Source organism: Trachypithecus francoisi, unplaced genomic scaffold (assembly GCF_009764315.1).
Source record: "Trachypithecus francoisi isolate TF-2019V2 unplaced genomic scaffold, Tfra_2.0 Lachesis_group1, whole genome shotgun sequence".
Taxonomy (NCBI): Eukaryota; Metazoa; Chordata; class Mammalia; order Primates; family Cercopithecidae; genus Trachypithecus; species Trachypithecus francoisi.
In genome coordinates, this window is record NW_022681454.1 from 50,951,240 (window position 1) to 51,023,328 (window position 72,089).

The 72,089-nt window shown below is 38.8% G+C and overlaps 1 protein-coding gene, 1 non-coding gene and 1 pseudogene across 2 annotated transcripts; all 3 read right to left on the minus strand.

Annotated features, from left to right (window-relative positions):
* Positions 1-3,719: 3,719 nt before the first annotated feature.
* Positions 3,720-4,436, minus strand: LOC117085399 (60S ribosomal protein L19). Its single transcript, XM_033214289.1, has one exon. The coding sequence runs from the start codon at positions 4,394-4,396 to the stop codon at positions 3,806-3,808; it is 591 nt and encodes a 196-aa protein (XP_033070180.1). The 5' UTR covers positions 4,397-4,436; the 3' UTR covers positions 3,720-3,805.
* Positions 4,437-20,685: 16,249 nt separating this feature from the next.
* LOC117086446 lies at positions 20,686-20,788 on the minus strand. The gene has a single exon (XR_004438358.1). It is a non-coding gene; the product is annotated as a U6 spliceosomal RNA (small nuclear RNA).
* Positions 20,789-71,975: 51,187 nt separating this feature from the next.
* The window catches only part of LOC117086352, a 1,208-nt pseudogene continuing 1,094 nt past the window's right edge, over positions 71,976-72,089 (minus strand).

The following is a 72,089-nucleotide window of genomic DNA, read 5'->3' on the forward strand; positions in this document are numbered from 1 at the left end:
TGTTCTCCTTCCCATAACCACCATCTCCCAGTCCCAGTCCTAGGCAACCACTGCTCTGCTTTCTATCACTATATATCATATTTGTCTTTCCTACAGTTTCATATGAATGGGATTATGAAGTAGGCACTCTTTTGTGTTAGGTTCCCCCTCCCCCCACCAGCTCACCACTCAATGTAATGTTTTAGAGATTCCTCTATGTTGTGGCATGGAACAGTAGTTTTGTTTGTTTGTTTGTTTGTTTTGTAACTGAATTTGGGCTGTTTTCAGCATTTGACTATTTTTATTATTATTAACACTGCTATAAACCTATGTGTACTTTTTAGAAAAAGTTTTGTTTTCAGTGTTTTTATAAATTTTTAGAAATTATTTTTTGGAATTTTTGTGGGTACATAGTAGGTGTATATATTTATGGGGTATGTGAGATGTTTTGATACAGTCCTGCAGTATGAAATAAGCATATCACAGAGAAGGGAGTATCCAGCCCCTCAAGCATTTTTCCTTTGAGTTTCAAACAACCTAGTTACATTATTTAAGTTACTTTAAAATATACAATTAAGTTATTATTGACTATAGTCACCCTATTGTGCTATTAAAGTGTAGATCTTATTCATTCTATTTTTTAATAAGTGAGAATGTACATATGTTTTCTTTTAAAGGATACTTGGGAGAGGAATTCCTGAGTCACATGGTAAATGTATGTTGACCTTTCTAAGAAGCTGTCAAATAGTTTATCCAAGTGGCTATATTGTTTTACATTTCTACCAGCAATGTCTGAGAGTTCTAATTGCTCTACATCCTTGCTAACACTTGATATTCTCAGTCTTTTACATCTTAGCCATTTGAGTGGGGTATCTTATTGTGGTTTTCACTGTATTTTCTTTATGACTAAAGATGGGAGCATCTTTACATATGCTTTTTGGCATTCTATGTAATCATTTTGTGAAATTTCTGTTCAAATATTTTTTCCATTTTAATTGTGTTATTGGTCTTCTTTCTATAAAGTTATAAGAGTTCTTTATGTATTGTATCTACAAATCCTGGCCAGATACATGTATTTTTTTCTAGAAGTTTTATAGTTTTGTTTTTATGTTTAGGTTTATAACCTATTTCAAATTAATTTTTGTGAATAGTGAAGTAAAGTTTAAGATTCACTTTTCCCCATTTGGATATCCAGTAGTTCCAGAACCATTTGTTCTCAAACACAGATTGACCATATACAGATGGGTGTTTTTCTGGAGTCTTTATTCTGTTTCATTGATCTGTGTGTCTATTTTTATGGCAATACCACTTTGTTTTCACTACTGTAGCATTATTAAGTCTTAAAATCAGATAATATGGGTACTTTGTTCTTATTTTTCAAAATAGCTTTGGGTGTTTTAGGTCTTTTACTTTTCCTTATAAATTCTAGAATCAGCTTGTCAGTTTCTACAATAAAGCCTGCTGGGATTTTGATTGATATTATGAAAAATCTATAGACCAATTTGGTGAAAATTGATGTCTAACCAATATTGAGTCTTCTGACATGAATATAGGTTATATCTTCATTTTTTAGGTCTTTATTTTGTCTCAGCAATATTTTATTATTTTCAGTATAAGGCGTTGCATACTTTAAAAAAATTGTCCCTAATTATTTAACATTTTTTGATTATATTATAAATGGTAGTATTTTAAGATTTGAATTTCTAATTGTTTCTAGAATATAGAAGTAGAATTGATTTTAGGTATTGTTTTTGTATCCTACTACCTTCCTAAATCATTTGTTATTTTTAGTAGCTTTTTTCTAGGTTCCTTAGGATAGCCTATGTTCATGAGCATGTCATGTCTACTAATACAGGCATATTTACCTCACCTTTTCCAATTGGTATGCCTTTTATTTCCTTTTCTTACATTACTGCACTGGCTAGGACTGCTAACAAAATGTTGAGTAAGAGTAGTGAGAGAAGGCATCATTATTTCTGATTTTAGGGGAAAAGTGTTCAGTTTTTCACCATTAAGTATGATTTTTTATACCTCAATTGAAGAAGTTCCATTCTATCTCTAGTTTGCTGAGAGTAATTAACATGAATGAATTTAGATTTTTTTATTAAATGCCTTTTCTGCATTTATTGAGAGGATCATACTGTATTTCTCCTTTTTTTTGTTAATATAGTGAATTTGCGTTGATTATTTTTCTTTTTTTTTGAAACAGAGTCTCACTCTGTCGCCCAGGCTGGGGTGCAGTGGCGCCATCCCGGCTCACTGCAACCTCTGCCTCCCGATTTCAAGCGATTCTCCTGCCTCAGCTTCCTGAGTAGCTGGGAGTATAGGTGCCCACCACCACACCTGGCTAATTTTTTGTGTTTTTAGTAGAGACAGGGTTTCACCATGTTAGCCAGACTGGTGTTGAACTCTCAACCTCAGGTGATCTACCTGCTTCGGCCTCCCAAAGTGCTAGGATTATAGGCATGAGCCACTGCACCCAGCTGCATTGATTATTGCTTTTCTATTGTTAAACTGTTTGGGGCAAACCCCATTTGAACATGGTGTTTTACTCTGTATTGCTGGGTTTAATTCTGCCAAAATACCAGTTATTTCATAAAATTTGGTACAAATCACATAGGATTTCACGTACATTAATTCTGTTGAAAGAGATAGTGAGATGCAAGGTATAAAGTAGAGCAGTTGTTTTTCTAAAACTAAGAGTAAGACTGTAACAATCGAGGAAAATTGGTGATTTGTTTTATTGCTATAGTATGAACTGACACTAAGCCAAAGCTTTCTGTTTTATAGAAATGTCTTTAGAAACATAGGGACATTCATAGTGAATATAATTTCCTAAGAATTTCCTTTCCTTTTTTGTTGAACTTGTCAGTTTATATTCTTACTAGTGAGTTATGAAAAACTTTATAAATGGACTTCAATTACTCTACCTGCCTTGAGAGTTGACAAATGCCTAGATGTTTTATGTGGACTCTGCAATCCAATATCAAAGCCTTTCTTCCCAACAGAATTTAAGTAATATAAACAAAAAAAAGGCATGGGGGAATGAAAATGTGCAGAGCAAAGTCCTTAGGAGTAAAGCAGTTTGAGTGACGATATAAGGGTTATGCTTGTGTTACCATTGAGGATTGTTCTGCGTTGTATTATCTGGGGCTATATATGTAGAGTGGTCTGTAAGATTGCCACTAGATTTCTCACAGTGAAATCTCTGCCTCTGGTGAGAGGTAAACGGAAAGTTCTGGTAAGAGGTAAAGTTCCAACTGGAGCCTTCAGGGAAGATGTGTTGTGAGTACTTAAAAATATTTAAGGAATAACCTTTACGTTTGTATAGAAGTGTGTGTATCTTTCTTTTGAGAGTGCCATACTCATTTCCCAAGGACCTCCAGCTTCTTCCAGTGCCTCTTGCCATGTCCTCCTATAGAAAGAGATAGCCATCCCAAGAATAATCCAGAAGGCATGGTGTAGTCAGCAATCAGCAGTCAACATAGTTCCCGTATGTATGAGACTCAGGGGTTTTGCTCTAGTGTGAGGACTAGAAAGAAAGGTCTGCACACAGCTCAGTGGTACATTTTAGGGACACATCTAATGTCTGTTTATGGAATGTATGAATATTCAAATGAAAGAATGTTTGCTAGTTTAACCAAAAGTTATGATGTCAGAACTACCTGCATGTGATAACTGTAGACACAGTGCAGTTATTCCTGGGATATAGATTTTAAACATTTGAGGAGTATGAACTCTTTTTTTTTTTTTAAGGGCTTGTTTTATTTTAATGGCTGATCTATGTAATCACAGAGGCCAGTATGTACAGACAAAGGGGGAGCTTTTATTTCTTGGTCTCTTCCTCCTTGGACAAAGTCTTGATGATCTCCTCCTTCTTGGCCTGGAGGCGCTCTTCACGGCGCTTGCGTGCTTCCTTGGTCTTAGACCTGCGGGCCTCAGCCTGGTCAGCCAGGAGCTTCTTGCGGGCCTTGTCTGCCTTCAGCTTGTGGATGTGTTCCATGAGAATACGCTTGTTTTTGAACACATTCCCCTTCACCTTCAGGTACAAGCTGTGATACATGTGGCGATCAATCTTCTTAGACTCACGGTATCTTCTGAGCAGCCGGCGCAGAATCCTCATTCTCCTCATCCACGTGACCTTCTCTGGCATTCGGGCATTGGCTGTACCCTTCCGCTTACCTATGCCCATGTGCCTGCCCTTGCGGCGGGCCAAGGTATTTTTCCGGCATCGCGCCCGGGAATGGACTGTCACAGGCTTGCGGATGATCAGCCCATCTTTGATCAGCTTTCGGATCTGCTGACGGGAGTTGGCATTGGCGATTTCATTGGTCTCATTGGGGTCTAACCAGACCTTCTTCTTGCCACAGCGGAGGACACTAGAGGCGAGCCTCTTCTGAAGCCTGAGCATACTCATGGCTGCGGCCGCAGCAGCGAAAGGAAAGAGCTCGAGGAGTATGAACTCTTTATTGATAAGGAATGTTAGGGGAATGAGAAAGAGAGGGTTAGGTGCTACAGGTTTAGCCTTATTAGGAAAGTAAGCAAAAGTCGGTGGTTCTTAAAGTGTGGCCTGTGTTCTGTGGATCAGTAACATCAGCATTACCTGAGATGTTAGAAATGCAAACTCTCAGGCTATATCCTAGACCCATTTACTCAGAAACTCCGGAAGTGGGGGGCCAATCATCGGTATTTTAATAGGCCCTTTAGATAAGTCTGAATACAGTAAGGTTTGAGAATGCTGGTATAGCACGTTGGCTCTCAACTCTGGCTGCAAACGATAGAATCACGTAAGAAGTTTTAAAAATATACTGATGGCTGGGCCCCAAACCAGATTGATCAAATTGGAATTTCTGAGAGTTGTGGACTTAATGTTTATTAACATTGGAGCAAGGATGTTTGTTATATATTCCCCAAGTGAATTTAATATTCAGTCAGAGATAAGAACCACTGACAGAGGGCACTGGTTTGACTGTATTGTTACTTTAGTTGTGGTTTTATATTTTTATTAAAGAAAAAACGTATATACAGAAAATTGTGTGTGCAACTTGATAAATTATTACAAGGTTAACATATCCATGTAGCCAACACCTGGGCCAAGGTATAGACCATTACCTGCACCTTACAGTCTCCTTGAACTTTCTCCTAATCACTATCCTCTCCCACATCCTCTCATGTGATCACTATTTTGACTTCTAACATTATTGATTTGTTTGGTAGGGCATTATTTTTAAAAAGTGTGGTCCTATATCATTGACATCAAGATCATCTGATATTCCTATTAAAATACATATTCCTGGGACCCACTTCAGACCTTCTGAAAGGATGGAAGTAGAAATTTCCAGTAGGGATGGAAGTAGAAATTTTAAACAAATTCTATATTTATTCTTTTGCACTAAAATTTGAGAACAACTGTTAAAACAATTATTGCTATCACTCATTGCGACTCTCCTATGTGCCAATCCTATTCCAAGTGTTCTTTATATATGCATCTTATTTAATTGTTACAACAACAGTCTGAGATAAATCCTGTAACTATTGCCATTTTTCAGAAAGTTGAACAGAGGCTCATTGAAGTTCAGTGACTTGTCCAAGATTATACTGCTGGTGAGAACTAGATGCAGTCTCCAGAGACTGCATGCTTAACATGCTTATTCTGTTTCCCTTAGGGAAAGCAGGTAAGAAATGTAGATGTATCAGAATAGCACTGCCCCATCACTGACCTTTTTTTTTTTTTTTTTTTAAATTGATCTGGAATTAGGAAATGTTCCAAATTTCTGTTGGGAACAACTCTTGTTCCCTCTCCCTTCTTTTGGTGTTCTTTTATTTTGCATACACTGTTCAAGATTCCCATATGAGGTCAGGTGCGGTGGCTCACGCCTGTAATCTCAGCACTTTGGGAGGCCAACTCAGGTGGATCACTTGAGGTCAGGAGTTCAAGACCGCCCTGGCTGACATGGTGAAACCCTGTCTCTACTAAAAGTACAAAAATTAGCTGGGCATGGTGGTGCACATCTGTAGTCCCAGCTAAACAGGAGGTTGTGGCAGGAGAATCACTTGAACCCAGGAGGAGGAGGTTGCAGTGAGCCAAGATCGCACCACTGCACTCCAACCTGGTTGACTGTGCGAGACCCTGTCTCAAAATAAAAATAAAAATAAAAATAAAAATAAAAATAAATAAAAAAAGATTCCCATGTGAGAAAATAAAAATTATCATTAAAATTTTAGTGACTTAAGGTACTGTCCCTTTAGATGGTTTCTTAAAACAAAAATAATTATTTAGTACTAAAAAGTGAAGTTTGGAATGGAGGATTTAGGCAATAGTAGATGGGCCATTTCAGGTGGAAATGGGATATGCTTTGGGGCTAGGGCCATATTAGAAATTACAGACCATATTTTGTGTGTGAGTGCTAGTACGATGTATCTCCTGGTCTGTTTGGTGGGAATGTCTGTTAGAAAGGAACTGCATTCTCATTTGCATTGAAATTTGAAAAGTAATACAACAGTTGAAATTCTTAGCTTCATCTTTTTAGTACAAGGGTTAGCAAATTATGGGCCCTTGGGGTAAATCTAGGCCTTGAGCTATGAATGGTTTTTACCTTGTTAAATGTAAAATTTAAAAAGACTATTGGCCTTTCTATTAGAACACTTGCTTAAGAACTGAGGACATTGCCTCTTGGCTTGCAAAACCTAAAATGTTCTGCTGGTATAGAAGATAATTCCAACATTGCAGTTTACACCAACAAAAAAGGGGTACAGTCATGTTTGTTTATAATATGAAAACATAAATATTTCTTATAAAACTTAATTAAAAAATGTTTGTTGGATGTGTGTGTGTGTATGTGTGTGTGTGCTCGCACATGTGTGTGTAAGCCAGAGGCCTGGGATCCTCCTCTTAGTCGTGTTTGAGTGTAACCCAATACGGCAGTCTCTGGACTGTGATTATTGACTGACAATCAGCCTACCTGAGCCTCCCTTGCAGTTAGGCAATTAGATGAACATCCTTCCCTGTAGCACATCTGTATGTTCAAGGGCCTGCTTATTTTCTTCCCAAGAAACCAGTGAGCACTGGGTAACTATACCTACAAAACACAGCATAAGATTTTATTGTAATCTCTCAGACAAGCCTGGAGCTTGTTAGGAAAAATAAACTCTCCAAACCGGTTTTTCTAAACTCCTCCCATTACTGATTGCCTTCCTCATATCAGATGTTGATCTAGGTCCTTTACATGGTCTCATTTAATTCTCTTGACTTCACTGTGAGATATTATTATCTTCCTTTTACAGATGCAGAAATACTAGACACAGAGACTTTTCTTAGAGCGTTGGCTCTGATTCTCCAACACGTGATGCAGGGATAGGGAAACCAAACAGGTGTTGGGCAGAAACACAGAGGAAATCTCTACATTGAATAATAACCTATGAGCATTATTATTTTAATGTGTAATTCATGTATAAATAGGAAGCCTCATTTTTTTTTTTCTGGAATATGCAAGCAAATTCAAAAACATCCTTTATGCCCAGCAGGAATTTCGGGAGCAGATACTTGCTTTGCTGTTTGCTGCTTATTTTCTATTTGTTCTGCAGGCCATGGCCACAGGCCAGCTCTATATGTAGGTGGGATAGAAAATGGCCCAAATGCTTGACTTCTCTGTAGCTACCAAGTGAGATTAAGGATTTGGGACATGGGGCTTCCTTCCATTCCCCCATCTTTTTTGCCTATTTACTGATGCATGAAATGCATTTAACAAGGGACAAAAACTTTCAATCACTAGTTGAAGATACATTTCTTAGCAGCAACTCCCCAATACTCTCATACCAATCCCTGTCTCAATTCTGGCACATATCATGCTGTGCAGAGAGGGACTGCAAGTTATACTTCCATGTCTGCAACATCCAGCACACTGTGAAGCCTAAAATAATTTGCTTATTAAATATTTGTTGAATGACTGAGAGCATACATTTGCACTTACGGAAAAATGACTGATACCAGAACTTTCCCTTATAACTGTTTTTGACAGGAATGAGTCTGGGTGCCTAATGGGTGAGGAAGGAGCTCCAGGAGAAGGGAAAAGAGCCAGAGAGAAGAGACAGAGAACACTAAAGCAAACTTAGTCTCTTTCACAATTTCCCTTACAGTCAACCTCATGTTGGCTAGCTGAAAATGGAGTGGTTTGAGCAACATGAGAAAAATCTCTTACACTTGTTCTTGTGCAAAATTAAGCCAATGGGTATAAGTCTTTCTGGTATCCAAAGTGCATAGCATGCTGCCTAGAAGTATAATAGTATCAAAACTAATGAAGCCTCTTTTGGAAAATGAGTCTTAGCAGAACACTTCAGTTTTGTGTGTTGGCAGAGTTTTTGTTTTTGTTTTTTCTTTTTGTCTTCTATGACTTGTTTTTAGGATTTGGAGTTAGCAGCCATCTACTTCACTGACTTAATCTGTAGTTCCTAGGGGACTGTTGTGAGGCAATGTGCATTGAACCTAGTAAGCTGGAATGAGTGGCCTGTCCACAGCAAACTGGAAGTGCTAGACTGGAAATGCTCAGAAATTAATCCCTCCAGGGAGTAGCCCTCAACCAATGAGTGATGGGAGTCTGAGGACAGATACTCCAGCCCCCCTGCCTCTCTGGGGAGACACCCTAGGTAGGTGTTTTATACTATTTCCCCTTTCCCATAGGATTCAGCTCCATTCACTTCCGGTGGTAACTGCTTGAGAACACAGTCTTTATTTGTAGCCTTTCCTTCCCCCCCCTCACTTTCCACTCACCTACTGGAGGTAGTGATTCTTGTGCTTCCTCTAGAAGCTTCTTGCATTTGAATTGTTGCCATGGGATCTGTTGAGAGAATGAGTGGCAGGGGAACCAAATGTGACAGAGAACCCAAATGAAGACAATGGGTTTTGCTCAGTAAACACAAGTATTTTGTGATCATCATTTAAAACAAGCTTGTCCAACCCTCTGCCTGCGGGCTGCATGTGGCCCAGGACAGCTTTGAATGTGGCCCAACACAAATTCACAAACTTTCTTAAAACATTATGATTTTTTTGCATTTTTTTTTTAACTCATCAGCTGTCATTAGTGTTAGTGTATTTTATGTGTGGCCCAAAACAATTCTTCTTCCATTGTGGCCCAGGGAGCCAAAAGTTTGGACACTTAAAAACTGCTGTGTGTGTGTGTGTGTGGTTTTTTTGTTTGTTTGTTTTGTTTTGTTTTGCTCTGTCGGGGGTGGGTAATGGAGGGACAGGAGTGGGCTGTATGGGTTTCCCTTGACACTTGACTTCCCTGGCTTACTGTGGGCTATTAACTCATTGGTGTTGAGGGGGTGAGAATCATTCTTGTCTACAAGTAACTGCATCATTCAGGAAAATCTCCTTTGCTTCACAGAGTCCTTTGCCATCAGCCTATTCATCAGCTCTGGTGCAGCTGATGTTGATGGCATTGCTCAGAGAGCCTCCTCGAAAAGCCCAGATGAGAAAAGCTATTTAGCTTCCATTTTAATCAGGTGCCAGTGCCTCTTTAACCTTGTCCTTGTGCACTTCCTTTTCCTCACCCGGCAGTGCACCAGCACTGGTGGATAAATAGAGCGTTTAGATGAGGGTAAGGGGTGAGGCTGCTCTGCTCCTTGCAATGTGTCTCCCTGAGTTACACAATGTGGGTTGCAGCCCTGTAGCACGGGACATAATAGGACAGCAGTGTCAGACATTACGAACGTGTCAGGATGATGAATTTACTATTACAATATCACCATTGGCAGCACACATAATGCACTATATCTCAATCAGTCCTTTTCCATGGTTACATACTGTGTGGAATCAAGCTATTTTTTTTTCTTTTGGTTCTGAGTGATGCTTGTAATGGTGGTGGTGAGAAGAGAGGCAGGAGTGGATAATTTTGGATAGCCTTGTGTAACTGTTTTTGGCAGGAGGCTAGGGGCTCTGGGGTGTGTGTGCGTGTGTGTGTATGAGAGAGAGAGAAACAAGAGAAACAAGAAGAGACAAAGAGGGAGAAAGAAAGAGAAAGACAGAGATGTGGGAAATGGGAACTGGGAGAGGGGAAAGAGGATGGAAGCAATAATATTATTAAAGTGGTTAAGCCTTAAAGTGAAAAGTCTTTATTAGAAGCCATTTAGGAAACTTACACCACATAAGAATTTACCTGTACTCCCCTTCCAGCGCCAATTTGCTCAAACCTAGGGTGGGAAATTGGAAGCTGTTATTTGCAACCACTGCTGGGATATCAACCTGGAAAATGATCTTTAGCATCTCGTGTTTTCTCTGTTGCTTTCAGCTCTGCCGTGGACCCTCACTCAGCTTGTGGCTGCTGGTCACTGCCTGGAACCCTTAGGCACATCTCACTGATACACGGCTGCTCCCCTCCATAGGATAAGCAGGGATTTTGACCAGGGCGAGGCATCCTTTCCACGGCTGCCGTCTTCCTTTATTCTCCATTGCATTGTCAACAACAGACACAGGGCGATAGGAGTGTCTCTGACTTACTTTGCTGGAAAGTTGTGGGACAATTAAAGGAAATTAGAGGGTATGAGTTGAAAACTTAAATCTGTGTGATAAGTATGACCTTTCAGAGGGTCTATGAGAAAAACATCAAGAAATGAAATTCTTCACAGTAGGCTCCCTGTAGCAGGCCAATTGATAGTTAACCAAAGATGTCAGATTTTAATCCCTGGAGCCTATAAATGTTACCTTGTAAAGAAAACATGTTTTTGCAGATATGATTAGGCTAAGGATCTTGACATGGGGAGATTATGCTGGATTATCCAGGTGGGCCCTGAATCCAGTCACATGTGTCCTTAAAAGAGAGACAGGAGATTTTGCACAGAGAGGAGAAGCTGATGTGAAGATGGAGGCAGAGATTGGAGTGATGTAGCCTCAAGCCAAAGAGTGCGAATGGCTGCAAAGCCTTGAAGAGGCCAGGCCCAGGTGCTTCCTGAAAGCCTCTGGAGGCAGCATTATTCTGCTGATGCCTTGACTCCAGACTTTTGGGCTCCAGAACTGTGAGAGGAAACATTTGTATTTTCTTTTCTTTCTTTTTTTTCTTTTTCTTTTTTATTTTTTATGGAGATGGAGTCTCACTCTGTCACCCAGGCTGGACTGCAGTGGTGCGATCTCAGCTCACTGCAACCTGTGTCTCCCGGGTTCAAGCAATTCAGTGTGGTCCAGGGTGAACAGGGGTCTCTCTTTTGTGTCCTCTTTTTTTTTTCTTCATGTTTTTAAATCAATTTCTTTGTTTTTTCTTTTTTTAAATTATACTTTAAGTTCTGGGTTACATGTGCGGAATGTGCAGTTTTGTTGCATAGGTATACATGTGCCATGGTGGTTTGCTGCACCTATCAACCCGTCACCTATGTTAGGTATTTCTCCTAATGTTATCCCTCCCCTAGCCCCCACCCCCCAAAGGTCCTGGTATGTGATGTTCTCTTCCCTGTGTCCCTGTGTTCGCATTGTTCAACTCCCACATATGAGTGAGAACATGCGGTGTTTGGTTTTCTGATGTTGTGATAGTTTGCTGAGAATGATGGTTTCCAGCTTCATCCATGTCCCTGCAAAAGACATGAACCCATCCTTTTTTATGGCTGCATAGTATTCCATGGTGTATATGTGCCACATTTTCTTTATCCAGTCTACCATTGATGGACATTTGGGTTGATTCCAAGTCTTTGCTATTGTGAATAGTGCTGCAATAAACATAAGTGTGCATGTGTCTTTATCGTAGAATTATTTATAATCCTTTGGGTATATCCCCAGTAATGCGATTGCTGGGTCAAATGGTATTTCTAGTTCTAGACCCTTAAGTAATCACCAGCTGTCTTCCACAATGGTTGAACTAATTTACACTCCCATCAACAGTGTAAAAGTGTTCGTATTGTTCCACAACCTCTCCAGCATCTGTTGTTTCCTGACTTTTTAATGATCGCCATTCTAACTGGCTTGAGATGGTGTCTCCCTGTGGTTTTGATTTGCATTTCTCTAATGACCAGTGATGATGAGCATTTTTTCATATGTCTGTTGGCTGTATAAATGTCTTTTTTGAGAAGCATCTGCTCATATCCTTTGCCCATTTTTTGATGGGGTTGTTTGCTTTTTTCTTGTAAATTTGTTTAAGTTCTTTGTAGATTCTGGATATTAGCCCTTTGTCAGATGGAGAGATTGCAAAAATTTTCTCCCATTCTGTAGGTTGCCTGTTCACTCTGATGGTAGTTTCTTTTGCTGTACAGAAACTCTTTAGTTTAATGAGATCCCATTTGTCAATTTTGGCTTTTGTTGCCATTGCTTTTGGTATTTTAGACATGAAGTCTTTGCCCATGCCTATGTCCTGAATGGTTTTGCCTAGATTTTCTTCTAGGATGTTTATGGTCCTAGGTCTTAGATTTAAGTCTTTGATCCATCTTGAGTTGATTTTTGTATAAGGAGTCAGGAAAGGATCCAGTTTCAGCTTTCTACTTATGGCTAGCCAATTTTCCCAGCACCATTTATTAAATAGGGAATCCTTTCCCCATTTCTTGTTTCTCTCAGGTTTGTCACAGATCAGATGGCTGTAGATGTGTGGTATTATTTCTGAGGGCTCTGTTCTGTTCTATTGGTCTACATCTCTGTTTTGGTACCAGTACCATGCTGTTTTGGTTACTGTAGCCTTGTAGTAAAGTTTGAAGTCAGGTAGCATGATACCTCCAGCTTTGTTCTTCCTACCCAGGACTGTTTTGGCTATGTGGGCTCTTTTTTGGTTTCATATGAAGTTTAAAATAGTTTTTACCAATTCTGTGAGGAGTGTCAGTGGTAGCTTGATGGGGATAGCATTGAATCTATAAATTACTTTGGGTGGTATGGCCATTTTCACGATATTGATTCTTCCTATCCATGAGCATGGAATGTTCTTCCATTTGTTTGTGTCCTCTCTGATTTCCTTGAACAGTGTTTTGTAGTTCTCCTTGAAGAGGTCCTTCACTTCCCTTGTAAATTGGATTCCTAGGTATTTTATTCTCTTAGTAGCAATTGTGAATGGGAATTCACTCATGATTTGGCTCTCTGTTTGTCTGTTACTGGTGTATAAGAATGCTTGTGATTTTTGCACATTGATTTTGTATCCTGAGACTTTGATGAAGTTGCTTATCAGCTTAAGGAGATTTTGGGCTGAGACAATGGGGTTTTCTAAATATACAATCATGTCATCTGCAAACAGAGACAATCTGACTTCCTCTCTTTCTATTTGAATACCCTTTATTGCTTTTTCTTGCCTGATTGCCCTTGCCAGAACTTCCAATACTATGTTGAATAAGAGTGGTGAGAGAGGGCATCCTTGTCTTATGCCTGTTTTCAAAGGGAATGCTTCCGGTTTTTGCCCATTCAGTATGATATTGGCTATGGGTTTGTCATAAATAGCTCTAATTATTTTGAGATATGTTCCATTGATACCTAGTTTATTGAGAGTTTTTAGCATGAAAGACTGTTGAATTTTGTCGAAGGCCTTTTCTGCATCTATTGAGATAATCATGTGTTTTTTGTCATTGGTTCTGTTTATGTGATGGGTTATGTTTATTGGTTTGCATTATGTTGAACCAGCCTTGCATCCCAGGGATGAAGCCAACCTGATCGTGGTGAATAAGCTTTTTGACTTGCTGCTGGATTCGGTTTGCCAGTATTTTATTAAGGATTTTTGCATTGATGTTCATCACAGATATTGGCCTAAAATCCTGGATTTTTTTTTTTGTGTGTGTGTGTGTGTGTGTGTGTGTCTCCGCCAGGCTTTGGTATCAGGATGATGCTGGCCTCATAAAATGAGTTAGGGAGAAGTCCCTCTTTTTCTATTGTTTGGAATAGTTTCAGAAGGAATGGTACCAGCTCCTCTTTATCTCTCTGATAGAATTTGGCTGTGAATCTGTCTGGTCCTGAACTTTTTTTGGTTGATAGGCTGTTAATTATTGCCTCAATTTCAGAACCTGTTATTAGTCTATTCAGAGATTCAACTTCTTCCGGGTTTAGTCTTTGGAGGGTGTATATGTCCAGGAATTTATCCATTTCTTCTAGATTTTCTAGTTTATTTGTGTAGAGGTGTTTATAGTATTCTCTGATGGTAGTTTGTATGTCTGTCGAATCGGTGGTGATATCCACTTTATCATTTTTTATTGTGTCTATTTGATTCTTCTCTCTTTTCTTTTTTATTCATCTTGCTAGCGGTCTATCTATTTTGTTGATATTTCAGAAAACCAGCTCCTGGATTCATTGATTTTTTGAAGGTTTTTTTTTTGTCTCTATCTCCTTCAGTTCTGCTCTAATCTTAGTTATTTCTTGTCTTTTACTAGCTTTTGAATTTGTTTGCTCTTGCTTCTCTAATTCAATTAGTTGTGATTTTAGGGTGTCGATTTTAGATCTTTCCTGCTTTCTCTTGTGGGTATTTAGTGCTATAAATTTCCCTCTACACACTGCTTTAAATGTGTCCCAGAGATTCTGGTACATTGTGTGTTTGTTCTCATTTGTTTCAAAGAACATCTTTATTTCTGCCTTCATTTTGTTATTTACCCAGTAGGCATTCAGGAGCAGATTGTTCAGTTTCCACATAGTTGTACGGTTTTGAGTGAGATTCTTGATCCTGAGTTCTAATTTGATTGCACTGTGGTCTGAGAGATGGTTTGTTATGATTTCTGTTCTATTACATTTGCCAATGAGTGTTTTACTTTCAATTATGTGATCAATTTTAGAATAAGTGTGATGTGGTGCTGAGAAGAATGTATATTCAGTTGATTTGGGGTGGAGACTTCTGTAGATGTCTATTAGGTTAAGAGCTGAGTTCAAGTCTTAGATATCCTTTTTAATTTTCTGACTTGTTGATCTGTCTAATATTGACAGTGGGGTGTTAAATTCTCCCATTATTATTGTGTGGCAGTCTAAGTCTCTTTGCAGGTCTCTAAGAACTTGCTTTATGAATCTGGGTGCTCCTGTATTGGGTGCGTATATATTTAGGATAGTTAGCTCTTCTTGTTGAATTGGTCCCTTTACCGTTATGTAATGGCCTTCTTTGTCTCTTTTGATATTTATTGGTTTAAAGTCCGTTTTATCAGAGACCAGGATTGCAACCCCTGCTATTTTTTTTTTTTTTGCTTTCCATTTGCTTGTTAGATCCTCCTCCAACCCTTTATTTTGAGTCTATGTGTGTCTTTCACGTGAGATGGCTCTCCTGAATACAGCACACCGATGGGTCTTCACTCTATCTAATTTGCCAGTCTGTGTCTTTTAATTGGGGAATTTAGCCCATTTATATTTAAGATTAATATTGTTATGTGTGAAGTTATGTGTGAATTTGATCCTGTCATTATGATGCTAGCTGGTTATGTTGCCTGTTAATTGATGCAGTTTCTTCATAGCATTGATGGTCTTTACAATTTGGCATGTTTTTGCAGTGGCTGGTACCGGTTGTTTCTTTCCATGTTCAGTGCTTCCTTCAGGAGCTCCTGTAAGGCAGGCATGCTGGTGACAAAATCTCTCAGCATTTGCTTGTCTATAAAGGATTTTATTTCTCCTTCACTTATGAAGCTTAGTTTGGCTGTATATGAATTTCTGGGTTGAAAGTTCTTTTTTTTTTCTTTTTTTTTTTTTTTAAGAATGTTGAAGAAGAAACTCTCTTCTTGCTTGCAGAGTTTCTGCAGAGAGATCTGCTGTTAGTCTGATGGTCTTCCCTTTGTGTAACCCAACCTTTCTCTCTGGCTGCCCTTAACATTTTTTCCTTCATTTCAACCTTGGTGAATCTGACAGTTATGTGTCTTGGGGTTGCTCTTCTGAAGGAGTATCTTAGTGGTGGTCTCTGTATTTCCTGAATTTGAATGTTGGCCTGTCTTGCTAGGTTGGGGAATTTCTCCTGGATAATATCCTGAGGAGTGTTTTCTAACTTGGTTCCATTCTCCCTGTCACTTTCAGGCACAGCAATCAAATGTAGATTTGGTCTTTTCACATAATCCCATATTTCTTGGAGGCTTTGTTCATTTCTTTTCACTTTTTTTTCTCTAATCTTATTTTCTCACTTGATTTCATTAATTTGATATTCAATCACTGATATCCTTTCTTCTGCTTGATTGAATCAGCTATTGAAGCTTGTGAATACTTCTGGAATTTCTCGTACTGTGGTTTTCAGCTCCATCAGGTCATTTAAACTCTTCTCTACGCTGGTTATTCTAGTTAGTCATTCATCTGATCACTTTTCAGTGTTTTTAGCTTCTTTTTGATGGGTTAGAACATGCTCCTTTAGCTCAGAGAAGTTTGTTATTACCAACCTTCTGAAGCCTACTTCTGTCAATTTGTCAAACTCATTCTCCATCCAGTTTTGTTCCCTTGCTGGTGAGGAGATGTTCTTTTGGAGGAGAAGAGGCATTCTGGTTTTTGGAATTTTCAGCCTTTCTGCTCTGGTTTCTCCCCATCTTTGTGGTTTTATGTACCTTTGATCTTTGATGTTGGTGACCTACGGATGGGGTTTTGGTGTGGATGTCCTTTTTGTTGATGTTGATGCTATTCCTTTCTGTTTGTTAGTTTTCCTTCTAACAGACCCCTCAGCTGCAGATTTGTTGGAGTTTTCTAGAGGTCCACTTCAGACGCTGTTTGGGTATCACCAGTGCAGGCTGCAAAACCACAAAGATTGCTGCCTGCTCCTTCCTCTGGAAGCTTCATCCCACAGGGGCACCTGCCTGTATGAGGTGTCTGTCGGCCCCTACTGGGAGATGTCTCCCAGTCAGGTTGCATGGGGGTCAGGGACCCACTTGAGGAGGCAGTCTTTCTGTTATTGGAGCTTGAACACCATGCTGAGAGAACCACTGCTGTCTTCAGAGCTGTCAGGTAGGGACGTTTACGCCTGGAGAAACTGTCTGTGGCCTTTTGTTCAGATATGCCCTGTCCCCAGAGCTGAAATCTAGAGAGGCAGTAGGGCTTGCTGAGTTGTGGTGGGCTCTGCCCAGTTTGTGCTTCCCTGCCACTTTGTTTACACTGTGAGCATAGAACTGCCTACTCAAGCCTCAGTAACGGCAGACGCCCCTCCCCCTACCAAGCTCCCACTTGATTAATCTCAGACTGCTTCACTAGCAGTAAGCAAGGCTCTGTCGGTGTGGGATGCGCCAAGCCAGGCATGGGAGGGGACCTCCTGGTCTGCCGGTTGTAAAGACCATGGAAAAAGCGCAGTATTTGGGCAGAAGTTTACCGCTCCTCCAGGTATAGTCACTCATGGTTTCCCTTGGCTGGGAAAGGGAAATCCCCTGAACCCTTGTGCTTCCTGGGTGAGGCAATGCCCCATCCTGCTTCGACTCACCCTCTGTGGGCTGCACTCACTGTCCAACCAGTCTCAATGAGATGAACCAGGTACCTCATTTGGAAATGCAGAAATCACCTCTCTTCTGCATTGATCTTGCTGGGAGCTGTAGACTGGAGCTGTTCCTATTCAGCCATCTTGGAAGTGATCCCCTTGTGTCCTCTTTAAGCTCTCACAACAATATGAGTGAGTGCAGTTGCTCCTGTTCATTCTCTGATCTTACATGCATGCATGCATGCATGCATGCATGCGCACGTGGACACACACACACACACACACACTCGTTTTAGGGGTACACGTGAATTCTCAGAGAGTGCAGTCTAAACTCATATGGAGAAAGAAAAAGAACCCATCCCTAACTGCCTTGTAATTTGTAAGGTGTGATGCTTTCCACAGAGTCAGGCAACTATACTATTATGCCAAATAGAGTGGATTCCTTTCCTTTCTTCTCCCTTCCAAATTGCTTCCCTTTGGGATCTTGTGGAAACAGAGGGTCTAGTGCTGGACCACTGGGCTACTGGTGACTGTCCCCTTAGTTACCCAAAGGTGAGCATTGAGATTATTGCCTTGAGAAGGATTCCATTAAAATATTAGTCTAGATTTTGCAAGGCAGAAGGCAGGTAACTGACTTACTTTCCAGCTTAGTCAGTTGACTGGGACAATGGGACTGTGGTCAGAAGGGCTGGGAGAGAAGAACTAGTTCCATCATAGAAGCAGGCAGAGGAAGCTCTGCTTTGCTTGGGGGTTGTGTTGCCAGCTGATGGTGTGGCACGATTTAAAGGAGGGCTAAGAGCTCTCATGCCCAAAGATACCCTAACCTCTATACCAGTCAAATTCTCACCATTACCAAGAGCTCGGTATGCTACAAATCTGGTTGTCTGGAAAGCAAAGTGGAGCCTTGGTCATGCTGTCTTTCTCAAGCTCCTCTCCCAGAATACCTTAACTATGTTTGAGAATGTCCATCTCTTAACATCTCTGCTGATATTGTTAGAGATTTTTTAATCTTGTGTCACTCTTTTATGTAAGAAATATATGTGAAATACTCTAATTTTAATTCACATTTCTTTGATTACTAGTGAGATTAAACATCTTCTCATGTGTTTATTGACGATTTGGGTTTTTTTCTTCTAGAAATTTCCTATTAATAGCCTTTGTTCTTTTTCTATTTGTGTAATTTAGGTTTCTCATATTATTAATTTGTAGAAATCCTTTAGGTATTCCTGAATATATAATACAAATAGTTGTTGATATAACTTCTCCCAGTCAGTTGCTTGTCTTTTCTCTTTATTTATTTTTTTAAGGGGGGGTTATATGAGATTTTATATGTTTATGTAATTAAATTTATTAATCTTTTTTTCCTTATGGTTTGGCTTTTTGTATCTCATTTAATAAATCTTTCCCTACCCTTAGATCATGATATACGACTATATTTTCCTGTAAAAGTTTCAGAGTTTTTTTATATTTAAGTATTTTAATCCATGTGGATTTTAGTTTTTTTATATAATATAAAGTAGGGATATACATTACATATATATATTTCCATTTGGAATCCATGTTTTAGAGTTATTTATTTGGATTATAATGCCACCTTTATATGTGAGTGTGTGCATATATGCATGTGTGTGTATATATATGTATATACGTGTATATATGTATATGTGTGTGTTTGTGTGTGTATACATAAATTATATCATATATAATTTATGTTGCTGGGTGCAGTGGCTCACGACTGTAATCCCAGCACTTTGGGAGGCTGAAGTGGGCAGACTGCTTGAGCTTAGGAGTTCGAGACCAGCCTGAGCAACTTGGTGAAACCCTGTCTCTACAAAAAATACAAAACTAAGCTGGTGTGGTGGTGTGCACCTGTAGTCCCAGCTATTTGGGAGCTGAGGATCACTTGAGTCTGGGACTTTGAGGCTGCAACGAGCCGAAATCATGTCACTGCACTGCAGCCTGGGTGACAGAGTGAGACTCTGTCTCAAAATAATAATAATAAAATCAAACAAACAAAATGAATAAAGTGTCTGTTCTCTTCCATTGATCTGTTTGTCTATTTCTGCCCTAATACTCACAATTTTAGTAATTACAGCTTAACAACAGTAAGCCTCCATATCTAGAACAGTAAAATTCCCCTTCTCCTCTAACTTCTTTAAAATTATCTTGACTATTATTTGCCTTTTACCATATTTTTGCATGTTTTAACATAATTGAGAACATGTTACATATATAATTTCATAACCTGCTACTTTTCACTTAACTTGATAACATATGCATTTTCAAATGTTATTAAAACTCTTGACATTTAAGACAGCTGAATAAAATGCGATGCGGCACACAGGGAATAGCATAAGCTGTATCGTATTTTATTTAACCATTCCCGTATTGCTAGATAGTTGCTTTATTTCCATATTTTCTTGTTATAAATAATAGTGCCATAGTGAACATCTTTGTGTATAAAGTTTTCCCATCTTTAGGATGATTACACTAGAATATATTCTCAGAAATAGAATATAATTAAAATTTTATTTTTAAGAGAATTAAAAATTCTCCCCAGGAATTTTTGAGACCGTACATTTAACCAGTCTTTATTAGCACTGAGTACTCTAATTTTTTAATTGAAAGATAAGCTCATCTTGTTTAATAATTTTGCCTCTAGCTGGCTCTGAAAAGACCAAATTTTCTGACAACACTGAGCAGTATTCCTAATATTGAGGAAGGAATGGACTAACAGTAATTGTTTGCATGGGGTGGCATTTGAATGAGAGAGAGAAGGGCTTGAATAAATTAATCCCAAAGTGATTCTTCTATTTTCATGTCAGGAATGAGGATATTTCTGTTGATAGTTAACTAACTATTCTCATTTCTTCCTCATGTTCCCTGATTTCATATGCAGATTTTAGAATATAGGGCTTTTTGACAGATTATTTAAATCCCAGTGAGATGGAACAGCATTCAGATTGTTTATAATGACTATCATCAGTGGCAAATTAGTTTAGCCTGTCTCAGAGTATTCTGTTTGACAGCTTCATGTTTATTTCACACTATAGAGGCTGAAAAAGAAAACACGTGTAAAAGAGAACTTATTTTATTTGTCATTTAATTAAATGAGTAAGAAACACAATCAAGATTGCGTTTAGGACCCTGTCCTGGCCACAAAAAGAAGCTGACCCTGAAAGATGAAGCCAATTAGAGTTTCCTAGCAGGTTTGCTTTACTATTTTGTTTTTGACATACTAGTTTCTTTTTTATTGAACTCTGTCAAATTTGTATTTTTCTAGGCAGGAAATTTAAGAAATAAACAACTCATGGTAATTGCATGATTGCTTGACCTTTAGAATGTGTTATCTGTGACCTGTATCTTCTAGCCATGGGTTTTACAAATGATGCACTTTTACCTGTTACTTATTACAATCAAAAGGTTAAGAATATTTTTTAACAGACTCATCCTTGCGCAGGTGCCATGCTAATCTTCTTTGTATCATTCCAGTTTTAGTATATGTGCTGCCAAAGCAGGCATAAGAATAGTTTTAATGTTTCTGCAAATTTGCCTCTTGATGATCTGCTTGGATACTACTCTTTCTTTAGGGTCAACAGATGTTTTGTTCTAGGCCTGTCTGTTTCACCAGCTTCTAGTCAATGTCTCTAATTAGTACAAAGTAGTATTGGTAGCATAAATGGAACACAATAAGAAAGAGGGATTTATTCATAGGAAACATGTTATAATTTGCTTCCAATAATCTGGTTTCACAAAGAGAACATGGGTATGTAACTGGGACTGGACATTGATCAACAATGGGAAAGCAACCATTCACCAAGCTGAACTGCACGGGGGGTAGTGTAGGGAAGAGATTAGGAGAAGGGCTGCCTATACCAGAAACTGCCTGGATTTGTATGCTGATACCACTATATACTAGTTGTGTGATCTTGATCAAATTTCTTAATCTCTCCGTGCCTCAGTTTACTCATCTGTGAAATAAAGTTGTAAAGATTAAATTAGTTAACATTGTGTACATTGTGTGGCACATGTAATTTCTCAGTAAATATTTGTGATTATTATTAGTTTCTATGTGGAATCTTGAACAAAGTCCAAAGGTGGTGAACACATTGGGTCTCAGGGAGACTTCTGGGGTCTCAGTCTATTCCAAAAGAATTACATGTTAGTGTCACAGGTTGAGTTCCCTTGGAAGCAGCCTCTGAGATTAGCATGCAGGAACTGTTCTGAGATTAGCACTAGAGACTGTTCTTGAGAATATCACCCGAGGAAGGGAAGAAGCAGATCGGGTGGAGGGAGTTGTTGGGCTGTGATGTTGTCTTAACAAAAGCCTCAGCTAGCCACGTGGGAGTCTGAAGCTGGTATGGCTCTTAAGAGTTGTTCTGAGTTGGGGCTAGAGGTGGAGGCCTTTATATTCCTCCATCAACCAGTCAGTGGCTGTGGGCTTCCCCAGGAAGCCAGTGTGACCTTGGGAGCAGAAGGCTGTCTATATCCAAGGTGGTTCTGGAAGAGGGCTGACAGCTGAGGACAGAATGTCAGCAGCACTCCCAGCAGTTGGGGGAATAAACTCTTCAATCCTGAAGGCTTACTGGGGTGGTACATCACAGTATCCACTGTAGCCAGAGTTCCATCATGACCTTTGAGGTCACTGACTCCAACCTCACCTCCCACTCCTGTCTCACTTGCTCATCTGGTATTTAAGCCACCTCTACGTGCCTACCTTACTGCACTTTGTCCCCACTAGTTCATTCTTCCATAGCTACTCCCCCTGTGGACCTTTAACTTTCTTGTCACTGTCATCCACTGTTTGTTTTCTTTTTCCCTGACCTCCTGGTCAGATCTTCACATTCATCCCTGACCCCTGACACACAGTCATCCTCTTCTGTTTAGGTCTACTCCCATTCTAGGCAACTTCTCCATGTAAATGACCCAGTTAACAACACACTGGTTTCACAGTTCTTCATCACCCAGATTAAGTCAACTTCTTTCCATCATCATTACCCGCTCCAGATCAAGCCAACTCTGTTTCTCACCAGGACAGCTGCATTTGCCTTTCCAGACCCACATGTGCCCCAGTTTAAGCTGTTCTGCAGCATTGGGAGTGTTTTCAAGACATTGATGATGTCTTTCCTGCCCTGCTTAAAACTCGTAAGTGACTTTCTGTTGCGGAGAGAATAAACCCTTAACCCATGGGCTGCAAGGCTGTCTATATCCACGTCTCTGGTTGCGTCTTGCACCACTATTCACAGTGTACTCTGCGTTCTGGCTGTACTGACTTTCTAATTTATTTGAAAACTCCGTGATCCTCTTGCTGTCTTTGCGTGTGCATTGCTCTCCATCTCTAATAAACCCCCACCTCATCGCCTAGTCAATACATGCTTCATACTTCAGAAGCCATTGAATCATCTCTCCCTTAAGGAAGACTTCCCTGATTCTCGAGACTGTATGGGGCCTCCTATTACAGGCTCTGGAAATACGTTTCCTTCTTCCCAGAACTTAGAACAAACTGCAATCATATATTTGCATGGTTTTGATTAATATTTGTCTTCTCCTCTAGCATATCTGGAACTATTTGCCCTCAGATCTATTCCTTGTACTTTCCCTGGTTTGAACCTTGTTGCAGGCTATGGCTCCCAGCCTCCTGAGTCTATGAGCTTCAGACTGGGTTTGCCTAGTGTCAGGCAATACCAGGAAATTGGGGATTGGGGAGAAGAAGGAAGAGCTCTGACTCTCTCACTCTTTACTTTCACTACAGCTAAAAAACAGTTATATAGAAAATGCAGAAGCAGAATTTATAGATCTGTGTTTTATAGCAGTCTTTCATTGGAAGATTATTATAATGTGTATTTAATGTGTATAATACTGTGTATTTCCTTCTCTTTCTTTTCTTCCTTTCCCCCACTATTCCCCGCTCTGTTTTCTTCCCCTCCCCTCCCTTCCCCTTCTCCTTCCTTCTTCCCTCCCTCCCTCCCCTCTTCCTCCCTCCCTCCCCTCTTCCTCCCTCCCTTCCTTCCTTCTCTTCCTTCCTTCTTGCCTGCTTCCCTCCCTCCCTCCCTTCCTTCCTTCTCTTCCTTCCTTCTTGCCTGCTTCCCTCCCTCCCTCCCTTCCTTCCTTCTCTTCCTTCCTTCTTGCCTGCTTCCCTCCCTCCCTCCCTTCCTTCTCCCCGCTCTCCCTCCTTCCCTTCCTTCCTTCTCCCATCCCCTCCCCTCCCCTCCCCTCTCCTCCCCTTCTTCCCTCCCTTCCCTCCCTTCCTCCCTCCCTCCCTCCTTTCTCTGTTTCCAGTTTTCTCTGTTGTCTTTGGAGTTGAGCCCAGTCTCTGCCCTCCACTGCAAAACCCCATTGCAGTGGTTCCTACATCTATCATGATGGTCCTGAATGAAGTCTGCCTTACTGTTCTTTGCCAAGTGTCATGAACAATTTTTTCTTTTGGAGATGACAAGATAAATTAATAAGAAAATTAAATTAATTAATTAATTAATTAATTAAGGAAAACCCCCAGAAGGAATACAATACTGGGGCTGGGGTGGCTGGAGTTTAGTTCTGGCTTTTTGCATTTTATATAATGTCAGTTGTAAGCTGTGATCTGATCTAAGCCAGTTTGTTTTTGCATAAGTGTGAGCCAACTATATATACAAAAAAAAAGATACAGCCAACTGTATCTTTTTCTTTGATCAACACCAGTTATGCAAAAACAAACTGGCTTAGGTCATAAAATTTATGATATTTTACTGGTATTTTTTGGGGGTTGATAATGGTAACCACCAAAAAGTTTAAGATGGGCATATCTATATACTGGTATCAGGTTACCTTGACAGCAAGTCCAAGTCTTAAGATCAATTTCTCTACACACACAGGTTTTATATATAAGAACTTATTAGCAAGCAGTCACAAAAATTGTGAACATCAACTGATTTGTAAAGCTGATGGAACCTTACACTGTCCTATTAGCTGTCACCATGACATCTAGTATGTACTTATAAAAATTAAAAAAAATTTTAAAGTTAGTTGCAGAAAAAATAGTTCTTAGTAGAAATTTAAAACAAATGATATGGAGTGGCAAGTCTTATTTACTGGTGTTTATTTAAACCTTTCACTGTCCAAAAAGAATTTAAAGTGACTTATAGGGAAGAATAAAGATACATATGAAATAGTTCACAAAAACAAGAATGAAGAGGAAAATTATAAAAGAAAAAGGGTGGAAATAAATATGCCAACCATAAAACTCCTATAAAGATTTTCAATTCAGATTTTTTCCCCTGAGCACCAGATTCACATATCCTGTTGCCTATTGGATTTGAATTATGATATTTGTACTTTGAGACAGGGTTGAATGTATGTTTGCATTAGTAAATTTAGGTTGTCCCTTAAGTTTTATCAGTTACCCTAACCAGAAATCCACATCTGAAGTGGGGCGAGCTAGTACTCTAATCAAGAAGCCCAGTTCCAGCACTATACAGTTGTACTATTAGACATACTTCCGTATCTTTTTCTTTGATCAACACCAGAGCTTTAATTAGCATAATGAATGTTAAAAACAGAGTTTCACTGATAAAATTAATAGCCTAGAGGATGTTAGAAATGAGATCTCAATGGAGAAATTAGTGATATTTTACTGGTATTTACTGAATAAAATATGTACTTTGGAGACACTCCTCTCTCTCATAAGACAGAGTGTAAGAAGATAGCAAAGTCCATAGTCTCAATCTTTATGAACAATACTTGAGATTTAATGTCTACATAGTCTTCTGTCCAGTCTTTGGGACTGAGGACTCTAGATACCTAATGCAGTTGCCATAGGTGAACCTTTTTTTTTTTTTTCTTGAGACAGAGTCTCGCTCTGTCGCCAGGCTGGAGTGCAGTGGCGCGATCTTGGCTCACTGTAACCTCCACCTCCCGGATTCAAGCAGTTCTCCTGCCTCAGCCTCTTGAGTAGCTGCAACTACAGGTGCATGCTACCACACCTGGCTAATTTTTGTATTTTTAGTAGAGATGGGGTTTCACCATATTGGCCAGGATGGTCTCTGTCTCTTGACCTCGTGATCCGCCCACCTTGGCCTCCCAAAGTCCTCAGATTACAGGCGTGAGCCACCCCGCCTGGCCAGGTGAACTTTTTATGAGAGTGTCTGTCTAGAACCATGGCACCTACTGGTGTCTCCCTACTCACCTGACCTCTCTGGGATGCACTTCTTTTTTAAATTTTAATTTTTATGGGTATAAGTAGGTGTATATATTCATGGGGTATGTGAAATATTTTGATACAGGCATACGGTGTGTAATCACATCAGGGTAAATGGGTATCCATCACCTCAAGTATTTATAATTTCTTTGTGTTACAAACATTCCAATTATACTCTTTTAGTTATTTTTAAATGTACAATAAATTACTGTTGACTGTGGTCACCCTTTTGTGCTATCAAATTCTAGATCTTATTCTTTCTATCTAACTGTATTTTTGTCCCAATTAATCATCCCCACTCCTCTTCCCACCTGCCACTTCCCACCCTTCCCAGCCTCTGATAAACCATTCTTCTACTCTTTATCTCCATGAATTCAATTGTTTTAATTTTTAGCTTACACATAGGAGTAAGAACACGTGAAGTTTGGCTTATTTCACTTAACACATGTCCTCCAGTTCCATCCATGTTGTTGCAAATGATAGGATCTCATTCTTTTTAAGGCTGAACAGTGCTCCTGTCTATATACACTACATTATGTTTTCTTTACCCATTTGTTTGCTGATGGACACTTGGGTTCTTTCCAACTCTTGGCTATTGTGAATAGTGCTGCAGTAAACATGGGAGTACAGATACCTCTTTGATATACTGATGCCCTTTCTTTTTGGTATATACCTAGCAGTGGGATTGCTGGAAAATACGGTAGTTCTATTTTTAGTTGTTTGAGGAACCTCCATAGTGTTCTCCAGGGGGCTGAACTTATTTCCATTCCCACCAGGATCAGAGGATTCCCTTTTTTTCACAATCTTGTTTGTGTTCATTGGTCCCTATCTTTTGGATAAAAGACATTTTAACTGGGGTGAGATGATATCTCCTTGTAGTTTTCATTTGCATTTGTCTGATGATCAATGATTCTACAACTAACTTTTAAGACTATGTGCAGGGTATTTATTGTCCCTTCTATTTTCTTTCTATTTATTTATTTATACATACTTTAAGTTCTGGGATACATGTGCAGAACGTGCAGGTTTGTTACATAGGTATTCACATGCCATTGTGGTTTGCTACATCCAAAACCTGTCATCTACATTAGATATTCCTCCTAATGCTCTCCCTCCCCGAGTCCTCCACTCCTTGACAGGCCCTGGTGTGTGATGTTACCTTCCCTGTGTCCATATGTCCTCATTGTTCAACTCCCATTTATGAGTGAGAACATGCAGTGTTTGGTTTTCCGTTTCTGTGTTAGTTTGCTGAGAATCATGGTTGCCAGCTTCATCCATGTCCCTGCAAAGGATATGAACTCATCCTTTTTTTTTTTTTTTTTTTTTTTTGAGACAGAGTCTCGCTCTGTCGCCCGGGCTGGAGTGCAGTGGCCGGATCTCAGCTCACTGCAAGCTCCGCCTCCCGGATTCCCACCATTCTCCTGCCTCAGCCTCCTGAGTAGCTGGGACTACAGGCGCCCGCCACCTCGCCCGGCTAGTTTTTTGTATTTTTTAGTAGAGACGGGTTTTCACCATGTTAGCCAGGATGGTCTCGATCTCCTGACCTTGTGATCCGCCCGTCTTGGCCTCCCAAAGTGCTGGGATTACAGGCTTGAGCCACCGCGCCCAGCCTCATCCTTTTTTATGGCTGGATAGTATTCCATGGTGTATATGTGCCACGTTTTCTTTATCCAGTCTATCATTGATGGACATTTGGGTTGGTTCCAAGTCTTTGCTATTGTGAATAGTGCTGCAGTAAACATAAGTGTGCATGTGTCTTTATTGTAGAATTATTTATAATCCTTGGGTATATTCCCAGTAATGGGATTGCTGGGTCAAATGGTATTTCTAGTTCTAGATCCTTGAGGAATTGCCGCACTGTCTTCCACAATGGTTGAACTAATTTACACTCCCACCAACAGTGTAAAAGCATTCTATTTCTCCACCTCCGCCCAGCATCTGTTGTTTCCTGACTTTTTAATGATCGCCATTTTAGCTGGAATGAGATGATATTTCATTGTAGTTTTGATTTGCATTTCTCTAATGACCAGTGATGATGAGCTTTTTTTCCATTTGTTTGTTGGTAGGTCTACTTTTAGTGCTTTAAGGAATCTCTACTTTGTTTTCCATAGTGGTTGTACTAGTTTACATCTCCTCCAGCAGTGTAGAAGTGTTCCCTCTTTACTACATCCACGCCAACATCTACCAGTTTTAATTTTTTGATTATGGCTATTCTTGTGGGAGTAAGGTGGTATCACATTGAGATTTTGATTTGCATTTCCCTGATCATTAGTGATGTTGAGCATTTTTTCTATGTTTGTTGGCCATTTGTATATCTTCTTTTGAGAATTTTCTATTCATGTCCTTAGCCCACTTTTTGATAGGATTGTTTTTTTTTTCTTGCTAATTTGAGTTCGTTGTAGATTCCAGATATTAGTTCTTTGTCAGATGTTTAGATTGTGAAAATTTTCTTCCATTCTGTGGGTTGTCTGTTTACTCTGCTGACTGTTCCTTTTGCCAAGCAAAAACTCTTTAGTTTAGTATAGTCTCACCTATTTGTCTTTGTTTTTATTGCATTTGCTTTTGGGTTCTTGGTCATGAGCTCTGCCTGAGCCAATGTCTAGAAGGGTTTTTCCAATGATATCTTCTAGAAATTTTATAGTTTCAGATCTTAGATTTAAGTCATTGATCCATCTTGAGTTGATTTTTGTATAAGGTGAAAGATGAGGATCCAATTTCCTTCTACATGTGGCTTACCAATTATCCCAGCACCTTTTGTTGAATAGGCTATCCTTTCCTCACTTTATGCTTTTGTTTGCTTTGTCAAAGATCAGTTGGCTGTAAATATATGGCTTTATTTCTGGGTTCTCTATTCTGCACCACTGGTCTATGTGCCTATTTTTATACCAGTACCATGCTGTTTTGGTGAGCATAACCTTACAGTATAGTTTAAAATCAGGTAATGTGATGCTTCCAGATTTGTTCCTTTTGCTTAATCTTGCTTTGGCTATGTAAGCTCTTTTTAGGTTCCACATAAATTTTAGGATTGTTTTTTCTAGTTCTGTGAGGAATGATTGTGGTATTTTTATGGAAATTGCATTGAATCTGTTGATTGCTTTTGGTAGTATGGTCATTTTCACAAGTCATTCTACCCATCCATGAGCATGGGATGTGTTTCCATTTGTGTCATCTATGATTTCTTTCAACAGTGTTCTGTAGTTTTCCTTGTAGAGATCTTTCATCTCCTTGGTTAGATATATTCCCAAGTTTTTTTTTTTTTGCAGCTATTATAAAAGGGGTTGCATTCTTGATTTGATTCTCAGCTTGGTTGCTGTTGGTATATAGAAGAGCTACTGATTTGTGTACATTAATTTTGTATCCTGAAACTTTGCTAAATTCATTTATCAGTTCTAGGAGCTTTTTGGAGGAGTCTTTAGGGTTTCCTAGGGATACAATCGTATCATCAGCAAACAGCAATAGTTTGATTTCCCCTTTGCCAATTTGGATCCCGTTTATTTCTTTCTTTCATCTGATTGCTCTGGCTGGGACTTCTAGTACTATGTTGAATAAAAGTGGTGAGAATGGGCATCCTTATCTTTTTCCAGTTCTCAGAGGGAATGCTTTCAGCTTTCCCCCATTCAGTATTATGTTGGCTGTGAGTTTGTCATAAATGGCTTTTATTACATTGTATCCCTTGTATGCTGATTTTGCTGAGGGTTTTAATCATGAAGGGATGCTGGATTTTGTTAAATGCTTTTTCTGCATCTATTGAGATCATTTGATTTTTGTTTTTAATTCTGTTTATGTGGTGTTTCACATTTATTGACTTGCACATATGAAACCATTCCTGCATCCCTGGTATGAAACCCACTTGATCATGGTGCATTATCTTTTTGATATGTTGTTGGATTCGGTCAGCTAGTATTTTGTTAAGGATTTTTGCATCTGTGATTATCAGGAATATCACTCTGTAGTTTTCTTTTTTGGTTACGTCCTTTCCAGGTTTTGGTATTAGGGTGATACTGGCTTCATAGAATGATTTAGGGAGGATTCCCTCTTTCTCTATTTTGTGGAATAGTGTCAATAGGATTGGTACCAATTCTTTGAGTGTTTCGTAGAATTCAGCTGTGAATCCATCTAGTCCTGGATTTTTTTTTTTTTTTTTTTTTTTTGGTAATTTCTAAATTACAATTTCAATCTCACTGCTTGTTACTGGTCTCTTTATGGTATATAATTCTTCCTGATTTAAGCTAGGAGGGTTGTATATTTTCAGAAATTTATTATCTCCTCTAGGTTTTCTAGTTCATGCATATAAAGGTGTTCATAGTAGCCTCGGATGATCTTTTGCATTTCTGTGGTGTTGGTTGTAATATCTCCCATTCTAATTGAGCTTATTTGGATTTTCTCTTCTTTTCTTGGTTAATCTTGCTAATGGTCTATCCATTTTATGTATCTTTTCAAAGAATCAGCTTTTTGTTTCATTTATCTTTTGTATATTTTTTTTGTTTCAATTTCATTTAGTTCTGCCCTGATCTTGGTTGTTTCCTTATCTCTGCTGGGTTTGGGTTTGCTTTGTTCTTGTTTCTCTAGTTCTTTGAGGTGTGACCTTAGATTGTCTGTTTGTGCTTTTTCAGACTTTTTGATGTAGGCATTTAGGACTATGAACTTTCCTCTTAGCACCACCGCCTTTGCTATATCCCAGAGGTTTTGATATGTTGTGTCACTGTTATTATTCAATTGGAAGAATTTTTAAATTTGCACCTTGATTTCATTGTTCACACAGTGATTTTTCAGGAGCAGGTTATTTAATTTCTATGTATTTGCATGTTCTTGAAGGTCCTTTTAGAGTTAATTTGCAGTTTTATTCCACTGTGGTCTGACAGAGTACTTGATGTAATTTCAACTTACTGAGACTTGTTTTGTGGCCTATCATGTGGTCTATCTTGGAGAAAGTTCCATGTGCTGTTGAATAGAATGTATTTTCTGCATTTGTTGGGTAGAATGTTCTGTAAATATCTGTTAAGTCCATTTGTTCCAGGGTACAGTTTAAATCCATTGTTTCTTTGTTAATTTTCTGTCTTGATGACCTGTTTAGTGCTGTCAGTGAAATATCAAAGTCCCCCACTATTATCGTGTTTCTGTCTGTCTCATTTATTAGGTCTAGTAGTAATTGTTTTATAAATTTGGGAGCTCCAGTGTTAGGTGCATATGTATTTAGGACTGTGATATTTTCATGTTGGACAACACCTTTTATCATTATATAATGTCCCTCTTTGTCTTTTTTAACTGCTGTTGCTTTAAACAGCAGTTAAAGCTGTTGTTTTGTCTGATATAAGAATAGCTACTCCTGGTCACTTTTGATGTCCATTTGCATGGAATATCTTTTTCTACCACTTTACCTTAAGTTTTTGTGAGTCCTTATGTGTTAGGTGAGTCTCTTGAAGACAGTAGATTCTTGGTTGGTGAATTCTTATCCATTCTGCCATTCTGTATCTTTTAAGTGGAGCATTCAGGTTATTTAAATTCAATGTTAGTATTGAGATGTGACTTACTGTTCTATTCATCATGCTAGTTTTTGCCTGAATACCTTGTTTTTTTTTTTTTTTTCATTGTGTTATCATTTTATAGGCCCTGTGAGATTTATGCTTTAAGGAGGTTCTGTTCTGGTGTATTTTGAGATTTTGTTTCAAGATTTAGAACTCCTTTTAACAGTTCTTATATTACTGACTTGGTAGTGGCAAATGCTCCCAGCATTTGTTTGTCTGAAAAAGACTGTATCTTTCCTTCATTTATGAAGTTTAGTTTCACTGGATACAAAATTCTTGGCAGATAATTCTTTTGTTTAAAAAAAACTAATGAAAAAATCCCAATTCCTTCTGGCTTGTACGGTTTCTGCTGAAAAATGTGCTGTTAATTGGAGAGGTTTTTCCTTTATAGGTTACCTGATGCTTTTGCCTCACAGGTTTTAAAAGTCTTTCCTTTGTCTTGACTTTAGATGGCCTGATGACTATGCGCCCAGGTAATAATTTTTTGCAATGAATTTCCCGGGTGTTCTTTAAGCTTCTTGTATTTGGATATCTAGATCTCCAGCAGGGCCAGGGAGAACTTTTCCTTGATTATTCCTCAAATAAGTTTTTCTTTTTTTTTCTGGTGCAATCAAATTTATTTTTCACTTTTAAAACTTTTTTAAAAAATACCTGATTATTGTAGACAAATATAGTAATATAGAGAAGTAAATTAAAAAATTAAACATTTCCCAGAAAACCACCAATATGTAGTATTTTTCTGATACAAAGTGATATTTTAATACTGTATACAATGTATAACAATCAAACCAGATATGCATTATCTCAAACATTTGTTATTTGTGTTGTGAACATTTAAAATCCTTTCTTCTAGACTTTTGACAATATACTATAAATTATAGTTAGCCATATTCATCCTACAGTGCTGCAGAACACCAGAACTCATTCCTCCTATCTAGCTGTAATTTTGTATCCATTAACCAATCCCTGCCCTTCCTAAGATGCACAATCTTGAATTGTGCTGATAAGTTATTAATTACTTAATTCTATCTAGTGTTATTGGCCTTAGCTATTTGCCTGTTTCAAAGTTTAAAGTAAGCAAGTATGGTGGAATTCTTTTTTTTTTAAGTGAGTGACCTGGTTTATTAGGTAAGAGGTAATTTAGTATGCATGTTTAAACAGTAGATCATTAGCACTTGTTATTATTTTTTTAATTTTATTTTTTATACTTTAAGTTCTAGGGTACCTGTGCACAACATGCAGGTTTGTTACATATGTATACATGTGCCATGTTGGTGTGCTGCACCCATCAACTCATCAGCACCCATCAACTCGTCATTTACATCAGTTATAACACCCAATGCCATCCCTCCCCGCTCTCCCCTACCCATAATAGGCCCCAGTATGTGATGTTCCCCTACCCATGTCCAAGTGATCTCATTGTTCAGTTCCCACCTATGGGTGAGAACATGCGGTGTTTGGTTTTCTGTTCTTGTGATAGTTTGCTGAGAATGATGGTTTCCAGCTGCATCCATGTCCCTACAAAGGACACAAACTCATCCTTTTCTTCTGGCTGTATAGTACTCCATGGTGTATATGTGCCACACTTTCTTAATCCAGTCTGTCACAGATGGACATTTGGGTTGATTCCAAGTCTTTGCTATTGTGAATAGTGCCGCAATAAAGATACATGTGCATGTGTCTTTATAGCAGCATGATTTATAATCCTTTGGGTATATATCCAGTAATGTGATGGCTGGGTCATATTGTATTTCTAGTTCTAGATCCTTGAAGAATCGCCATACTGTTTTTCACAATGGTTAAACTAATTTACACTCCCACCAACAGTGTAAAAGTGTTCCTATTTCTCCACATCCTCTCCAGCACCTCTTGTTTCCTGACTTTTTAATGGCTGCCATTCTAACTGGTGTGAGATGGTATCTCATTGTGGTTTTGATTTGCATTTCTCTGATGGCCAGTGATGACAAGCATTGTTTCATGTGTCTGTTGTCTGTATGCATGTCTTCTTTTGAGAAATGTCTGTTCATATCCTTTGCCCACTTTTTGATGGGGTTGTTTGTTTTTTTCTTGTAAATTTGTTTGAGTTCTTTGTAGGTTCTGGATATTAGCCCTTTGTCAGATGAGTAGACTGCAAAAATTTTCTCCCATTCTGTAGGTTGCCTGTTCACTCTGATGGTAGTTTCTTTTGCTGTGCAAAAGCTCTTTAGTTTAATTAGATTCCATTTGCCAATTTTGACTTTTGTTGCCATCGCTTTTGGTGTTTTAGACATGAAGTCCTTACCCATTCCTATGTCCTGAATGGTATTACCTAGGTTTTCTTCTAGGGTTTTTATGGTATTAGGTCTAACATTTAAGTCTCTAATCCATCTTGAATTAATTTTCGTGTAAGGAGTAAGAAAGGGATCCAGTTTCAACTTTCTGCTTATGGCTAGCCAATTTTCCCAGTACCATTTATTAAATAGGGAATCTTTTACCCATTTCCTGTGTTTGTCACGTTTGTCAAAGATCAGATGGCTGTAGATGTGTGGTATTATTTCTGAGGGCTCTTTTCTGTTCCATTGGTCTACATCTCTGTTTTGGTACCAGTACCATGCTGTTTTGGTGACTGTAGCCTTGTAGTATAGTTTGACGTCAGATAGCGTGATGCCTCCAGTTTTGTTCTTTTGACTTAGGATTGTCTTGGCAATGTGGAGTCTTTTTTGGTTCCATATGAACTTTAAAGTAGTTTTGTCCAATTCTGTGAAGAAAGTCATTGGTAGCTTAATGGGGATGGCATTGAATCTATAAATAACCTTGGGCAGTATGGCCATTTTCACGATATTGATTCTTCCTATCCATGAGCATGGTATGTTCTTCCATTTGTTTGTGTCCTCTTTGATTTCACTGAGCAGTGGTTTGTAGTTCTCCTTGAAGAGGTCCTTTACATCCCTTGTAAGTTGGATTCCTAGGTATTTTATTCTCTTTGAAGCAATTGTGAATGGAAGTTCATTCCTGATTTGGCTCTCTGTTTGTCTGTTACTGGTGTATAAGAATGCTTGTGATATTTGCACATTAATTGTGTATCCTGAGACTTTGCTGAAGTTTCTTATCAGCTTAAGGAGATTTTGGGCTGAGACGATGGTGTTTTCTAAATATACAATCATATCATCTGCAAACAGGGACAATTTGACTTCTTTTCCTAACTGAATACCCTTGGTTTCTTTCTCTTGCCTGATTGCCCTAGCCAGAACTTCCAACACGATGTTGAATAGGAGTGATGAGAGAGGGCATCCCTGTCTTGTGCCAGTTTTCAAAGGGAATGCTTTTAGTTTTTGCCCATTCAGTATGATATTGGCTGTGGGTTTGTCATAAATAGCTCATATTATTTTGGGATACGTTCCATCAATACCAAATTTATTGAGAGTTTTTAGCATGAAGGGCTGTTGAATTTTGTCAAAGGCCTTTTCTGCATCTATTGAGATAATCATGTGGTTTTTGTCTTTGATTCTGTTTGTATGCTGGATTACGTTTATTGATTTGCGTATGTTTAACCAGCCTTGCATCCCCTTTGCAGATTCCACGAAAAGAGTGTTAGCAAACTGCTACCTCCAGGGATGAAGCCCACTTGATCATGGTGGATAAGCTTTTTGATGTGCTGCTGGATTCGGTTTGCCAGTATTTTATTGAGGATTTTTACATCAATGTTTATCAGGGATATTGGTCTAAAATTCTCTTTTTTTGTTGTGTCTCTGCCAGTTTTTGGTATCAGGATGATGTTGGCCTCATAAAATGAGTTTGGGAGGATTCCCTCTTTTTCTATTGATTGAAATAGTTTCAGAAGGAATGGTACCAGCTCCTCCTTGTACCTCTGGTAGAATTTGGCTGTGAATCTGTCTGGTCCTGGACTTTTTTTGGTTGGTAGGCTCTTAATTATTGCCTCAATTTCAGAGCCTGCTATTGGTCTATTCAGGGATTCAACTTCTTCCTGGTTTAGTCTTGGGAGAGTGTAAGTGTCCAGGAAATTATCCATTTCTTCTAGATTTTCTAGTTTATTTGCGTAGAGGTGTTTATAGTATTCTTTGATGGTAGTTTGTGTTTCTGTGGGGTCGGTAGTGATATCCCCTTTATCATTTTTTATTGCATCTATTTGATTCTTCTCTCTTTTCTTCTTTATTAGTCTTGCTAGCAGTCTATCAATTTTGTTGATCTTTTCAAAAAACCAATTCCTGGATTCACTGATTTTTTGGAGGGTTTTTTGTGTCTCTATCTCCTTCAGTTCTGCTCTGATCTTAGTTATTTCTTGCCTTCTGCTAGCTTTTGAATTTGTTTGCTCTTGTTTCTCTAGTTCTTTTAATTGTGATGTTAGGGTGTCAATTTTAGATCTTTCCAGCTTTCTCTTGTGGGCATTTAGTGCTATAAATTTCCCTCTACACACTGCTTTAAATGTGTTCCAGAGATTCTGGTATGTTGTATCTTTGTTCTCATTGGTTTCAAAGAACATCTTTATTTCTGCCTTCATTTCGTTATGTACCTAGTAGTCAGTCAGGAGCAGGTTATTCAGTTTCCATGTAGTTGAGTGGTTTTGATTGAATTTCTTAGTCCTGGGTTCTAGTGTGATTGCACTGTGGTCTGAGAGACAGTTTGTTATAATATCTGTTCTTTTACATTTGCTGAGGAGTGCTTTACTTCTCATTATGTGGTCAATTTTGGAATAAGTGTGATGTGGTGCTGAGAAGAATGTATATTCTATTGATTTGGGGTGGAGAGTTCTGTAGATGTCTATTAGGTCCGCTTGGTGCAGAGATGAGTTCAATTCCTGGATATCCTTGTTAACTTTCTGTCTCGTTGATCTGTCTAATGTTGACAGTGGAGTGTTGAAGTCTCCCATTATTATTGTATGGGAGTCTAAGTCTCTTTGTAAGTCTCTAAAGACTTGCTTTATGATTCTGGGTACTCCTGTATTGGGTGCCTATATATTTAGGATAGTTAGCTCTTCCTGTTGAATTGATCCCTTTACCATTGTGTAATGGCCTTCTTTGTCTCTTTTGACCTTTGATGGTTTAAAATCTGTTTTATCAGAGCTAGGATTGCAACCCCTGCTTTTTTTTTGTTCTCCATTTGCTTGGTAGATCTTCCTCCATCCCTTTATTTTGAGCCTATGTGTGTCTCTGCATGTGAGATGGGTCTCCTGAATACAGCAAACTGATGGGTCTTGACTCTATCCAATTTGCCGGTCTATGTCTTTTAATTGGACCCTTTAGTCCATTTACATTTAAGGTTAATATTGTTACGTGTGAACTTGATCCTGTCATTGTGACCCTTTAGTCCATTTACATTTAAGGTTAATATTGTTATGTGTGAACTTGATCCTGTCATTGTGATATTAGCTGGTTGTTTTGCTCGTTAGTTGATGCAGTTTTTTCCTAGCATCGATGGTCTTTACATTTTGGCATGTTTTTGCAATGGCTGGTACTGGTTGTTCCTTTCCATGTTTAGTGCTTCCTTCAAGGTCTCTTGTAGGGCAGGTCTTGTGGTGACAAAATCTCTAAGCATTTGCTTCTCTATAAAGGATTTTATTTCTTCTTCACTTATGAAACTTAGTTTGGCTGGATATGAAGTTCTGGATTGAAAATTCTTTAAGAATGTTGAATATTGGCCCCCACTCTCTTCTGGCTTGGAGAGTTTCTGCTGAGAGATCTGCTGTTAGTCTGATGGGCTTCCCTGTGTGGATAACTCTACCTTTCTCTCTGGCTGCCCTTAACATTTTTTCCTTCATTTCAACTTTGGTGAATCTGGCAATTATGTGTCTTGGAGTTGCTCTTCTCGAGGAGTATCTTTGTGGTGTTCTCTGTATTTCCTGAATTTGAATGTTGGCCTGCCCTACTAGGTTGGGGACGTTCTCCTGGATGATATCCTGAAGAGTGTTTTCTAACTTGGTTCCATTTTCCCCCTCACTTTCAGGCACGCCAATCAGACGTAGATTTGGTCTTTTCACATAATCTCATATTTCTTGGAGGATTTGTTCATTTCTTTTTCCTCTTTTTTCTCTCGACTTCTCTTCTTGCTTCGTTTCATTCATTTGACTTCAATCATTGATACTCTTTCTTCCAGTTGATCGAGTCGGTTACTGAAGCTTGTGCATTTGTCTTGTATTTCTCATGTCATGTTTTTTATCTCTGTCAGTTCGTTTATGGCCTTCTCTGCATTGATTATTCTAGTTATCCATTCTTCCATTCTTTTTTCAAGATTTTTAGTTTCTTTGCACTGGTTACGTAGTTCTTCCTTTAGCTCTGAGAAGTTTGATTGACTGAAGACTTCTTCTCTCAACTCGTCAAAATCATTCTCCATCCAGCTTTGATCCATTGCTGGCAATGAACTGCGTTCCTTTGGAGGTGGAGATGCGTTCTGATTTTTTGAATTTCCAGCTTTTCTGCCCTGCTTTTTTCCCATCCCTTTCATCTTTGATGACGGTGATGAACTGATGGGGTTTTGGTGTGGGTGTCTTTTCTGTTTGTTAGTTTTCCTTCTAATAGTCAGGACCCTCAGCTGTAGGTCTGTTGAAATTTGCTTGAGGTCCACTCCAGACACTGTTTGCCTGGGTATCAGCAGCGGAGGCTGCAGAAGATAGAATATTGCTGAACAGCGAGTGTTGCTGTCTTATTCTTGCTCTGGAAGCTTCGTCTCAGGGGTGTACCCCACCGTGTGAGGTGTGAGGTGTCAGTCTGCATCTCGTGGGGGATGTCTCCCAGTTAGGCTACTCAGGGGTCAGGGACCCACTTGAGCAGGCAGTCTGTCCGTTCTCAGATCTCAACCTCCGTGCTGGTAGATCCACTGCTTTCTTCAAAGCTGTCAGACAGGGGCATTTACCTCTGCCAAGGTTTCTGCTGCTTTTTGTTTAGCTATGCCCTGTCCCCAAAGATGGAGTCTACAGAGACAGGCAGGCCCCCTTGAGTTGCGGTGGGCTGCACCCATTTCGAGCTTCCAGGAGGCTTTGTTTACCTACTTAAGCCTCAGCAATGGCGGGCACCCCTCCCCCAGCCTCGCTGCTGCCTTGCAGCTAGAGCTCAGACTGCTGTGCTAGCAAGGAGGGAGGCTTTGTGGGTGTGGGACCCTCCCGTCCAGGTGTGGGATATAATCTCCTGGTGTGCCGTTTGCTAAGACCCTTGGTAAAGCGTAGTATTAGGGTGGGAGTTACCCGATTTTCCAGGTGTCGTGTGTCTCAGTTTCCCTCACTAGGAAAAGGGATTCCCTTCCCCGTTGTGCTTCCCAGGTGAGGCGATGCCTCGCCCTGCTTCAGCTCTCGCTGGTTGGGCTGCACCAGCTGACCAGCACCGATTGTCTGGCACTCCCCAGTGAGATGAACCCAGTACCTCAGTTGAAAATGCAGAAATCACCCATCCTCTGTGTCGTTCGTGCTGGGAGCTGGAGGCTGGAACTGTTCCTATTCGGCCATCTTGCTCTGGGAATCCTCAAATAAGTTTTTCAAATTTTTAGATCTCTTCTTTGGGAACAGCAATTATTCTTTGGTTTGGTCATTTAACATAATCTCAAACTTCTTGGAGGGTTTGTTCCCCCCTAAACTTTTTTTTTTTTTTTTTTTTTTTTTTTTGAGACAGAGGCTTGCTCTGTCTCTGAGGCTGGAGTGCAGTGGCATGATCTCGGCTCACTGCAACCTCTGCCACTTGGGTACAAGCAATTCTTGACCTCAGCTTCCTGAGTAGCTGGTATTATAGGCGTGTGCCACTATGCCCAGCTAATTTTTTGTATTTTTAGTAGAGACAGGGTTTCTCTATGTTAGCCAGGCTGGTCTTGAACTCCTAGTCTCAAGTGATCCATCTGCCTTAACCTTCCACAGTGCTAGAATTACAGGCATGAACCAACACACCCAGCCTGTTCCTTTTTTTTTGTTTTCATTTCCATTAATTTTTTGTATTATTATACTTTAAGTTCTGGGATACATGTGCAGAACGTGCAGGCTTGTTACATAGGTATACATGTGCCATGATGGTTTGCTGCACCCACCAACCCATCATTGAGGTTTTAAGCCCCCTATGCATTAGGTATTTCTCCTCATGCTATCTCTCCCCTTGCCCCCGCCCCCCGACTAGCCCCAGTGTGTGATGTTCCCCTCCCTGTGTCCGTATGTTCTCATTGTTCAACTCCAATTTATGAGTGAGAACATGCGGTGGTTGTCTTTCTGTTCCTGGGTTGGTTTGCTGTTTGCTGAGAATCATGGTTTCCAGCTTCATCCATGTCCTTGCAAAGGACATAAATTCATCATTTTTTTTATGGTTGCATAGTGTTCCATTTTGTATATGTGCCACATTTTCTTTATCCAGTCTATCATTGATGGGCATTTGGGTTGGTTGCAAGTCTTTGCTATTGTCAATGGTGCTGCAATAAACATACTTGTACATGTGTCTTTATAGTAGAATGATTTATACTCCTTTGAGTATATGCCCACTAGTGGGATTGCTGGGTCAAATGGTATTTCTGGTTCTAGATCCTTGAGTAATTGCCACTTATACTCCCACCAACAGTGTGAAAACGTTCCTATTTCTCCACCTCCTCCCAGCATCTGTTGTTTCCTGACTTTTTAATGATCGCCATTGTAACTGGTGTGAGATGGTATCTCATTGTAGTTTTCATTTGCATTTCTCTAATGACCAGTAATGATGAGCTTTTATCCATATGTTTATTGGCCAGATATATGTCTTTTGAGAAGTGTGTGTTGATATCCTTCACCCACTTTTTGATGGCGTTGATAGCTTTTTTCTTGTAAATTTAAGTTCCTTGTAGATTTTGGATATTAGCTCTTTGTCAGACGGACAGATTGTGAAATTTTTCTCCCATTCTGTAGGTTGCCTGTGTACTCTGATGATAGTTTCTTTTGCTGTGAAGAAGCGCTTTAGTTTAATTAGATCCCATTTGTTAACTTTGGCTTTTGTTGCCATTGCTTTTGATGTTTTAGTCATGAAGTCTTTGCCCATGCCTATGTCCTAAATGGTATTGCCTAGGTTTTCTTCTAGGGTTTTTATAGTTTTAGTTTTAGGTCTTACATTTACGTCTTTAATCCATCTTGAGTTAATTTTTGTATAAAATGTAAGGAAGGGGTCTAGTTTCAGTTTTCTGCATATGGCTAGCCAGTTTTCCCAGCACTGTTTATTAAATAGGGAAGCCTTTCTTGATTGCTTATGTCAGATTTGTCAAAGATCAGATGGTTGTAGATGTGTGGTGATATTTCTAAAGCCTCTGTTCTGTTCCATTGGTCTATATAGCTATTTTGGTACCAGTATCATGCTGTATTGGTTACTGTAGCATTGTAGTATAGTTTCAAGTCAGGTAGTGTGATGGCTCCAGCTTTGTTCTTTTTGCTTAGGATTGTCTTGGCTATACAGGCTCTTTTTTGGTTCTATATGAAATTTAAAGTAGTTTTTCTGATTCTATGAAGAAAGTCAGTGGTAGGTTGATGAGGGTAGCTTTGAATCTATAAATTACTTTGGGCAGTATGGCCATTTTCATGATATTGATCCTTCCTATTCATGAGCATGGAATGGTTTTCCATTTGTTTGTGTCCTCTCTTATTTCTTTGAGCAGTGCTTTGTAGTTCTCCTTGAAGAGGTCCTTCACATCCCTTGTAAGTTGTATTCCTAGGTATTTTATTCTCTTAGTAGCAATTGTGAAAGGGAGTTCACTCATGATTTGGCTCTCTGATACTCTATTATTGGTGTATAAGAATGCTTGTGATTTTTGCACATTGATTTTGTATCCTGAGACTTTGCTGAAGTTGCTTATCAGTTTAAGGAGATTTTGGGCTGAGATGATGGGGTTTTCTAAATATGCAGTCATGTCATCTGCAAACAGAGACAATTTGACTTCCTTTCTTTCTGTTTGAATACCATTTATTTATTTCTCTTGTCTGATTGCCCTTGCCAGAACTTCCAATACAATGTTGAATAGGAGTGGTGAGAGAGGGCATCCTTGTCTTTTGCTGGTTTTCAAAGGGAATGCTTCCAGCTTTTGCCCATTCAGTATGATATTGGCTATGGGTTTGTCATAAATAGCTCTTATTATTTAGAGATGTTCCATTAATACCTAGTTTATTGAGGGTTTTTATCATGAAAGACTGTTGAATTTTATCAAAGGCCTTTTCTGCATCTATTGAATAGTCATGTGTTTTTTGTCATTGGTTCTGTTTATATGTTTATGCTTATTTATTGATTTGCATATGTTGAACCAGCCTTGCATCCCAGGGATGAAGCCAACTTGATTTTGGTAGTCAAGCTTTTTGATGTGCTGCTGGATTCAGTTTTCCAGTATTTTATTGAGGATTTCGCATCGATGTTCATCAGGGATATTGGCCTGAAATTTTCTTTCTTTGTTTTGTCTCTGCTAGGTTTTGGTATCAGGATGATGCCACTTCACAAAATGAGTCAAGGAGGATTCCCTCTTTTTCTATTGTTTGGAATAGTTTCAGAAGGAGTCCAGCTCCTCTTTATACCTCTGGTAGAATTTGGCTGTGAATCCATCTGGTCCTGGGCTTTTTTTGATTAGTAGGCTATTAATTACTGCCTCAATTCCAGAACTTGTTATTGGTCTATTCAGGGATTTGATTTCTTCCTGGGTTAGTCTTTGGAGGTATGTGTCCAGGAATTTATCCATTTCTTCTAGATTGTCTAGTTTATTTGCATAGAGGTGTTTATAGTATTCTCTGATGGTAGTTTGTATTTCTGTGGGATCAGTGGTGATAGCCCCTTTATGACTTTATCATTTTTTATTGTGTCTATTTGATTCTTCTCTCTTTTCTTCTTTATTAGTCTGGCTAGTGGTTTATTTTGTTAATCTTCTCCAAAAATCCGTTCCTGGATTCATTGATTTATTGAAGGATCTTTCTTTTCTCTATCTCCCTCAGTTCTGCTCTGATCTGAGTTATTTCTTGCCTTCTGCTAGCTTTTGAATTTGTTTGCTCTTGTTTCTCTAGTTCTTTTAATTGTGATTTTAGGGTGTCGATTTTAGATCTTTCCAGCTTTCTCTTGTGGGCATTTAGTGCTATAAATTTCCCTCTACACACTGCTTTAAATGTGTCCCAGAGATTCTGGTATGTTGTATCTTTGTTCTCATTGGTTTCAAAGAACATCTTTATTTCTGCCTTCATTTGTTTATTTACCCAGTAGTCACTCAAGAGCAGTTTGTTCAGTTTCCATGTAGTTGTGCAATTCTAAGTGAGTTTCTTAGTCCTGAGTTCTAATTTGATTGCACTGTGGTCTGAGAGACTGTTATAATTTCTGTTCTTTTGCATTTGCTGAGGAGTGCTTTACTGCCAATTATGTGGTCAATTTTAGAATAAGTGCAATGTGGTGCTGAGAAGAATGTACATTCTGTTGGTTTGTGGTGGAGAGTTCTGTAGATGTCTATTAGGTCTTCTTGGTCCAGAGCTGAGTTCAAGGCCTGATAACCTTTTTAATTTTCTGTCTCATTAATCTGTCTAATGTTGACAGTGGGGTGTTAAAGTCTCCCACTACTATTGTGTGGGAGTCTAAGTCTCTTTGTAGGTCTCTAAGAACTTGCCCTATGAATCTGGGTGCTCCTATATTGGGTCCATATATATTTAGGATAGTTAGATCTTCTTGCTGCATTGATCCCTTTACCATTATGTAATGTCCTTCTTTGTCTATTTTGATCTTTGTTGGTTTTATCAGAGTCGAGGACTGCAACCCCTGCTTTTTTTTTGCTTTCTATTTGCTTGGTAAATATTCCCCCATCCCTTTATTTTGAGCCTATGTGTGTAAAGACACACACGTTGAGTTGGGTCTCCTGAATACAGCACACCAATGGGTCTTGACTATGCAGTTTGCCAGTCTGTGTCTATTCATGGGGGCATTTAGACCATTTACATTTATGGTTCATATTGTTATATGTGAATTTGATCCTGTCATCAGGATGGTAGCAGGTTATTTTGCCCATTAATTGATGCAGTTTCTTCATAGCATTGATGTTCTTTACAATGTGGCATGTTTTTGCAGTGGCTGGTACTGGCTTTTCCTTTCCATATTTAATGCTTCCTTTAGGAGCTCTTGTAAGGCAGGTCTGGTGGTGACAAAATCCCTCAGCACTTGCTTGTCTTGTAAAGAATTTTATTTCTCCTTCACTTATGAAGCTTAGTTTGGCTGGATATGAAATTCTGGGTTGAAAATTCTTTTTTTAAAGAATGTTGAATATTGGCTCCAACTCTTTTCTAGCTTGTAGAGTTTCTGCAGAGAGATCTGCTGTTAGTCTAATGGGCTTCCCTTTGTAGGTAACCTGACCTTTCTCTGTGGCTGCCCTTAACATTTTTCCTTAGTTTCGACTTTGGTGAATCTGACGATTATGTGTCTTGGGGTTGCTCTTCTTGAGGAGTATCTTAATGGCATTCTCTGTATTTCCTGAATTTGAACATTGCGCTGTCTTGCTAGGTTGGGGAAATTCTCCCAGATAATATCCTGAAGTATGTTTTCCAACTTGATTCCGTTCTCCTCGTTACCTTCAGTTGTACCAGTCAATCGTAAGTTTGGTCTTTTCATATAGTCCAATATTTCTTGGAGGCTTTGATTGTTCCTTTTCTTTCTTTTTTTTCTCTAATCTTGTCTTCATGCTTTATTTCATTAAGTTGATCTTCAATCTCTGATATTCTTTCTTCCGCTTGATCAGTTTAGCTATTGATACTGGTATATGCTTCACGAAGTTCTTGTGCTGTGTTTTTCAGCTCCATCAGGTTATTTATGTTCTTCTCTAAAGTGGTTATTCTAGTTAGCAGTTTGTCTAACCTTTTTTCAGAGTTTTTAGCTTCCTTACTTTGTGTTAGAATATGGTCCCTTAGCTTGGAGGAATTTGCTATTACCCACCTTCTGAAGTCTACTTCTTTCAGTTCATTGAACTCATTCCTCATCCAGTTTTGTTCCCTTGCTGGCGAGGAGTTGTGATCCTTTGGAGGAGAAGAGGCATTCTGGTTTTTGGAATTTTCAGCATTTTTGTGCTGGTTTTTCCTCACCTTTATGGATTTATCTACCTTTAATCTTTGATGCCGATGACCTTTGGATGGGGTTTTTGCGTGAGTGTCCTTTTTGTTGATGTTGATGTTACTGCTTTCTGTTTGTTAGTTTTCCTTCTAATAGTCAGACCCCTCTTTTGCAGGTTTGCCGGTGATTGCTGGAGGTCAATTCCAGACCCTGATTGCCTGGGTATTACCAGCGGAGGCTGCAGAACAGCAAAGATTGCTGCCTGCTCTTTCCTCTGGATGCTTTGTCCCAGAGCAGCAGCTGCCAGATGCCAGCCAGAGCTCTTCTGTATGAGGTGTCTGTCGACCCCTGCTGGAAGGTCTCTCCCAATTGGGAGGCACTTGAGGTCCAGGACCCACTTGAGGAGGCAGTTTGTCCCTTAGCAGAGCTTGAGCACTGTGCTGGGAGATCTACTGCTCTTTTCAGAGCCAGCAGGCAGGAACATTTAAGTCTGCTGAAGCTGCACCCACAGCCTACCTTCCACCAGGTGCTCTGTCAAGGGAGACAGGAATTTTATCTATAAGCCCTTGACTGAGGCTGCTGCCTTTCTTTCAGAGATGCCCAGAGTGGAGGAATCTAGAGAAGCAGTCTGGCCACAATGGCTTTGTTGTACTGTGGTGGGTTGTGCACTGTCCGAACTTCCAGGCAGCTTTGCTTACACTGTGAGGGGAAAACCACCTACTCAAGCCACAGTAATGGTGGATGCTCCTCCTCACCTCCCCTACCAAGTTCCAGCATCCCAGTTCAACTTCAGACTTCTGTGCTGGCAGTGAGAATTTGAAGCCAGTGAATCTTAGCTTGCTGGGCTTTGTGGGGGTGAGACCTGCTGAGCAAGACCGCTTGGCTCCCTGGCTTCAGCCCCCTTTCTAAGGGTGTAAATGGTTCTGTCTTGCTGGGTTTCCAGGCGCCAGTGAGGTATGAAAAAACTCCGGCAGCTAGCTTGGTGTCTGCCCAAACAGCTACCCAGTTTTGTGCTTGAAACCCAGGCCACTGGTGGTGCAGGTACAGGAGGTAATCTCCTGGCATGTGGGTTGCAAAAACTGTGGGAAAACGTAGTATCTAGGCCGGATAGCTCCGTTCCTCACAGCACAGCCCCTCACAGCTTCCCTTGGCTAGGGGAGGGAGTTCCCCAGCCCTTTTCACTTCCCCAGGTGAGGTGATGCCCCACGCTGCTTCTGCTCACCCTCCATTTGCTGCACCCACTGTCTAACCAGTCCCAATGAGATGAACTGGGTGCCTCAGTTGGAAATGCAGAAATCACCCACCTTCTGTGTTGGTCTTGCTTGGAGCTGTGGACTGGAGCTGTTCCTATTCGGCCATCTTGCCAGATCCTGTCTTCATTTTTTTATAAATTCTTTTTTCTTTGTTTTTGTTTGATTTTGTTAATTTGAAAGCCTTATCTTTGAGTTCTGAAGTTCTTACTTCTACTTTTTTGATGATATTGTTGAAACTTTCCAGTGTATTTTGCATTTCTCTAAGTGAGTCTTTCACTTCTAGAAATTGTGATTGCTTTTTATTTATGCTATCCATTTCTCTGGAGATTTTTTTGTCTATATGCTGTATTTTTTTTTAAAATTTCTTTAAGTTGGTTTTCGCCTTTCTCTGATGCCTCCTTGAATAGCTTAATAATCGACCCTCTAAATTCTTTTTCTGGCAATTCAGAGATTTTTTTCTTGGTTTGGATCCATTGTTGCTGAGCTAGTGTGATCTTTTGGGGGTGTTAAAGAACCTTGCTTTGTCATATTTCTAGAATTGTTTTTCTGGTTCTTTCTTATTTGGGTAGACTATGTCAGAGGAAAGATCTGGAGCTCAAGGGCTCCTGTTTGGGTTGTTTTGTCCCATGGAGTGATCCTGTGATGTGTTGCTCTCCCTCTTCTCCTAGAGGTGGAGCTTCCTGAGAGGTGGGCTGCAGTGATTGTTACCTCTCTTGCTGGTCTAGTCACCCAGCAGAGCTACTGGGCTCTGGGCTGATACTGGGGAGTATCTATAAACAGTCCTGTTATATGATCTGTCTTCAAGTCTCTCAACTGTGGATACCAGCACCTGCTTTAGTGGAGGTAGCAGGAGAGTGAAGTGGACTCTGTGAGGGTATTTGGTTGTAGTTTAGTTTAATGCTCTGGTTCTCTCAAATGCTGCTTGTGCTAGCAGTGGAGTTGTTGTGTGGACAGACTCAGGACCTCTGGTTAGCCAGGATGTTATAAGTGATGGAGTTAGCTGTTGTTTTCTCCTTTCTTGGAGCAGGGTTTTTCTTTTCTTTTATGAGTTGCTCTAATGATTTGAGTTGGTTGGCCTCCAGCCAGCAGGTGGCACTTTCAAGAAAGCATCTGTAGTAGTAGTACAGGAGAGACACAAGCTTATCACAAAGGTCACCTGGATAAGTATTTGGGTTTCTCAGGTGATAGGCAAGGCCATAGAGCTCCCAAGAGATTATGTCCTTTTGTCTTTGGCTACCAGGGTGGGTAGAGAAAGACCTTGGTGGCGGGGCTTGCTGAAGCCACTGTGGGGGATGGGGTTGTGGTTCTCAGGTCAATGGGGTTATGTTCCCAGGGGGATTGTGGCCACCTCTGCTGCATCATACAGGTTTCCAGGGAAGTGACGGAAGGCCAGCAGTGATAGGCCTCACCCAGCTCTCACACAGCCAGCAAGGCCAGTCTCTTTCCCACCATGCCCCACCAACAGCATCAAGTTTATATACAGGCAGCGGGTGAGCAGGGCTGAGAACTTGCCCCAGACTACAAGCCTCCCTGCTGAGAAAGCAAGAAGAGCTTTCAGGCCCCACCTCTCCTTGCATGCTGTGGCTTCTGTGCTTGTATCTGCATTTCCCATTCACCCACCCCCGATTCTGCCCAGGAAAATTTATGCTTGGTCAAAAGTTTTAGAAAGCTCAGCTTGAAGTTTCCTTCTCCTTGTGGTCCTTTTCGAATTTCACTGGCAGTGTCTCCGACCACCCGTTCCAAGGATCCCTGTGAGATAGAGTCTTCCCTGGGGACTGAGAGTGCCTACGGGGCTCTTCCTGCTGCTTTTTCTACTTTTATATTTCTCTCAGCTCTCTCAATCTGTTTCATCTCTAGGTAAGGTTAAGTTCTTATCCCATGATCTAGATTTTCAGGTTCCCCAGTGAGGATGTGTGTTTGGAGGTAGACTTTCTCCCTTCTCACACTTTGGAAACTCACAGTTTTTTGGCTGTCTTGCAGAGTTTGCAGCAGCAAGCTGCTTCTTTCAAAGGGTCTGTGAATTCTTTCAGTTTTCTTGGTATGTTCCTGCAGTAGTTCTTGGAGCAAAAGTTCATGATGTGAGTCTTCACATGCTGTTCTGTTCATTCCAGTGGGAGTTGCAAGTTAGTCCCTATACTTTCATGGTTACCTTCGAATCTAGATTAAGTCTGCATCCTTGGCTTACCGAAGTTTAGTATAATCTATCAACTCCATTTCTTTATTTTTAACTTGCATTTTACTTTTAGGGTTATATTTACAGGTTTGTTACATAGACAAACTTATATCATGCGGGTTTGTTGTACAGGGTATTTCATCACCCAGGTGTTAAACCTAGTACCCATTAGTTATTTTGATCACACTATGCAGCCATAAAAAAGAATGAGATCCTCTCCTTTGCAAGGACGTGGATGGAGCAGGAGGCCATTATTCTTAGCAAACTAACACAGGAACGGAAAACCAAATACCACATGTTCTCACTTATAAGTAGAAGCTAAATGATGAGAACACATTTCTTTGTCTCTAGTTGTTTACTTTTGTCTTCAGTCTTATTGTCTTGTCAACTCATGTTTCTTGGTAATTTTGACTGAATGCTAAAGATTATGAAAAACTAGAGATAAGTTGCAGCTCTAGATGTTATCTCCCTCTCAGGGAAAATTTATATTTGCATTTATGTAGGCTAGGTACACTAGCAATCCCAGATCTTCTTAATCAAATCAATGTTTGAAATGATAAGAAGTTGAGTTTCAACCTCTGCTGATTTGTTTTTAGTTTATTCTTACTCATAGTGGGTAGGTCCTCAGGATCTCAACCAAATGTCAGCTGCTGCCTACTTCCCAGTGGACTCTGAATTCCAGTTCTTGTCATCATAGTCCTGTGAGTCTGTTGAAACCTCTGATGAGCGTCTGAGCCTCTCAGCTGTTTCTCCTGGAACACTGGCAGAGTTCTTTGGTAGAAAAGCAGCTCCGAAGTCCTGGCCCGCTTCTTGGGTTTCCTTATTCTTCTGTATGATGGCTGTGCAATTCTTCAATGCTTTATTATCTCTCTGATGCCCTCAAACAGATTTTTAAAAATACTTATTCAGTTTTTCAAGTAGTTTTCAGCAACATGTTTGGTCTAATCACTGTATGCATTAATGAACCCTCTTTTCTATGCCTTTATTTCTCAAAGGACTATATTCTTTGCACTCAAGAATTTCTGGAGTAAATACAGTGACTGCTTTAAATTATGATGAGAATATTTATTTAAATATGCTTGAGATTGAATAAAAAGATATGCCAATTTATTAAATAACTACTTTTTCCAATTGAACTATCTCCTTATGTCACAAGTTCTCTTTTAAACTTGCCCCAATTATAGGCAAAATAACCCTAAATTTCTTTCCTTAGTCTTTTTTTTTTTAATGGGACATTTATTTTTGGCACAGTGTGAGTAAATCAAGTCCTTTCCTTAGTCTTTTAGCACATCGGAGATTGGATTTTACATAAAACAGGACTTCTGAACCAACTACATAAGTCAGCTGGGATCAGGAAACTATACTTCGTAAGTTTAAATCTTTTTAGGTTTCTTATGTTTTTTAATTCAACTTAGAAATTAACTTTTCTGGTCTGGGGACAAATGAAGTGGATTTTGGTTTTGTTCACATTTGAGCTACAGTATTAAAGAGGAAATAATATTCTCCTGAGTGTCAGAGTGTTGACAACAAGGTGGAATTGGAATAGGAGACTCTTTCAGAAAGAGATAGATGAAAGTCAACAGGAAATAAATGAATTTCCTACAAATCTACTCACCACTAAGAATGTTTCCTCCAAGAGCTTATTTCTGCTCCATCATTGTAAAGGTTTTGTCACCTTCATGCAGTTTCTCTCATTTAGTAGACAGAACTCACTGTGGATTATATCATTACTTATCATCATCTATGCCATGGTGTTATATCATCCCCACTTATTAGTTGCATTGTCCTAGCTAAGCATTGTACCACAATGTACCACCAAACCAAGGAAAATTGAACTGATTTAGTCATTCTTCCTGTTCCCCTGAACCTAGAACACTTGGGGTTTGACATTTTTTTTTGGACTGGGAAAACAGTGTAAATTTATGTAGGAAGCAACAATTCTCCAGAGATATGAGCGAGCCAAAATCAATTTCTTTTCATGTTACATAACTAGACTGAAAATGACTGAGTAAAATAGAAGGAAGTAAAGTGAAATGTTCAAAGTGGGTTTCAATGGAAGAATTTTAATGTCACAGCTTATCACATATGGGTATATCACCCATAGTATTTGGACAGCTATGGTTAGAAAGAAAAACAAGATGTTTCATATTCTATGGGGCAGAAAATGTGCTCACAGTATTTTTTTATTTAGTGAGGTTTGTCGCCTATTTTCTAGAAAATGTTACTTTATTTAGTGATGTGTATATATGCGTAAAATCCTACACATTACTTCTGATTATACTGGTTACTTACAACTTTTCATATGGGGGTTATCATTTTATAGTTTATATATGCACATTATATTAAATATTTCTTTAGTGTCAATGGGAAAATAAATCATTGGTACGAGAAAACACTGGCATTGTAAGGTATTCATCTGGAATTATTCAACCTTTCACAAACAAATGAGAACGATTATAGGATTAGACCAAATCCTGGATTTCTTTCCCTCTCTGCCCATCTGTATTCATTATAGTTGAAAGACAGACAAATGAAGCTATTGGTAGCTCAGTCTTTAAAGCTTTATTACAATTTAAAAGCATTGAAAGAGAGAGAAAATGGAAAAATCTTATCAAAGGCTGGAAATGATCATCATATTAAGTAGTTGAATATTCCTGTTTAAAGACAATGAAGAATGAAGATAGGTGATGTAAAGATATGACTTCCTTATTGGTATTACTCTATATTCTCAATTTCAAAGAGATTGAGCACAGAGCTGTTAAAGTCCTATGCAGAATGTAGAACTTACAATTGAGCACATAAATGAAATGGGTCATTGGTTTTCAGTTCCATATAAATTGCACAAGGCAAGCCCACAGCCTTGGCTAGAACTCACACCAGAACCAAGACTTCTCTGGACTGTTGATCTGGCCATTGTTATCCTTCCTGGACTCCAAGAGAGTGGACAGAGAAAAAGACACAGCCAGGGAGCACAAAGCTGCCCCAGGAAATGCAAAAGCTATCATTAGTCCTCTCCCCTTTCCCCAAAGCACCCTCCTTTTAATACAAGAATCCAACGTTTGTCAACACAGTCCATAGGCGCTAGGGGAAGCTGAGCACGTCCCTGTTTCCTGGGAATCCCTGAACGGCATCAACATAATTCTCTCTACTGCCACAGTGATTGATTCTGGAATAGACATGTGTCACAATAACAGAAGCCTGCTGGGGATCTTGGATAAAGTGGTTTCTTTTTCTTTAAGAGGGGGCCTCCAGGAGAGATGCCTACTCTTCCTCTGGACATGTTTAAGATATTAGGCCTGAAACTGCTGCGGCCAACTTTAAGAAGACATATGGAAAAAGAAGAAAGAGAAATGAGGCAGAACCCTGACCAGACCATATCTGACCAATGCTTTTAGAGCTGTGAACTAATAAATTTCTTTAATTGTTCATGCCAACTTAAGGGCTATTTACCTCAGCAAAGATTATCTCTCTTGATAGAGAAAGGAGGTCCACTTTAAACTCAAGTGGTTTCTTATCCAGAGGACCACCCAGAGGGACTGTTTCAAGGATCCCTTGGCCTATTTGATCTAATAAGAGAGCTATAGAGATGCTCTCCTCTGGTCCAGATTTATTTTACAATTTCACCATTTGTGGTCATGCTCTTCAAAGTTCTCTGGTTTATAAGCATAGAGTACACCTCCATAGGCTGCCCCTGCTAGAATGGATCCTCGGTGTACAATCTGATCTAAATCTTCATGCCTGGGTCCAGAAATGCCTGCCATGGTCACCTCCAGGTTGTGGAATACAAATCAAGTGGTTCTTCTGTCTAGTAGTTCCTTATTTCAACACAATGTCTAAGAAGAAAACCTGTTGGTGGAAGATGCATTCTCACTGATAGACTCCTTCCTGCCTTCTCTAATTTCCCATGCCACTTTTGTTTTTACAAAAATACTAGTCTAGGCACATCATCAGTTTCTGGAAGACCTATTGAGTCCTTTTCATCTGAAAGTGGAAGCTATTGTGATAGAGGCAATTTGCCAGTGGAAAGGCTTGGATAGGTGTGATAATAAAGCTGGCACCTAAATGATCTCTAAGTAGGCCCAGTAAGAATAGCTGGGTTGCTCTCCAAAGGTAAAATATCTATATGGGGTTATGATATGCTACAAATAAACTTTTACAGTGAGAGATCTGTGATATTCGTGTTGTAGCATATTATAAGCTTGCAATTAGATAGGTATGTGTTTTGTACTTTAATAGTATTATCAAATCAAGATCAGTGGTTTTCATGCTTTTTTTGGGAGTTGGGGATAGAGTAGAACAGAGTATGTGGAAATCATAATAATTTAGATATGACACCTTAAAGCATGGATGTATTTATTACCATTCTAAATACTAGACAGATTTCGCAGGTAGAATATCTAACTCTAGTATGTATTTAATTCCAGTGGCACTGGGCTTCTTTGTTGTAACCATAGGGCCTTTCTCTGTTCATTGTTCTAGCCACAGAAGTACCAGTCTAACATCTAAAAGCAATTGCAAAGCAATTACAATTTTTACTACAATCTCTTCGATAATGCCAAATGGAGATGACATTTATAACACATTGCAAAACTTCTAAAAGCCTTTTACCTGTCTATCTTGCTAATGTCTCATGTATCAGGGTATGGTAGATGACTCTAATGACTCTCACTCTCCCCAGATTCTTTGGAACTTCAAAAGCAGAACTTACTGGCCTTTCTTTTTCTTTTTCTTTCTTTCTTTCTTTCTTTTTGTTTTTTTTTTTTTTTAGATGGAGTCTGGCTCTGTCACCAGGCTGAAGTGCAGTGACACGATCTCAGCTCACTGCTACCTCTGCCTCCTGGGTTCAAGTGATTCTCCTGCCTCAGCCTCCTGAGTAGCTGGGACTACAGGTGTGTGCCACCATGTCCAGCTAATTTTTTTGTATTTTTAGTAGAGAGGGGATTTCACCGTGTTGGGCAAGATGGTCTCGATCTCTTGTCCTTGTAATCTGCCTGCCTCGGCCTCCAAAAATGCTAGGATTACAGGCGAGAGCCACCATGTCCAGCCTGGCCTTTATTTTCTTGTCCCTACTCTCTTACCTTCTGGATCTATTTTCCTAGAGTAAATTTTGGCCCTTTCCTATAAAAATCAGTCAAGCCAATACAGGATTTTCTGATTTCTCACTGTCACCCATTTTTAAGATCTGCATAGTGAGACCCAGGAATTGTGCGTAAGAGGATGTAATTCTCTTTAGCATCACTTAAAAATTGTATTTACTCATTTTTATTTTTTAGCATCACTTTTGATGTGTCCAACATTTGCCTCTCCAACATCTCTTCCCGCCACAGCCCCATTGACATGGCACACTTCTGCCATCAAAGCGTTTTTAAGCGGAGGAGTGACATGATCATACTTGCATTTTAGAAAGATTGCTCTGACTGCTATTTGAAGAATAAATTGGGGTTTTGTTGGAGTAGGGAGAAGGAGAAGAGTAGGGAAATCAGTTAAGAAACCACAGGACTGTGCAGAAAAGAGATGTTGATAGTTTGGGCCAGGGTGGTACTCGGGTGGCAGCAAAAGAGGTAGAAATGAATTGAAAGGTTTGAGATATATTTTGGTAATTTCTGGCTAGGGAGGAAATAGGGCTGTTATCCAGAGTAGGGAATGTAGACAGAGAGCTAGTTTATAAGGTAAAATATTGAGATTGGTTGGGGGCATGTTGAGCCTGAGTTCTATGGGATATCTAGTTGAAGTGTTCATTCAGCATTTGACTTAAGTAAGTTTAGGGGTGAGGGCTAGAGATACGGTTTTGGGAGTCATCAAAGCCAACTTACAGATGGCTTTTGAGCCCATGAATTGTGATGGAGCTATCTTGAGAAGGCATACATACTACTGAGGGTATTAGAGGGCTGACAGCAGAACCCCTGGGAGCACTACCATCTAACAGGTGAACAAAGGAAACTTGAGGGAAAACTGGGAAAAAATAGGACAGACTCAGAACTCCTGGTTTAGACCAAGGGAAATAGAGTCCTTGGTCTGATCAATCAATAAATTAGACCACTGTAGGTACAGTGCTTTCTTCTGAGTGCCAGCCTTTTACAAGGGCAACGATAACCACTCTGTGTCAGAAGGCAGGCCACCGGATGGAACCCATGTCAAAACAGAGTGGTGAATACTTTCATATTGAGATGATATTTATCCTATTTGCTACGCAGGAAAGGGATTTAACTGTTTTATTTTTTATTTTTTATTTTTTTTTAAGTTTCAGAAGGAATAATGAGGGATTAAGGAAGCACATTTCAATCAATATAAATAATGGTTTTTACCAGCTGTTAAAAAATGGAATAGGTTGACTTGTTTGGAATAAGCACCCTTTAATAGAGGAAGTGTTTGGGCAGGACCTGGGTGACCCCCAATGAGGCGTGGTGGAGCAGGGATTCCAGTCCTGAGTAAGAGATTTAACTACTGAGGTAGCTTCTCATTTTAGAAGTCAGTGATTCTGTTAAATTGTTGTCCTTCTATATATACATATTTAATGCATATATTTCAGGCCGCCACACACACAGGGTCCGTGTTTGTGTCAGTCAGTAAGCTTAGGGTGAATAGAAGGAGTGACATTTTCTTCTTTGGAGACTCTAAGTGAAAGTGACATGAATCTTCACCACGTTCATATGGGCACTCAAGAAATTTTGTTGAGAATTCCTCTGAGAGAGAACGTCTCAGTATTGAGTCAGTTTTGTGGCCTTGAACTGAGACAGTTGACAAGACATCTTATAATAAGAATAAGAGGGCAAGATGCCCTAAGGGCTTCACATACATTTATATCAAAATGCTGTGAAGGAAAATCAATGTTTTGCTTCTGGCAGTGAAAATCCAAACCTCACCAAATTACTAGGGATGAACATGTTGTTTTCAAACACTAGAGAGAAGAAAAAGGAGCCCACTAACGTTAGCAAGCGCTTCACTATGTTTCTAGTTGTAACGTGGTGTGATAGGCTTGGCAATGACCCTGTTTTGGAACTAGAACTCATTCCTTATTTCATTCAAGTGTTTTTTCCTAAATCGCCCTGGTGAAACCCTTCTTGATCACCCAGTGTAAAATCTCACATGATGCAGTATTTCATTTCTTCTTTCCCTGAGTTGTTTTCCCTTCATATTTGTCCTCTCCAGAAAAAGGATCTCTTCTGCACAGCAAAAGAAACTATCATTAGAGTGAACAGACAACCTACAGAATGAGAGAATTTTTTTTTTCTAAATTATACTTTAAGTTCTGGGATCCATGGGCAGAACGTGCAGGTGTGTTATATAGGTATACATGTGCCATGGTGGTTCACTGCACCCATCAACCCGTCATCTGCATTAGCTTTTTGGGAGAAAATTTCTGCAATCTATCCATCTGACAAAGGTCTAATATCCAGAATCCACAAAGAACTTAAACAGATTTACAAGAAAAAACCCCGTTAAAAAGTTGGCAAAGGACATGAACAGATATTTCTCAAAAGAAGACATTTATGTAGCCAACAAACATATGAAAAAAAGCTCAGCATCACTGATCATTAGAGAAATGAAAATCAAAGCTACAATGAGAGACCATGTTGCACCAGTCGGAGTGGCAATTATTAAAAAGTAAACAAACAAACAAACAAACAAAAAAACAGATGTGGGCTGGGCACGGTAGCTCACACCTGTAATCCCAGCACTTTGGGAGGTCAAGGTGGGCGAATCACCTGAGGCCAGGAGTTCGAGACCAGCCTGGTGAAACCCTGGCTCTACTGAAAATACAAACAAATAAATAAATAAAATAAAATGAAAATAAAAAATCAGCCGGGCGTGATTGAGGGTGCCTGTAATCACAGCTACTCAGGAGGCTGAGGCAGGAGAATCGCTTGAACCCAGGAGGCGGGGATTGCAGTGAGCTAAGATCATGCCACCACACTCCAGCCTGGGCAACAGAGTGAGCGAGACTCTGTCTCAAAAACCAAAACAAAAAACAAAAAACAAAAACCCAGATGCTGGTGAGGTTGTGAAGAAAGAGGAATGATTTTACATTGTTGGTGGGAATCTAAATTAGTTCAGCCATTGTGGAAGACAGTGTGGCCTGTCTTCCACATACTGGGTCCTGTGGGGGAGGTGCATGAGGAAGGGCAGCATCAGGAAAAATATTATAGCTAATGCTTGCTGGACTTAATACCTAGGTTATGGGTTGATAGGTGCAGCAAACCACCATGGCACATGTTTACCTATGTAACAAACCAGCACATCCCGCACATGTATTCCTGAACTTAATAAAATAAAATAAAATAAAATAAAATGCAAAGAAGGATCTCTTTACAAGGGTTTGAGTGCAAGTGGTTTATTTGGGATGTGATTGCAGGAAGCCCAGTAGGGGAATGGGAGGGTGAGACAGGGAAAGGAAGGAAGCCAATTCGGGGTGTGCCAGTCAGCAGGTTACTGGACAGCTGGGATTCAGTCCTGCTGGGGATCTCTGGAAGCCTGCACAGTATGTCTTAGAGTTGCTACATGTGAGGCAAAAGGAAGCTGGAGTGTTTATCTACCCACTGTCATCACTCTGTGGTCAAAGGCTGCTGTGTGGGGGATAGGAGCTTTAAATGCCTAGTTCTTCCAGTCTCTGTGCTTGGATATGTGTCCTCCAGCTGTCAGAGAAAGCCTCCTGCTTTGCTTTGTAGTAGGAGCCTGGGGGTCAGAGTGGATGGGAATGGGGAGTCTCAAGGGAATTTGAGAAGGGCACTGATAGTATCTGTTAGAAAGCTTGTTATTCCCTATTGGACTGGGTATTTTACTTGATTATCTCTATTGTGTCTGTCTCCCACTATCACATAAGCTTCATGAAGACAGACTTTTCTCTGTTTTGTTCACTGAGTGGTACTAGAAGTGTGACCACTGGGTTATTCATTCAATATTTAATAATTATTATTTAGTGCCTACTCTGAGCCAGGGAAGAGTACTGCTCTCATACTCTTTGATGTTACGATCTCCAGCAGGCTAGGTAGATCTCGGCTGTTTTTGCAGCTAATTCTTAGCCTATATTGAGTCAAGAAATTAAAAGGGTAAGACGATGATTAGACAAATACTTTGCCATAATGCGTATCTTTGGTAGCTAAATAAATAACCACGACAGCATGACCTCCTAGGCCAGAGAAAGATCAATAGGGTGTGGGAAAAATGCAAACAATAGATTAGAGTGCCTACTCTAACTCCAATTTGCATAGACAGTCTTCTTGCTGACAGGGTCTGGACACATGGAAACCCAAATCCAAAGCCTACCACTGGCCAATGATTGGATTCAGGTCTCAGGAAGTTGCAACCTTACGATCATAATCAAGGGAAATACTTTTGCTTAAATTTGGCAAATTGCACAGATGACTCATTGAGTTGTAATTAACACCTCTTCAAGATCATTTTTAAAAACGATGTACAACTGTTAAATTACATTGCACTTGCCCTGAGCTTTTTTCCTGCTACTGATTTTTTTTCCTAAGTTTGGAATATTTATTTTAAAATATTTGGCCCACCTTTTCAGCTCATCACTGTTCTCTTCTGAGTCCCAGTTTTATCCCATCTAGCTTCCTATTATTTCTTAATTTACAAGCCAATGTTTAGTTCTCACTTATCTGCTCTATCCTTTGACTCTGATCCATCCAAAACTTACTCCACCCCATACCCATGCCCAAGCCCCTATTCCTTATGAACGCATTATAGATACAATTATTATTGTTCTCAAAAACTATGAGTCCTAGTGTATTTTTAAATTTCAATCAATAGGCAAATGAATTTTGATTACACATTATTTGTATGTAGCCATAACTCTTTTCTCTTCTATTAGTGGTGTTAATCAAGGATTGACCAGACTGAAAACACTTTCAAGGTACATTTCTACAATTTCTACCTTTGAATTTTTTCTCTGTAGTCAAATCTGTAGGCAGTCAAAGGTATAGATAGACAGCCCATAGTTCTAGTAATCATTCTTGTTAACACTCTTTAGTGATGTTTCTAATGGGAGACTTTCCGGTATCTAGCATAAGAATATGTACTGTTTTGAAATCATTCATGGGAGCCTCTAGAGTGTTTCCCAAAGTAGGGGAGGAAATTTATTTATAAATGCAAATTTAAAACATTTTAAAGTTTAAAGCAGGGAGAAAAATTTAGAGATGTTTGTTTTATGTAGGCACATCTGGCTTGGTAATAAAACTTCAAGAAGAGGCAACTTAGGAGCTTTTGGTAAATTAGGTTATCATCATTAAATAACATTTTTGAATATTATTTATCATGTGTTATTAAGCTAGGCATTGCGTGAAGTAAGGTGGTCATAGCTAAATGCCTGCAGGAGAATTAAACGTGCTTTGGAAGGATCTGTACCCCAGTATGTTAAAATTTACTAACAGCGTCTGTGAGTACAATAACCAGTGTTACTGGGTCTCTTTTGTCCCAAAGATGGTATTTAGACCACAGCAATCAGCCAAATCATTAGGCCGTGTGGGATCCACCAAGGCCTTGCCTGAGACCTTATTCTTTCCATTCCCAGAAGCAACCAACAGCAGTGGCACAAACATGCAAATGAACAAACCATGTGGTTCTGCAAACACTAAAAAATAGATTAGAAAAATAGAGAAAAAGCCTTTACATCATGTTAAAAATTAGGAACAACAATATGTACATTTTAATCTATGAGCTCCCTTGGTATTCCATAAAGGTTTTCTCTCAAGTAAAAGAATGTGCTTGCTGGTGTGACAAATTAGCAGACACCTTTTTTGGCGTGAAGTATTCCTGTGTTGCAAATCACTGATTTTATTAGATGGTAGCACTAGCAGCAGTGTAATGCTGCCTCATGAAAAAATCCACAATAATTCTATCTAATTTTAATGATCCTGGAAAGTAATAGTAGATAGAGGAGTCTACTTGCTCATATTCCTAGTTTCTAGTCATGTCTGTGGAAGTGAATGTGATTCATAGACTTTTGTTGATTTTTTTTTTTAACAATGGATAAAACCACCTCAGTTTATCTTCACCTGTCCAGTTCACACGTCATCTCTCTCCTCAGCATATTTCTTGCATCTTGTATATGTTTACAGCTTGTTTACGTATTCATTTGGTTTCTAAGCTCATTGGAGGAAGATCAAAACTAATTCAGTTGAACATTTAAACCCTTTATAACTCTTCTGCATGGTAAAAATGCACATAATGGTTTACATTTTTGTTTTAGAGAATAATTGAAAACAATTGTATAGAACATTCTCTTTGGGCATGTAACTAGAAATATCAGGAGTCTCTAAGACAAATTAAATAATGGATCAATGCCAGTCTTGGAGTAAACTGTAACTCTGTCTTATTTGCCTTCTAATTTCATTTGTTTACTGATATGTAAATATTTATTCATGTGACACCTCCATTGTGTGAAAGTCATGCTATTTTCCTGCTAATGCAAACCCTCTGGGAATTCACAAGAGCTTGATGAGTTCTCTCAAATAGGTCTCTATCTTTTCTCTTTGACTGTAGGGAATGATTTATTCACCACAGGGTCAACATTAGAAAAGAACAGGGCATTGTTATATTTTTGTATGTTCTGATTCTTGTGTGTTGGGACCACTAGCTACCCATCAATTAGACCATATGCATTTTTCAAATATCTCAGGATAAGAGAACATGCTACTTCTCAAGTTCCACAGTTGTTTAAATTACTTTTCTAGATACAGATAGTTATATTACTTATATACAAAGTTATGTTATCAGAATATGTTCTTTGCCTGATTTTGCCCATTTGAACTATCATTTACCAACAAAAACTGCAATTACTTTTGCACCAACCTAATATTTACTTTAATAAAATATTACTTAATCAGTTACCCATGTTTCTATTACTGTGCATTTTCTTGTACATATGCTGTTAGTGTGATGTATATTTATTGGTGTACATTTTACCAGTATGAAGACTGGTATTATTCTTTTGTTTTGTTACATTTTTTATTTATTTATTTATTTATTTATTTAAGACAGGGTCTTGCTGTGTTACCCAGGCTGAAATGCAGTGGCATGATCATGTCTCACTGCAGCCTCAATCTCCCAGGTTTAAGCAATCCTCTCACCTTAGCCTCCTGAGTAGCTGGAACCACAGGTACATGCTACCACACCTGGCTAATTTTTGTATTTTTTTGTAGAGATGAGGTTTTGCCATGTTGTCCAGGCTGGTTTTGAATTCCTGGGCTCACACAATCTACCTTCCTCAGCCTCCCAAAGTTCTGGGTTTACAGGCGTGAGCTCCTGTGCCCAGCCTGGTTTACTACATTTTAATGGCTTTAACCACCATTTGTGTCTGACGCAACTAAGAAACGTATCCTTTAATAGATATATAATACTTTGAAAGTAAGTGGTAACAAGGATTTCCTAAGAGAAAATCTGATTACTAGAATTGTAATAAAAAGGTCTGTTCAGTTTCCTCAGTGAGACTTAGAAAATACTCTAGTCTGGATAAATACAGATTGAAAGTAATGCAGAGTTTACTTGTTAAGTTTGCTTTATGGGTGTGCATGCCTAGAACAGACTCTTTACCTGACTCATTGTTCTTGGAGGTTAGAGAGGCCGCATTCTATTCTGATATATTGCATATTACTGCTTCTGCAGACATTGATGACCAGCCCTAGAAGTTTTTGTGTTTTCATGGGTCAGATTCCATCTATTTCTTTAGTCCTACATTCCTATACTTTTACAGTCAAATCTACTTGCTTCATCCTGTTGTTCCTCAGGTGGGTAAAAGATTTATTAATTCTCTAAAGATAGAGAGCATATTCCCGATATCCTGTTTATCTGGAAAATAACTGATTTGGACCATACCATGTAATAATCTGCTCTCGAAAAACCAAAGAAGAAATAACTGTCTTAATTTATAAATTTTGGCTAATCTTTCTTGTGGCAGATGGAAATGTCAATAACCATTCGTAATCTCTCCAACTGAATTACGAAGAGTATTTTATTCTTAATTGGATTTTGCTTTCAAGTATGAAAATTTCTTACTGCGGTACATGGTTTTTGCTGTTGCTGCTTTCCTCCTGAAATATCTGCTAGGACTTAGGCTGCAGGGTAGTTGACTCTTTATCTTCTCCAGCATATATCAGTACTGGTACTGATATCTCCAACATATAGGCTCAGTCTCTCCAATCCCTAAGTCAAACTTTAATTGATCCTGGCAAGGTGGACCTTCTAATGGTGGACTTAGACTCTTGGGCAGGTGGGTAAAGAATTACTGGTGCAGCTGTAGTTTCTGTATCCTGTGTGGTTGGAGTATGCTTGAGTTGTCAGGTAGAGTTGGACTTTGGGGATATGCATGCTTTAATACACATACAGTTCTTACCAAAATGGTTATTTCTTTTTTATGCTGATTTATCCTAATACTGGTATATTGCATTCTTCTTGACCGCATTTTGAAATGCTCTCACTTGGATCCCTACTTCCAAGAGACCTAAGTTGCCTGGACATAAAAATAAGATAGAAGGAATCCAGTTGTCCAAAAGGTAGTAAAGACCATCTCTAGAGCATGTGGGGAAACTTTTTCTGGTTTGGCCTAACCCATATCCACTCTCTGAATTCTTATACTCCTCCTTATACCTGTGATGGTTTCTAAATAATGGATAGCCTAACTTGGGAGGCAACTTGTACCCTACACTTGCTGTCTCTTTTCTTTCTATTTTTAAAAATAGAGGTGGGGTCTCACTATGTTGCCCAGGCTGGTCTCAAACTCCTGAGATCAAGTGATCCTCCTGCCTTGTCCTCCCAAAGTGCTAGGATTACAGGTGTGAGCCACCATGCCTGGGCATGTCTCTTAACTTTTCCTCAGTTTCTGAAGTTTTCCATAGCATTACAGTAATGCAGACACTTTCCTGTCTATGATGTTGTGGTGGGAAGATGTTTAATAGCATTCCCAGGGATATATAAAACCACAAGATAAGTTGGTTTAGTTTCCCAAAAGTCAAGCTATTATTTCCTAAAGTTCTCCAGTTTAGCTTGGGCTCAGTGGGGGTAGTTCTGCTGCTCTACCTGGTGACCATTAGAGCTAGAGAGTATTTAAGATGGAGTGTTTGAGGTGGTTTCTTTCTTTTTTTATTTTTTATTTTTTTATTATTATTATACTTTAAGTTCTAGGGTACATGTGCATAACGTGCAGGTTTGTTACATATGTATACTTGTGCCATGTTGGTGTGCTGCATCCATCAACTCGTCAGCACCCATCAATTCGTCATTTATATCACATATAATTCCCAATGCAATCCCTCCCCTCTCCCCCCTCCCCATGATAGGCCCCAGTGTGTGATGTTCCCCTTCCCGAGTCCAAGTGATCTCATTGTTCAGTTCCCACCTATGAGTGAGAACATGCGGTGTTTGGTTTTCTCTTCTTGTGATAGTTTGCTAAGAATGATGGTTTCCAGCTGCATCCATGTCCCTACAAAGGACGCAAACTCATCCTTTTTTATGGCTGCATAGTATTCCATGGTGTATATGTGCCACATTTTCTTAATCCAGTCTGTCACAGATGGACATTTGGGTTGATTCCAAGTCTTTGCTATTGTGAATAGTGCCGCAATAAACATACGTGTGCATGTGTCTTTATAGCAGCATGATTTATAATCCTTTGGGTATATACCCAGTAGTGGGATGGCTGGGTCATATACGTTTGGTGCCTCAGCTTCAAGGGTTGTGAGAGCTGGTGGTTAGCCAGGCATTTCTCTCTCTCTCCACATAGTCTTTCCATTAGGTAGCTGAATCTTTTTACGTGGTGGCTCAGGGCACCAAAAGAGAGCGTTCCAGGAGGACAAAACTCATTGTGAAAGTACTTACTAAACTTCTGTTTGCATGGTACTTGCTAATACCCCATTGGGCAAAGGAAGTCACATGCCCCAGCCTAAGGTCAATGTGGAAAGGACTTGAATACTGAAGACATGATTCACTGGGAGTCACTAATGAGGTAATGTGCCATGAATTTTAAAGATGAAGCATGTAATTTCAAGATAACTTTCCTCTTATGGTGGGCCAGGACTCAACTATACTGGATAGTGCATTTCCTTTTTACTGTTGCTGAGAACCAGTCTAAGCCAGTTAAGTATGCACAACTATTAGCTTCTTTTTGGTATATCTTGGGAGTTGTTAATGATTGGAGGTAATGAGGGTTAATTACTCTCTCATAACCTTGTATCAGGTTATTAGGAAAGCAAGTCCCAGACCAAATTCTGCTATTCGCATAGAGTAGCGTGTCTGAAAGCAGGCACAAAACAATCCTAAACTACTCTGTAAACATCATTTAGAGATCTAGCCTAGGGCTCTATTCCTAAGGATGTAGGTTCCAGAGCTCACTAGAATCTTACAGCCTCTTTGTGTAAGCATGGAGAACATCCATAAAATATTTCTGATTTCCCAAATGAAAGCCGAATTTTTATCAATTAACCAGCCACAAATTCCACCAATAAAAACCAACATCTGACATTAGGCTGATTAGAAAACCTCCAGCTTTGATGGAAGAAAATAATGACTAAAGACCTTTTAGTCTTTTCTAGTGTATGACATTTCTAATAAAATTAGCTAATCATTTCTAGAGAGTAGATTTATGATCAGGGCAATATCCTGTAACAAGAGTGTAACTGTAACTGACACACACAATCTATACTAAAGAATATTAAAATAAAGTGGGGATAAGTTGGTCAAAGGGTGCAAAGTTATAGTTACACATGATAAATAAATTCTGCTAATCTATTTTGCAGCAAGAGAGTAGATACTAAATATTCTCCCCATAACAAGGATGATAAATATGTGAGGCAATGGGTATATTAATTACTTTGATTTAATCATTTCGCAATGTATACATATATCAAAACATCACTTTGTACACCATAAGCACATGCATTTTTTATTTGCCAATTATACCTTAATAAAGTTGGGGTAAAAAACTATAGATACCGTAATATGTGCCTTTAAGGGTGCTTTGGTGGAAAAATTGGAGAAGCCTTCACCAAATTCACCAGAAAATTAGGACCTTGAGGATTATGCCTTGTGGATGAATTGCTTCTGAGAACAGATTGGAGGAACCTTCACCAGCTTCACCAGAAAATTAGGACCTTGAGGGTTGTGTCTTATGGATGAATTGCTTCTGAGAACAGCAGTATCCCAGTTCTCAAGGAACTGTTTCCAAAACAAATCTAAGTTTCGTGCACATATGAAAAATCCATAATGTTAAAAACATTTTATAAAAATTTTCTTGTACTTTAATTGTTTATTTTCAAACACACACACAAGTAGAAGCTATACCCTTCACTCAGTTCAGTGACTATCAGTATATGACCACAATGCTTTATCTCTAACCCCCTGTCACTTTCCTCCCTGCTCTTTACACCAGATACGTTATTTAAAAGTAAATCCCAGATATAATGTCATTTCATCTCTAAGTACTTCAGTGTATATTTCTAACAAGGGATAAGAGTTCCCATTAGCCTAAGAATAATACTATTAATACACCTAAAAATGAACAATTCCTCCACGTTGTCAGTGTTCAAATGTCTCTGAATTATAAATGTGTATTCATAATTGCAGGTGCTCCTTGACTTACAACAGGGTTATGTCTTGGTAAATCCATCATACGTTGAAAATGTTTTAAGTCAAAAATGCATTTAATACACCTAATCTACTGAACATCATAGCTTAGCCTAGCTATGTGCTTAAATGTGCTTAGAACACTTACATAAGCCTGCAGTTGGGTAAAATCATTTAACACAAAGCCTATTTTATAATGGTGTTTAATATCTCATGTAATTTATTGAGTACTGTTCTGAAAGTGAAAAACAGGATGGTTGTATGGGTACTGAAAGTATGGTTTCTACTCAATGCATACCAAAAAATCGTAAGTCAGGGATCACCTGTAGTTTGATTCAGGACTCAAACAAGATTGCATTTGGTCGATATGTATCTTGGGCCCTTATACGTCCTGGAAATTGGTAAATCCAGAGCAGGGTTTTTCAACCTCAGCACGCTTATCAATTATTTGGATAATTATTTGTGGTTGGGGGACTGTTCTATGTTCTAGGTTGTTTAGCAGCAACCCTGGCCTCTGTCTACTAGATGCCAATAGCACTGGTCTCCAGTGTGACAATGAAAAATGCCTTTAGACATTGCCTAATGTGCCCTGGGGGCAAAATTGCCCCAGTTGAGAGCAACTGAATGGGATTTGATCCCATTTGTATTTAATATTTTGTCAAAATATTTCACCATTGATATTTCTTATTGCATCACATTATAAGCATCTCTTTTTGATCATGGGTCCAAGTGCTGGCAACATGGTTCATTCATGCCAAAGTTTCCCATTTATCTTTTTTTTTCCAGGCAGAGTCTCACTCTGTCACCCAGGCTGGAGTGTAGTGGCATGATCTCGGCTCACTGCAATGTCTGCTGCCCAGGTTCAAGCGATTTTCCTGCATCAGTCTCCTGAGTAGCTGAGATTACAGGCACCTGCCACCATGCCCGACTATTTTGTAGTTTAGTAGAGATGGGGTTTCACCATCTTGGCCAGGCTGGTCTTGAACTCCTGACCTCGTGATCCACCTGCCTCAGCCTCCCAAAGTACTAGGATTACAGGCATGAGCCACTGGGCCTGGCCAGTTTCCCACTTACGCTGAAGGATTTAACAGTTACTGATGATCATTGCCCAGATCAATTGTTTTATTAGGGATTTCAGGAGAGATTTTCTAATTTTATCTTTCTTCACGTACTTTCTGAATTCTTCTATATAGAAGAACTTTTCTTCCTTAAGTATCTGATTACCATAAAATAATTTCTACAGGAGTGGGAGAATAAGTTTGGTTCATTCTCATTGTTTACCATTTCTCTGAAAAATGGATTGGTGTCCAGTGAGTCTTTCTTTTAGTATAACTCTGAACTCATGGCTTTAAAAAATATATTTGATGCATTTTAATCCACTGTGATCATTATTTTTTTTATGCTCAAATTGCCCTGTGGGAAATAGGAGCCCCTTAAAGTTTGCTCCTGTCTCTTTGACAAGACTGTGGTCTTTAGTAAGTTTTAAATTTTCTGGAATGACAAGGTGTTATAGGATCATCTCATACAATTCACTTTGTAGCCGTGAAGTCAGCTATTTTCCTAAGAAGTCTTGGTTTGTTTCACTGGGAGTTGTTATATAGAGATCATGATCTGTGTGCTAGGGGTGCTCATTGATTCTGAGTAATTATTGCTTCTAGGTTTTTCTGGAGAATAGAGCTTGGAAGTTTTTCTTTAAAGGGAAAAATTCAATGAGTTCTCATTGATGTTTCTAATCAAATGTAGTATTATAAAGATTTTTATTTAATTCCTTTGATATACCATTTGCATTTCCTCTCTCTTACACTAAACATTTTATTTCTAACAACTTAATAATTACTTGTTTTTTATTATAACAGATAAGTTTCAAAATAATATTATTATTAGTAACAATATTATTGTTGAATATAGTTTAGGATTTTCTTGCAGTGATTTTTATTGTTAGGATATCTACCTTTGGGGAGAGAGAGTGTTTCAAATTCATATTTTGAAACTTGATTACCAGTGTGATAATATTAAGGGTGGGACTATGTAAAGACACAGCGTTGATGTTCTCAGGAGGATGTAGCAACAGGGTGCCATCTTAGAAGTGAAGAGGAACACTCACCAGACACTGAACCTGTTGGCACCTTGATCGTGAACTTCCCTGCCTCCCAAACTGTAAGAAATAAATTTCTATTATTTATGAATTACCCAGTCTCAGGTATTTTTATAGCAGCAGAAACAAACTAAGACAGCTTATCTGATTTGGAGGGACACATTCAGACCATAGCGGAAGTCTCGCATCCATCTCTGCCCCCTCCACTCTATTCCCTCCCTTTTCTTAAAGCATGCACCCTCCATGGAGGCGATACTCTTCCCAAGGGGGTAAAAGTTTGTTTGGGTGTTGTGTGAAAAACTTTTAGTAGTCATAATGGTTTGTGGCCCTTCAAATCTCAAAATTACCTAACGAAATCTTGTTTCTTAGTGTTTAATTTCTGTCATTAGAGAGAATTTAAACACTTCAGTTTTTCCTTCAGGAAGATGACAAAAGATTTAGAAACACTGCTCTACAGGTGATCATCTTGTTATATTCGAGTATCCTTCCATTTAATCAAACTATGTTCATATAAGTAGGCATATGTACAAATATAAGGATTTGTATTTTTTTCTTTCTCAGATAAAAGGCACAAGCCTTATGCATGTGCATACACAGTGTCCTGCCCTTGTTTTTTTCACTTAACAATATATTTTGGAGAAAACTCTATGGCAAAATGATCCCCAGCTGATAGTAATGCTGTATAACAGTACTGAGAGCTTGCTCGTTTCTTTTTATGGCAGCATCATAACATTTTGTGCAGGTACCATAGTTTATTCAAGCAGTAGCCTATTGATGGACATTGAGTTGTTTCCAGTCTTTTGCTGTTACAAAAGTGCTGCAATAAATGTCCTTATGCTTACTTATATCATTTGACTTCTTTGCTAGTGTATCTTTGGTAGGATTCTTAAAAGTGGGATTGCTGAGTCAGTGTATGAAAGTATATGTAGTTTTTCTAGATATTGTCCGAATTCCCCTCCTTAGGGATTGATTGTACTTTACATTTCCAACAGCACGATATAAGGGTGTCTCATTTTCCATAGCCTCACTGCAGAGCATGTTATTAAATATTTGGAATTTTGCCCATATGTTTAAGAGACACTTACTTTTCTTTTTATGTGAACTGTATCATTTACTCATTTTTCTATAGTTATCTTAATATTCTTTTCTAACAGTTCTCTATTAGAGATATTAAGACTTTACAAATGATTTATGTTGCAAATATTTCCCCAGAAACCTCCACAAAGGTTTATGTTTGCCTTTTGATTTTACTTATGTTATTTTTCAATGCAAAAGTTTCTTTTTTGTGTGTGATCAAATGTATCCCTTTTCCTTTATCACGTCTGGATTTTAAGTCGAAGAAATTTTCTCCAGTTCCAGATAATAAAAGAGTAATCCATACTTTCTACTAATACTTATGTAGTTTATTCATTTATTTAACATTTAGATTCATTTGGAATTAGAATTAATTCTGGCATTTAGTGTAAGAAATGACTCCAGTTTTATATTTTTATACATAACTAACCAGATGTCCATTAGATAGTCCATTTGCTCCCTACTGATTTGAGATGCTGCCTTTATAGCATTCTAAACTTCCATATTCAGTGTCGTATACTTTTGAATTTTAATTTTTTTTATTGATCTATCTACCAATTTGTATGCTTATACTGAAGGCTTCATGATATGTTTTAATATCTGTGGGGCTAGCCTCCCTTCCCCATTTATTTTTAATTGTTTCCATTGATATTATTGTTTGTTATTTCAAATAAGATATATAGTTAACTTGTCTAGCTCTGAGAAAAAAGTGATATATACAGGCATACTTTAGAGATATTGCAAGTTCAGTTCCAGACCACTACAATAAAGACAATATCACAATAAAGGCAGTCACATGATTTTTTGGCTTCTCAGTGCATATAAAAGTTATGTTTACACTATAGTATAGTCTATTAAGTGTGCAATTGTATTATATCTGAATAAATAATGTATATTTCTTAATGAGAAAAAAATGCTACCATCTGAGCCTTCAGCACGTGGTAATCTTTTCGGTCGGTGGAGGGTCTTGCCTCATTGTTGATGGCTGCTGACTGATCAGGATGGTGGTTGATGAAGGTTGGGGCAGCTGTGCAATTTCTGAAAATAAGACAACAGTAAAGTTTGCTGCATTGATTGGCTCTTCTTTGATGAAAGATTTCTCTGTAGCATGCAATGCAGTTTGATAACATTTAACCCACATTAGAACTTTCATAATTAGAGTCAATCCTCTTAAACCCTGCCGCTGCTTTATCAACTAAATTTATGAAATATTCTAAATCATTCCAATTTTAGTATATGTGCTGCCGAAGCGAGCACGAAATATTCTAAATCATTTGTTGTCACTTCAACAATGTTAACAGAATCTTCACCAGGAGTAGTTTCCATCTCAGGGAACCACTTTCTTTGTTCATCCATAAGAAGCAACTCCTCATCTCTTCAAGTTTTTATCGTGAAAGTGCAGCAATTCAGTCATATCTCCAGGCTCCCCTTCTATATAGTTCTCTGGCTACTTCCACCATATCTGCAGTGACTTCCTCCACAGAAGTCTTGAACCCTCAAAAATCATCCATGAAGGTTGGAATCACCTTCTTCCAACTACTGTTAATGTTGATATTTTGTCCTTTCGGGAATCTGGAATGTTCTTAATGGTACTTAGGATGGTGAATTCTTTTTTTTTTTTTTTTTTTTTTTTTTGTGGATAGAAAACTGTTTCATTCCTTTTTTATTTAAATTCTTTTTTTTTTTTTTATTTTTTATTTTTTATTTTTTATTATACTTTAAGTTCTAGGGTACATGTGCATAACGTTTATATCATGTATAACTCCCCAATGCAATCCCTCCCTCCTCCCCCTCCCCATGATAGGCCCCAGTGTGTGATGTTCCCCTTCCCGAGTCCAAGTGATCTCATTGTTCAGTTCCCACTATGAGTGAGAACATGCGGTGTTTGGTTTTCTCTTCTTGTGATAGTTTGCTAAGAATGATGGTTTCAGCTGCATCCATGTCCCTACAAAGGATGCAAACTCATCCTTTTTGATGGCTGCATAGTATTCCATGGTGTATATGTGCCACATTTTCTTAATCCAGTCTGTCACAGATGGACATTTGGGTTGATTCCAAGTCTTTGCTATTGTGAATAGTGCCGCAATAAACATACGTGTGCATGTGTCTTTGTAGTAGAGTAATTTATAATCCTTTGGGTATATACCCAGTAGTGGGATGGCTGGGTCATATCTCGTCATCACTCGCCATCAGAGAAATGCAAATCAAAACCACAATGAGATACCATATCACCCCAGTTAGAATGGCAATCATTAAGAAGTCAGGAAACAATAGATGTTGGAGAGGATGTGGAGAAATAGGAACACTTTTACACTGTTGGTGGGATTGTAAACTAGTTCAACCATTATGGAAAACAGTATGGCGATTCCTCAAGGATCTAGAACTGGATGGTGAATTCTTTACAGAAGGTTTTCAATTTACTTTTCTAAGATCCATCAGAGGAATCACTATCTATGGCAGCTCTAGCCTTTCAAAAAGTATTTCTTAAATATTAAGACTTGAAAGTTGCAATTACTCCTTGATCCATGGCCTGCAGAATGGATGTTGCATTAGCAGATGTAAAAACAACATTAATCTTCTTGTACATCTCCATAAGAACTCTTGGGTGACCAGGCACATAGTCAATAAACAGGGATATTTTGAAAGGAATTTTTTTTCCTGAGTAATAGATCTCAAAATTGGGCTTAAAAATATTCAGTAAACCATGCTGTAAACAGATGTGCTGTGTCATCCAGGCTTTGTTTTTTCCATTTATAGAGCACAGGAAGAGTAGATTTAGCATCATTCTTTTAAAATAAACTATATATGAATTTATTAATAATTTTTATTAATAAATGTTATTCTATTTTTAAATAAAACTGATTTTACTAATACATTTTATTAATAAACTTTATATGAATAAAAGAACTTGAGACAATTTAGCTCAATTTTAATAAAATGTTTCCCAAGCATTATTTTGACCAGGTACCCAGGTTTAAGTTATGAACATTGACAGTGTCCATTATATAACCACACTTGAAGTTACTAAGGACTTAACCATTTTCTAGTATTAGCCTATTTTCTACACTGCTTTTCACATATATGCCCATTAACAAATGTAATGTCTGTTACATTTATTGGTTTATGAGTGTTTCTGGAAAACTACGCTATGTATGAAGACCAATTTCCATGCTGGCATTGCATGCATCCAAATATTAATACACAGAGGCACAGAATTAGAGCAACAAGAGAGCATATTTAAACACTAGCATGCCCCATTCCCCTTTTTATTGCTTATTTTGCTTAGTACTTCTTAAAACAAAAGTAAGAATCTTGAATTCAACGTTCAACTGCCAAAGAAAGAATAACAGCAGGGCACATACTCAGGGCTTGAGTGAAATTGTAAGCACTAGCTGGTGCCAAACACAGAGGACATTGATATATATATATTTACTTATTTACACACACACACACATACACACACACATATATACATATATACACATATATACACACACACACATATATACACACACACAACCTTATTATCTAAAACTATTCTCAGCTAGGGCCTTCCAAACAAATTGGTAACAACATGATTTATGTTGAAATATACACAATAAATAACAGTATGTTGTTTGGGAATTTAAGAACTCTGATTATCCAAATTTGAATTCAGGTCTGTAGGAAGTGAGAAGCTTGTACTAAGCAACTGTGCTACATTTCTGCTGCAGTTAGGTTATTTTGGACAATTACACCTAAGCTATCCTTGGTTTCATCCAACAAAATGTATAGTGTACAAACAGGAAAGAATGCCAGCCAGTTAGGGGTTTAATAATGCATGATTTTTATTCTCTTGCTCTGAGAACTTGTATAAAAACATTTAAACTAAGAAAAATAACTCCAGATGTATGGACCTCTTGTGCTTTATAAAAGAAAAAAAGGTACCCACTAATTTGCTCAGATATAGCAGGCTTAATGGTCCTACATTTTGAAAAGATTTTAAGAATGGTTTCTAATATAGGAGAGGGAAAATATCCACTATCCCTTTTCAGAATTTAAATGGAGGGCAGTAAACATTCTTTACACCCAAAACCTATGGCAGCAGTTCAGATTTGACCAAGGTAAATGTAGAATGGAGATGTTCTAAATACAGCTAGGACTCAGCAAGTCTAACACACTAAAATCATATGATTACATTTTAAAAGAAAATACATAAAAACCAAATAGAAATTTTGAGATTTTTTTTCGTTTGAAGGTAATCTTAATGATACTAAATTCACAAATGCTAATTTAAACACCCAATCCTATTTATCTAAAACATACATTGCAAACACACAGATATCTATTCTCTCCACATGTGAGGGCCCATTCATATCATGGTTTGGAAATGGGGAGAATAGATTCCCCTTACACTGCAAGTCGGCAGGTCTTTCTTTACAGTTAACTTTAGCAACATTCATACAAAATAATAATGAACAGTGATCTTCTTTACTTGTTAGCTCACAAGGAAACACCTTAAGAACTGCATTTTGTTGAAGTTTCTATACTAAAATGTAGAAAAACTGAACTACACAAATATTGAAAAGTTAAAAATTCCTTAATTTTTTAATTCTTGTTACCACTACCACAATTTACAGGGCAATATACCTGATCTAATGAAAAGAAAAAGACAAAGACAAAGCTACAACAGCTAAAAGACCTCAGGAATGTACATCTAATTGACACTACATTGCATTAATCAATAGCTGCACATTGTACAAACTGTAGCTTTGACAGTCCTGAACAAGAAGGGTTTCCTGTTTAAGCTGCAGTAACTTTTCTGACTATGGATCATCATTCCTTCTGTGGCAGATTTTTACCGTTCCTGTAATGCTTTTGGTGTGACTGTCTCAAAGTAACCTGCAGCTTTCCTGACAACTCCTCACTCTCTCTTTTGCTGAGAACTGTAGCCCTTTTCTGCTGTTTTTAGAACCTTCTGCTACCATATCCACCACTTCCAACACC

Coding starts and splice junctions, on each gene's coding strand:
- LOC117085399 (XM_033214289.1), bottom strand. CDS start 4,396: ATGAGTATGCTCAGGCTTCAGAAGAGGCTCGCCTCTAGTGTCCTCCGC.